The sequence below is a fragment of the Psammomys obesus genome, unplaced genomic scaffold, assembly GCF_907164565.1.
Source record: "Psammomys obesus unplaced genomic scaffold, mPsaObe1.curated_primary_1811, whole genome shotgun sequence".
Lineage (NCBI taxonomy): Eukaryota > Metazoa > Chordata > Mammalia > Rodentia > Muridae > Psammomys > Psammomys obesus.
In genome coordinates, this window is record NW_026596117.1 from 13190565 (window position 1) to 13262489 (window position 71925).

Below are 71925 nucleotides of genomic sequence, written 5' to 3' on the forward strand. Positions count from 1 at the left end.
AGGTGGTCCTTCCATAGTAACAGTCAGCCAATGTCCTCAGCCGCACAGGAAATCTTGAGTCTGTCCTTTTAGAATGTACCAGAAACAAAGTCCTAGCCTCTTGAGGAGGTAACAAAGTTTGAGTAAGAAGAAAAGGAGAGGGCGAGAAGTAAGGGAAGGAATGAACAGGCTGTAGGTGAAGGGCAAGCTTCTATCCCCACAGGGTGGAGAGAGAGCTCAGGGCCGGGTACCGTCTATGTGTTTGACATATCCGTGAGCCAGATTCGACACGAGGGCTAACCTCTTTGGATGTTGGGGGACTTTGAATAGTGACTCGAGTGGTGTTTAAAAATGTCATTTTTCATGGTGTGTAAGTGTGAACTATGTATATCTTCAGGATGACCCTGAAAATCTTTTCTCTGCTAGTTTTGTAGGAGGCAGTGTGTCAGGGAAGATGGAATGCCAGACTGGATGTCCATCAGCTGTCATGCTCAGTCTAAAATTTCTGCTTTTTTTTTTTCTTCCAGCTCCATGGAAGGGCCAATATGGGAATATTCTCTACTGATTTGCCTCTTGTGTCTAGAATCTGAGCACAGAGTGGGTTAAGCATGTCTGATTGTTTGTGTCATCAGTCAGTGCTTGACTAAGTGTTTCCTATTCTTTTTCATGATTTCATGTTTTATTTTGGTAGTTATTTTGACACTGCTTTTCCCTATCTAGTCTAAGATGGAGGCTAACCTGGAACTTACTCTGAGGCCCAGGCTAGCCTCAAACTCCAAATTCTCTTGCCTTGGACTCCCTAGGGCTAGGTTTCATGTGTATCCCCACAGCCAGCTCCCAGCCTTTTTCAATGTCTTTATTTTGCCATTAGTATTTATTAGTATTAGTATTAGTATTAGTATTATTAGTATTATTTCAGGGCAGGGCTTCTCTGTGTAGCCTTGGCTGTCCTGAACTCGCTTTGTAGACCAGGCTGGCCTAAACTCACAGAAATCCACCTGCCTCTGCCTCCCCGAGTGCTGGGATTACAAGCGTGTGCCACCACACCTGGCTCCATTTACTATTTCTAGACACAGTTAAATGACTGAAGTCACAGAAAAAAAGGAAAAAATAAAACTACTGTCCTGGCCCAAATGATTAAAATAAGATAAATTCAGTATCTCAATACAGTGCGGGTAAGTACCTTCCCTTTTTAATTCAGCATCATATTCCAAAGTCACACTGATGGCCCTGCTTGAACTAAATGTGTCACAAAACAGAACCAAAAGCCATATGAATCTGAAAAAGGGACAGTGCGGGGGCATGGGTAAAAGTGGGGAGAGAGTTGGAGAAAGGAAATAACCAGACTGCATCATGTACATGTATGAACGGTCAAATAATAATTTAATAAAAAACCGTAACTTCAGTCATACAGAAGGATGAGTGGAGCAGTGGTCATTAGAGGTTAGGAAGTGTGAGGGAGGCAGAAAGTAGCCAAATACACTGAAGCACAGGCCTGGGTTTCTCTAGCACAGCACTGTAGCTATTAGTCAAAGCAATCTACTATCATTTCCAAATGACTGCCCTATAAAAAAAATTCCTGGCACATAAAAATAATTGACATCCAAGGTAACAGAAGTGCTTTTCACCCTGGCTAGTTTGTCATGCATTGCAGTCCCGTCTCAAACTATGAGAACACACTCCATAAAGATATACTAGTGTTATATTTCAATAGAAAAAAAAAAAGGAGGAAAAAATAGAAGTTTTAAAAGTAGCACGTCAAAAAATAAATGAGAATAGGAAGAAAGAGAAACAAGTGTAATGTTCATCTTAAATATAAGAAAAATATAAAGCCAACTGCGACATCTTGTCAGCCAGCTGCACTGTATAAGAAAAGAGAAAATGGACACGTGCCAAAAGTATTAGAAACTGTTTACAGAGATATTATTAGGAAGTTTCTATTATGGAAAAAAATACTGGAGAAATATTTATATAGCATTTTGCTCTGCTCATAAGCAGAGCCAACAGGAACGAGCTGCATGCTGCCCTTCTCTACAAAGGGAAGGAATTCCATCCCAGAACAACCCATGGCCCTGGACTCCACCACAAAACACCGGCTTTGGCATTCTCATTAGCCAGACGTCCAGATTTCCACAGAAATTATTTAATCTCCGTAGACTCCGACATTGTGCCGAGCTCCCAGATCGTAGCGGCCTGCTGATGATCTCAAGCGCTGTGCCACTGTCTCCAAGGCAGTCTCCATCGGTTCCCAGGGTAGCAGCCCCCCAGCTTACCAGAGGCTGGACTCTCCGTCTCCACAGCAGCGCAATACCTGTGCCACATAGGGGCTGCAGCCAAAGAAACTGGGCGGCCCCACCTCTCCTTCACATGGAGGCTCAAACCACCAGGGTCATTATTTTGTCCTGGAATCCAGCATCGGTGCAGCTGCTGGGACAATGCACACGCGTGGAGATTATGTAACACTAGTGTTACAGACGTTGTGTAGCTAGAGATGTGTGCTCGACTGGAACGAGTGGTTGATGTGCATAGCTTGTAGAGAGCACAGGGTTATCGTCTGTGGAGACATTAAACAGCGCGCCTGAGTTTTGCCCTTCTGTCTCTCCACCTCTGGACCCAGTGGGGTTTTGCTTTTATGTTTTTCTGGCCTATCTTCCAATTCACAAATTTCCCTCAACTATTTGCTTATTCTGATGTCAAATCATTTCAGTCAATTTCTTATTTCAGTTGTAATTTCTTTAAAGAGTTCTGGAATTCATTTTTCTCTTTTCCAATGGTAGGTCAGTCTTTACACTTTCAGTTTCTTGCCAAACTGTCCAAGCTTGGTTTGTCCTTAAACCTGGGGATTGTGGTTGCCTTAGAGTCTGGACCTGATAAATCCCTGGTACTGGAAACCTCATTAGGTCTGCTTTTCTTATGTGTTGTTTCTGTCGATGTTGGTTTATCCTCAGCCATCTTTGACAGTATGCTGGACAGTATCTCTGAAAACACTGCAGAAATAATTTGATCCATATTGTCTTTTCACTAAGATTATTGATAGATATAAAATCATTTTATCTATACAGTACAATGTGTGTGTTCTATCCATGTGGAAGCCAGCTAGATGTTGACATCAGCTATCTTCCTCTATTGCGTTCCACCTTATTTTTCGAGACAAGGTCTGTCACCAAGCCTGGGACTCACTGACTGGATGAATTAGCTGGGAGCGATCCCCAGGGACCTGTCTCTCTCTGTCACTTCCCAGCACTGGGGTTATGGAGGCGTGCTGCCACAGCTGGTATTTTACAGAGGTGCAGGGAATCCCCACTCAGGTCTTCAGGCTTGCACAGCAGGTGAATTACCCACTGAGCCATCTTCCCTAGCCCAAGTTGTTTGTTAAAATAGTCACAAGCCAGTTGTTTCTTTTTTTTTCCCTTGCTCTGCCCCTTTTATTTTTGGCAGTGATGGGAATTGAACCTAGGACCCCATGCACAAGAGGCAAGCACTCTACCACTGAGCTACTGCTACAGCCCTGACCTTAACTTTCTAATATTATCACACACTCTATTTTTATTTTTGGAAACAGAATTAAGTCAGAGAGATGCCTTTATTAAGCAGCATAGCTTACGAGTTGACAGAGTTCCCACAGCATGATGTCACACTTTTTAGATTCTTCTTGTGTACCCTGACATTTTCACTTGACTCTTCTTTGGGCTGTTGCACATTTCCCCTGGTCAATGATGACTTCTTGTATGAAAGGGTTCAGATGAAGTATTTCGGTGTATTCATGTGAAAATGGTGGTTGTTTTCATGATTATGTCCTTCTTTGTAAGAGCCAAATCTAAAAAAGAAATAATTGGCATGAGAAAGCTATTCAGAGAGAAGGGCGGTTCTCATGGAAATTTTCAATTATTGTACTTTTATCTACTTATCACAAAATGAGCACTAAAAAGATCAATTTATAAAATTGCTTGTGATAATCAAGTGAAACGGAAATTACAAAGGATTTATGGGAAAGGCAGGTTGAAATTTTGACTCCAAAGCTCTTTCCCTGGTGAAAGATCATTTCAAAAGCACAAGTGTTCAGGGGTCTTCAGTTGATATTGCTGCTGGGGAAATGTGTGAGTTTTCTCTTCTAGTCCACGGTTTAAATACTATCTACCCTATGGGCAAAGGGGTCAAGGCCCCCGAAGGTTTATCCACGTGCATTTGGACCTATACACAATCTGTTTTGGCTCAGAGCTTCTGAATTGCCCACAAGTGCTTATCTGCTGCAGGTTTCCTTTGCTTCCTTGAAGGATCGTTAACTACACAGCCTTGGTCAATGTGATGTAATACTCAAGGTACTGAGAGCTAAAAGCAAGTGAGAGCATAGACTCTCTTTACTCACAGCCATACTTAACTCTAGTTAAGTGACATAACTCCAGTTCCAAAAGACCCTGTACCCTCACCTGACTTCTGCAGACAATAAGCGTACACTTGGTTCACATACACACACACACACACACACACACACACACACACACGTATGTGTGGTGGCTTGAATAGGTATGGCCCTCATATTCTAATGTGTTTGAATACTTGGCACAAAGGGAATGGCACCTTTAGGAAGTAGGACCCTGTTGGAGTAGGTGTGATCTTGTTGGAGGAAGTATGTCACTGTGGGTGTGGGCGTTGAAGTCTCCTGTGCTCAAGCTACCCTCAGTGTGGACACGCTCTCTCCTCGCTGCCTGCAGATCAAGATGTGGAACTCTCAGCTCCTTCTCCAGCACCATGTCTGTCTGCATGCCGCCATGCTTCCCACCATGATAATAGGCTAAACCGCTGAACCTGTAAGCCAGCCCCGATGAAATGTTTTCTTTTATATGGGTTGCCTTGGTCATGGTGTCTCTTCACAGCAGTAAAACCCTTACAAAATCAGGCAAAACAGTTGCACATAAAATAAAGTTAATAAATGTTTATTTTTTAGTTCCTTTCATGTACTCATTTAATTTTGTTTGCACATTTTTTTCATTATCAGGCAATCTTTAATCTTTTTCTTTTTGTGTTCATTTATTCTTTGTTTTTCTTCCCCCATCTTTTTAAAAAATTTTATAAAACTACATTTGTTTCTTAGTTTCTCTCTCTTTTTCTCTTTCTTTTCCCCCCAGAAACTAGTTAGTATTGGCACAGAAATAGGCCTGTAAACCAGTGGAATAGAACAGAAGATCAAGAAATCAACCTACACAGCTATAGTCACTTAAGTTTTCTTGTTTCATTTTTGCTTTGTTTTTTAGAACAGGGTTTCTCTGTGTAGCCTTGGTTGTCCTAGACTCACTTTGTAGGCCAAGCTGGCCTCAAACACACAAAGATTGGCCTGCCTCTGCCTCCCTGAGTGCTAGGATTACAGTACAGGCATGTGCCACTGCTCCCAGCTTCAGCCACTTAATTTTCAACATTTCAAAAACACACACTGGGAAACACATGGTCTCTTCAACAACTGGTCCAGAAAAACTGAATTTCCATGTGTGGAAGAATGAAACCAGAGCCTCAGTTTACCCCAGAATCAATTCAGAATCTACTGGAGACCTGAATGCAAGTATGACACTTCGAAATTGCTAGAGGAAATTATACATAAAACACTTCAAGGTAAAGGCTGGGACAGGGACTTCCTGACAAGGACACTCCAGCAGTACAGAAAATAACCAGAGGAACTGGAGAGTGGAACTGCATAAAACTTAAAGGCTCTGCAGAGCAAATAAAACCATCGCCAGAATACAGAGAAAACCTTCAGAATTTGGGAAAAAAAATCCAGCTATACATCAATCTAGTAATTAATGTTTTATATACGTGGAACAACTGCAAATGAAATAAAAAATCATCCAATCAATAAATTGAGCTGATTAAATGAACAGACAGTTCTCCAAAGGAGGAACATAAAAAGTCAGTAAAATATTTGGGAGAGTATTCAATACTCTCATAGGGGAAGTGAAAAATTAAAACTGCATGCAGACTCCATCTTACCCCAATCAGAATGACCATCATCAGGAAAACAAATGACAATAAAGGCCAGGAAGGATGTGGGGGAAGGAGGACACTCCTGTTCTGCTGAAGGGAATGCAAACGTGGACAGCCACTAGGGGAAAGGCTAAAAGTCCAAAAGCTAAAAGTGGGCTAGCTTGTGACCTATCCATACCACTCCCGGATTCATACCCACAGGGACCCCCTACACATACACGTCTCTTACCTCACTATTCGCATTAGCTGGGAAACGGAACCTACCTCAGTATCTATCAACCTAGGAGTGGATTTTTTTTTAATGTGGTATATACACACAATGGAATTTTATTCGGTCACAGAGAAAAACTAAAATTGTAACATCTTCAGAAAGTAGACGCAACAGGAAATCATTACGTTATAACAAAATTAGCCAGATTCAAAAAAGACAGGCACCACATGTTTAATGTGTGGAATACAGACTGGAATGTATGTTGGGCGTGCAGGTGTGAGAGTGAGTGTGTGTGTGTGAGTGAGTGTGTGTGCATGCGGGTGTGTGTGTGTGTGTGTGTGTGTGTGTGTGTGTGTGTGTGATAAAAGCTATAGTGAGAGGGGAGGAAGAGATGTCAAGGAACGTGGGAAGATAATGAAGAGAGGTGATCGATAGATGTGACATGACTATCACACTGTCTGGGGGAAGGATGGTTGGAGGACGGCAGTGGGGGAGAGAATGAGTAAGAATACGATGGTATGTTACATTTGAAAGTGCCATAATGGAACCCATCACTTTGTGTGCTAACTCAAAAGTTGGATTTAAGAGGGTGCTGCTCAGTCAGTAAGACGCTTGCTGGGTAACCATGGAGCCCTGAATTTGACTCCCGGGACCCACATCTTAAAAGCCAAGTGTGTTGGCATGCTCTTGCAATCCAGGCACTGGAGAGACAGAGGCAGGCAGATCGAATGGGGTTAGCCTAATGGGTGAACTTCAGGCTAGTGAGAAACGATCTCAAAAAAACAAGGACAGTGTTAAAAGTTATTTTTATAAAGCTACATTTGTTTCTTAGTTTCTCTCTTAATCCAGCTAGCACACAAATAATTGAGACTTTATTATGTTAGTTTAACAATAAGCTCCATAGCATAATACCTGAACAGTTAATACTCTTTTCTTACCTTTCTAAACTAATCTGGTTTCCTCACAGTATATGTGCCAGAGATATTTGCACTTTGTAGCTTTTTTGATCCAGCTCTCTTCCTGATGTCTCTTGGACCTCTCCTGTCCCTGAACCCCCCTCACTGCTGGGAGCCAAGGCCAGCTAGTGGAAAGTTACAGACAGCTGCAACAAGGTCGTGGGTGAGAGATTTATGTTTCTGGAACTTATGAGACATCTGTTCGTCAGGCTAGACATTTTGAGATATCTTAGCTGACATTCTTGTGGTATCTTTTTTAGTAAACATTCTTGCAGCATTCTGCATCATCAACCACACTGTTATCTTTTATTGTAAACTACTTTGCTGACACATTTTCCCTCCCTGACTTCTCCCATAAATTTGTGTAAAAAATTTCAAATGAACAAGAGCTGGATCAGATTATAGACTTGCTCTCATTCTTCGTGTCTCTTGTTCTATCCCATTCTTTTCGTGGCTCCTTAGGAACCTGTTGAACCCCTGCTGGATGGGACACCTCACTTCCTCTTCTAACTCTTTGTCCCCTGGCTGACAGGAAGTCCAGACCTATTCTCTTCCCTGCTCAGTGATTGGCTATAAGCTGCTTTATTGCCATATCAGGGGACAATTGGCGAGCAGAGTTTATACAACATTGAGACAGGAGATTCTCAGAACAAAGGATTGCAACCAGATATTGGGGAGTACAGAAATAAGCATTTGAATTACACAATAATCTTATGCCTACAGGACAGCTGAGGAGTTCCGAATGACACAAAGGCTGACCTGTGTCCACACACACACTGGAATATTATTCAGCCTTTGAGAAGAAAATTCTGTCTTCTGCTGCACCATGGGTTAACGGAGAGGCCCTATGAGCAGTGACCTAACCAGACACCTGCAGCTCAGCTGTCATCTCAGCACTTGGGAAACAGAGGCAGGGGGTATTCCAGTTCAAAACCAGCCTAGATTAGATAGAAAGTTCAAGGTCATCCTGAACAGCACAGTGAGACCCTATTTCAAAGAAAAATTAAAAAACAAAACAAGGACTTGAGGTATGGCTCGGTGGCTGAGTGCTTATCTGGATTTCTCCTGTTTGGTCCTCAGGAGAAAGGAAGGAGAGAGAGAGAGAGAGAGAGAGAGAGAGAGAGAGAGAGAGAGAGCACGCGCACAAGCATGAGAGAGTGTGTTTTCGCATGTAGAGCTCTTTAAAAGTTATACTTGCGGAAGCAGAGAGCATAGTAACAGTGGTTGCCTGAGGCTGACAGAAGACACAGGTAGGATGTGATTTCAGTGTACAGGATGAGTATCTACCACTCTAATGCTTTGCAACTAAAGTTAATAATGACGCAACAATTATTTAAGACCACTGAGAGACTGTATCTTAAGTGCAGTACCTTATGAGCAGGATTCTGTAACAAAGACCAGGCTTCCCCCACCACCTTCATCATCCTTGTAACTGAACAAAGAAATAGATCTAGCTCAACCACAGTTGTCTTGGCTCAATCTGCAGTTGTGGTTTGCCAAAAATAGTTTGTTTGGGGGGGAAGGGGGGTTCTTGCCACACTCTTGGTATATGAAGAAGGAAGAAAAAAAGAAATATTTTTTTTTGTCCAAAAGTTTTATTTTTCCATTTAAGAAGTCATCTCATTCAGCAAAAAAAGATGGACCCTATGCTGCCTAGTTTTATGTGAACTTGGTATGAACTTGAGACTTTTGAGGGATGCAAACCTCAATTGAGAAAATGCCTCCATAAGATTGGGCTGCAAGCAAGTTGGGTACGGTGGCACACGCCTGTAATCCCAGCACTCTAGGAGGCAGAGGCAGCAGATCTCTGTGAGTTCGTAGGCCAGCCTAGTCTACAAAGCGAGTCCAGGACAGCCAAGGCTACACAGACAACTCCCCCCCCCCCAAAAAAAAGGTCCACAAGCAAACTTTTAGGGTATTTTCTTAACTAGGGAGTCCAATGTGGTTGGGGCCACCTCCATGCTGGTTCTATAAAAAAAAAAAACAGGCTGAACAAGCCATAGAGAGCAAGCTAGTATACATACATGGCCTCTGTATCAGCTCCTGCCTCCAGGTTCCTGCCCTGACTTCATGTCCTGATTTCTTTTGATGAGGAACTGGGACGTGGAAGCATAAATGGAAAAAACCCTTTCCTCCCCAGCTTGCTTTTGGTCTTGTTTCTCATCATAGCAATAGAAAACCTAAGACACGTGTTCTGAAAGTGATACGTGTTCAGTAGGAACTGCACTTAGATGTTTGAACTCGTCCTGGGCTAATGCTATGCAGTCCTGTCTTCTCTGGCAAGAATACAGAGACTGAATCCACCCCATCACTTCCACAGCAAGAGAGGAACACAGTAACAGCACAAGGCTGGGTTCCCCTCTCCTTCCATTAATCACGACACTCATGGGATGAAGTGTGGTTTTGTCCCTGACAGAGTCTGAGGGACTGTTACAGCTATGAGCTAGTAAAGTAGAAATGCCCAGTGATGATAATGTCGAGGGCACCCTCAGTGTCTGGGTTGACGTGAATGTCCTGTCTCACCACCCACCGTGGCAGAGAAAAGAACACATGCATCAAATCATATGCTTGGCTACAAACAGATCTCTTAGATAACCACGATTAAAAACTAAGCAAAAGGAAATTCAATATCTCTTTCATGGTAGAATTCTTGCAATGTAAGGGAATTAACCACACGCCACAGTCTCAGCATGAATCACCCATTAGAATAACCTGATAAAACCAAGCGTCGTCACAGGGAGTCCTAATGAGTTGAGCTGGGGCAAGATTAAGCAGTGCAGTTTTCAAATGCTCTCAGGCTGAATGGAAGGTGCAGCCAGTGAGAAACCACAGCAACCCCATGGTGCTAATGGGCCTCCTTCCTCCTCAACAGCTCTGTCATGACTAGTAAGCTTAATGCGGTAGTATTCCTCAGCCCGAACCTCCTCCTCAGCAAAATGTCGGTAACAGCAGTTAACAGTTACCCAATGAGTTAAACTGAGGTAACACTAAAGAATCTGGAACAGAGCTGGGATGTGGGGACACTCGAATACTCACTATCATGGTCATGTTAACGGTGATGGTGATGATAGTGATGATGATGGTGGTGGTGGTGGTGATAATGGCGGTGGCAGTAGTAGTGGTGATAATGGTGATGCTGATGATGGTAGCAGTGGTGTTGATGGTGACAATGATGGTGATGATGGTGGTGGTGATAATGGTAACAATGACAACAATGGGACATTTCCCCTGAGGCTAAGGCTAGAACACATTTCTTCATTCCAGAAAGCAAAGATTATAACTTCAACCCATGGGTTATAATCTTTATCATGGCTTTCTGTACTTGGAGTGGGCCTCGAGACTCTACGACAATTTTGATCTCACGGGAGGTGACAAGTGGGCTAGCTAAGGGCATATGGTAGCTTGTCTGATCTGCCTGCAGTGCAAAGGCACTCGCTCACCTGGGGTTGAAGTGAATGTTCTCGGGAACCCCTTTGTGGTCTATGACCACTTTCTGGTTGTCTCTGTAATTGGCAGGATCATCGGGGATCCTGAATTTGGCCATCTGAATCTCAGAGTCACTCAGGTCAGCATGAGAAATTCTTGCGTAACCTAACCTGGAGAAGAATTAGAAATGGTTTGTAAAAAGTCTCATTATAAAAACACTCTGATGAGTTTAGCAATGGCCCAACCAAAATCCAATGGGCTCTAATGGCTAGCACCTTCTTTTACTAAGCTAGCTTCCCATTTCTAACTTGGCTCTGTGCATCATGATTAGAACCAACTTGATTTATTACCCTAAATATTAACAGGATTTTCATAACATGGTAAATGAATAAGAAATATGTACACAGATTTAATTAACTCCATTTAGAAATCCTTGCTTTCCTTTTGTGCTCAAACGACTGTTCTGTCCACACAAACTGCTTCCCATATAATTACGTTTTGAGTTAATAACAGTTACTACTTCAGAATGACAGGAATGCACACTTAAATTTTCTTACCTTTAAAAATCCAAATATCTCATTTTAGGTTGGGGGTGTGTGAACGGGAAGTAAAATGAAGTCCTTGCTCCCACTGAGCATTTGTTCTAGCTGGGGGACAAACTGAACAAGTGTGTATGCATGAAATCTATGGCGCGGCGACAGATAAGTCCCACGGGAAAGTCCAGGGAGTAAGGAGTGCTGGTTAGCAGAGACTGCTGCCTCACAGAGCATGCTCACAAAGTACTTCTTTGAAAAGTAACAATGGAAAAAGACACTGGATGATAAGGAGCAAGCAAGACAGATACGGGAGTAAGTGTAGGGGAAGGGACAAGAGAGAAAAAGCCTTAGAGCGGGTGGTGTTTCGGGAATCCCCTGCACCAGGACTGAAGGGAGAGTGTGAAAGGCAATGAACTTGGGATAGAGGGGATGCAGATGTCAAAAACCATCCTTGCACACACCTGTGAGGACTCATATTCCTATGCAGAAGGGAGATGAGGGAAATGGGAATCCATCAGAGGGGTTGGGGTGGACATATGTGGTGGCCGCTGTGTAGGGTACATGCTACGGGAAGGGGGAGTGGGGAGCCTTGTGGAAATGTGAAAGAAAGGGGTGTCAGTCAGACAGGAAGGCTTAATGCTGATATTGGAAACCCTGTGAGAGAGAAACAGAAACGAAGAACCAGGGTGGGTGGAGGCAGCCCACCTTCCCACAACAAAGAGGGACAAGAGCTGTGGCTGGATCAAATGGGGGATCTGAGCTGTCACACAGGTTAGGGCTTTGGGCTAAGCTCAGGCATTGCAGCTCCAGCTAATTCCAAAGCAGTCGCTGACAAATCTGGGCTGTTTAGTTCCTGAATCTCCAAGATCAAAGTTTTAGCCTGATTCATAGACCTGACCTTCAAAGATATTCCTAAAGTCCTTGAAGATAAGGAATGTGGTTATATTAAAAAAAAAAAAAAAAACCTCCCTGAAGCAGGGAGGCTTCCATTGTTGTTCAATTATCATTAATGTCTACTAAGTGCAAGACAGTGAATGGGGTAATTGAGAGACAGCACTTCAAAGACCTGTGCCAAGGAAAGGCTGTGTGAGCCCTGGACAAGAAGGCAGCCACGTACCATCCAAAGGGAGAGCCCTCACCAGACAGCAACCTTGCTGCCTTTGTTGCGCTTTGGGAATATAAATGGCTTTTATTTAAACAACCCACACTCATTCTATGGTATTTCACTAGGGCAACCAGGCTGGGACAATGCATAAGCTGTAACACACACACACACACACACACACACACACACAGAGCCATCAGTTATCATAAATATGCCATGTCTTGATAACTAATCATTTTTGCAACTTGGAACTGTTATGCCTATTTCAGTCCACACCAAGGTTTGTTCTCTAGAATTCTGATATCCTATGACAAACAAATACCTGAATGTAGAGGGGACTAGAAACAGTATTCTCAGCCTTAGATAGGAAATACTTTATGAAGCAGCGTGTTCTGCCACAGCTCTTTGGAAACACTGACACAGTACTCAGGCTAGCTGGCCTGCAGCTCTCTGCCTGGGCCTCTTATCTAGTCTTTAAACCAGTGCTGTAACCAGAATGACCTTCATAGCACCTAAATGATTTCTGGAACTTCCTTTATGAGCCAACTAGGTGAGTTTTCCGAGGGCCAGTAAGGTCACCATTATGTTTATATTCAGAGTCCTTAATAAGAGTCTATAGAACCTTAAAAGAGCTGTTCCCTCCCTCCCCCCAACATACCCTGACAATACTCACCTGCTACGTCATTCCTCTCCCAACCCCAACACATACTGCAGCTTCCTTAGTGTCACCTCTCTTCAAACCAAACACTCTTGTGTTAGTTAGGGCCTCTGTACCTCTGCTCCCTGTATCCACAAGGATGGTCTTCCAATGGTCCTATTCTTACATGCATTGGTTAAACAGCGTTGTGTTAAATAGTTTACAGTGCCCTTATAATATCACTAAACTTGCTTAGCTAGTTCTGCCTTCTTAAACTGTTGAAACTGTTAACTAGTGTAACCAAATAAAAATCAACATTTTTAAAGAACCACAATTATTAATTGCTCCCGTGACACTTTGTCTTCTAGAATTCACAGATTATTTTTTAAGTGCTTGTGCTCACCTGATCAGGCCCCGATACATGATGTATTCACACCATCTGTCTCGATCTGAGCTGTCAATATCCTATTGGAGAGCAGAGAGAATGCTTAAAATATAGAAAACAACATCCTATTTTGAATTGCCCAAAAAGATAGAGAAAAAAAAAGAAAGAAACGAAAGAAGGAAGAAAGGAAGGAAAGAAAGAAGGAAGATGAACTAGAGCACAGCTTATTTTCTCTCCACCCTCCTTCTGATCCTCCGAGCATTAATTATTCATTCACTCTAGACGGTTTTTGAATGGTTTCTAAGCCCCTCTCTATCTCTGAACTGATGCCAGGAGCACAGAGACTACACAGACGCATGGGTAAGTTGGCAGTTACCCTGTGGTCTCACCTCCTGCGGCTCTCCAAATCTGTCACACACCCCCACCCAGCCAAACTGAGAGCCTCCATGCCCATTCCAGGCCTCCTAGCCAGGCTCTGGACACCAGTTACACCCCCGTGCCGCCGGCGTGTTAGAAAAAGCGCAGTGAAAGGATGAGAAACGCCCGGCTTTCTTTCTTTTCTTTCCCTTGCCTGTCTGTGCAGAGGGGCTCACCTCCACAGACCTTCAGCTGCCTGGTGCTTCTTAGCTCAAAGCCTGGTGTTTGGCAGGTGCTTGGTCTGTGTTTACTAAATCAAATCATGGACAGAAGCACATTCAGGAGCAATCAAGAGCCTTTTGATGTTGAAGGCTTGAAACCAGGCTCATTTTTCATCAGAGAAGGAGAAGGGATTTTTTTTTTCTATAATGTACTGGGAAAAAACCCCATAAATATGGAGCTTTGTGGCTGAAAGAAGAAATCTCCACTTCCTTCTTTTTAAATAGCCTATAAATAAATTATATATATACCTTAGGTCTTGCCACCTCTAAATTTTAACTATTAAAATTTAACTTGGAATACACTTTATGTTAGTAAAAATGTGCCACAATTTATAAATTTTATTTGCTACATAAAATGCACCTTGGTGTTAATCTCAGTTATTGCTTATATTATATACACCATTTGCATAGAAAAGAAAGTGTAAATAAATCTTAGAAATTAAGTTCAAAATGTTTAATAACTATAAAGAGCAAATAAATAAAATAAATAGGTTCTGTTTGCCTTGGGAAAGAGATAATCATTTAGTCATTTAGCTATAGATACCAGGGCCAATCGGCTATGAATCTGTTTAACTGTTATTTCACTTCATTAGGATTTTATACGATGCTGTAAAATTTTAAGACTAAAGAATTTAATTACTCATTTCTTAAGGAGAAAACCCTGTTCATCCAAGCATATATGATTAAAATTCCTCTATACATCAATTAATTTCCTCATAGAAAAGCGAGATCAGAGTGCATTGCCAATCAAACAGCTTTTAGCCATTATATAGGAAACCAACAGCGGATCAAATGAAAAGCAAGGTTACCTCCATTTCTCACAGGGGAGACTGGGAAGCCTGGGACTCCAGGCCCTAGGTTTTCCTTTGACTCTTTTGAGCTTCCCCAGGCTCTTTCCTGACATTGGTGCTCTCCTCTCCCTCACCACCCCATAATAGCTATCAGTTGAATGTGATTTAAAACACATTCCTCAAGGCTTCATACGATGGACCTTTGGACTCCATTATGGCCATGTTGAGGTGTGCAAACTCTGTAGGTCAGGGCCTAGGTGAAAGTGGTTAAGTCGTGGGGGTACCTCCTCCAGAGGGGATTGGCTCTGGTCTCACAGAGGTCGTGACATCTAACTGGACTAGAGCCAGCTGTCATAAGATGCGGCAGCTCCCTGTACTTGCTTCTCCCTTCCTAGGGCCATTTCCTTTTACCTTTCATCCATTGTGTTATGAAGCCATGGTACGGCCTTCACCGGAGGCTGAAGAGATTAGGGTTGCCTAATCTTATGATGCTAGCCTCCAAAACTATGAGGCAAGCAAATGATTTCTTCATAAACTACTGTGGTGACACAAACTAGAGTAACAGAGGCAGCTTTCTGTGTTCTCCTGCACTTCTTGAATTCCTCAAGGGAGGTGGTTTGCCTGTATCCTTGATCCCTGTCTCTGATCCTGATTAAACTCCTGGATTCTAGATGATATATCCTCTCATCATTTAGGTAACTCCACTGGGCCATGCACATACCTCAAACTCAGCCCAAAGCTGAGTTCATCCTCTTTGCTATACTGTTTTTCTTCACTGTTATTCTCTGTAATAAATGTTCCCATCACCACCAAACAAGGAATCCATTGGCTCCATTTCTGCCTAGTCCATGAATATAGAGGCCAACACAGTCCCCAGTGTTGCCCCCTTTCCAAAGAGCCAGCTCCCTGTGTAAATAGCCATCAAGATGGATTGCTCTACCTCCAGGCTTCTGTACAGCGAAGCACGTCCATGCGACTGAACTCCGGTCAAAGAAATAAAAGCAGCAGAGCCCGGAGTTTGCATTTAGAGGCAACCTGCACACACTCTGGACAGCCTCTTTAGCTCTTTCTCTATCTTCCCAAGTAGAACACGGAGGTTGTTCCGCGTGATCAGACCGCAGGAGTGGAGACCATGAGAGTGGAGGCCATAGTCAGGGGTTGGGGGCGGGGGGGAAGGTCACAGAGACAGAGGCCATGGCAGCACAGGCCTGACAGAGTAGAGCCACATTAGAGAAAGAACGACAGAATGAGTGTCATTTCAGTTTGGTTCTGCCTTCCACCAAGACTTCGATACATGCTTCTCTATCATTCTCACCGCTATCATTTGAGTTTTGTCATCTACCGAAACCCCTCTTTATGCCATGCTCTCTCTCTCCTTCCCAATGTTATGTCCTAAGGACAGTTAGAGTGGTAAAATTGGCCACTTCTCTACAGACACATCTCCAGACATGAGGTTCAAAACAAAAAAGGAGAGAAATCTCTACTGAGCTTCATCAAACGCAGCAAATAATATGGGTCATATTCTGGTGCATGGATCAGTATTTGGTTTGTATATTATTTCCTGAATGCTTGATTTTATCAGGATACACTAAATAATTGAAGTGTTTTAGACCTGGAATGGTACAGTAAGACCCTACATGACCTGGAAGCCACTCTTTCTGATACTCCAACTTTTTGTTTGTTTTGTTTTGTTTTGTTTTGTTTTTTTAAGACAGGGTTTCTCTGTGTAGCCTCAACTGTCCTAAACTTACTTTGTAGACCAGGCAGGCCTTGAACTCACAAAGATCTACCTGCCTCTTCCTCCCCGAGTGCTGGCATGCGCCACTGTGCCTGGCTCCACTTCTCTTCCTTATAACTAACTTTCACAGTGTGGCAGATTTCATTTTCTAAGCACAGTTACAATAACATCTTACGGGGCCTGTGGTATCCTTGCTAGTTGTCTTCAACATTCTCTGAATCAAGCAGCGAGGTTTCTGTTCCTTCAGATGAATGTGATAAGAATTATGATTAAAGCAGAAGTGACACTGGGCCACTTAGAAGGTCAAGTACTAGAGGACAATGCAGGCTCTCCTTCTGTTTACTCGCTCTGGAACCTAGCCACCAAGAGGGAGGAAGCCAGTTAGCCCAGGAGCAGGAGCCATACTCCTGAGCCAAAGCATTGTTTGTGAATCCTCCACACAGGAAATCCTCTAGTGCCAAAGAAGCAGCTTAATGGCCCTACATGAAAGACAACTGAGCTGTCCCCACTGAGCCCTGTCCATAGCACAGGTTAGTAAACAAACCGGCGTGTTCTGTTGTTTTAAAGCAGTAGGCTATGTAGAGAATATACTAAGTTGTCAGGGTGTTGGGAAGGTGACTCAGTTGGAAACATGACTGCCACACAACCTTGGGTTCAGATCCCCAGCATGCATCTGGGTACAGTTGGTACCCAGTTATAAGTTGGTACATACTTGTAATTCTAGCCCTGGGAAAGCAGTACAAGCTGATCCCAGGGTCTATCCCGGGAGCTCCAGGTTCGGAGACAGACCCTGTCTCAAAACAGTGTGACAAACAACAGAAGAAGACACTTTACGTCAACTCCAGACCTCTGATTACACACAAACACACACACAATTTTTGGGTTGGGCTTTTTTAAGTGTATAGGAATAAAGAAGCATTTGATTTAGTAGATCAGAAGTCACATCAACCTTGTGTTACCTTCATGTTGCCGTGTTCCGTGAGTTGGACATAATCTCTGGAACCAGGCTCTGAAGTAATATAGCCCAGAAATATCACTTGGTTTGAGCAGTTTTTCAGCAGTTTTGAAACTGCAATTGCCTGTAGCTTCCTGTCGAGATCATCTCTTAAAAAAATAGGAAAAATGAGCCTTTTCATTATATGTAAAACAATTAAATTCTATGTGATTATATATATAACAAGTTTCAAAAAGAACAGATAGTCAAATTCCCCCCTTCCCCCAAATATCCTCAAACAGGGTACAAAGCCAGAGAGATTTCTGTTGAGAAAAGGTCTGAATTTTTACAATGAACAAGACACAGACCAAGCACTTCAGACTTGGGCTTGAGAAACTCTTGACTAAGAACAACCTTTCTTCAGAAGACACTGAGTCAAATTGATTTAAAAGTCTCTCTTGGGGCTGAAGATGGCTTCGCACTTAAGAGTACTTGCTGCTCTTGTAGGGGAATGGAGTTTGGTTTCCAGCATCCATGCCAGCCAGCTCCCAACCACCTTTGACTTCAGCGTCAAGGCATCCGTGACACTCTTCTGGCCTCCTCGAGCCCCCACACTCATCTACACGTGCAGCTCACAGGCACACACACATGCATAGTCAAAACATAAAACAAATCTTTAAGCTTCTATTCCAAATACGGCATTTGCTCAACTCTTCACTGTTAATAAGTCATGGCAGGTCTGCCTCCCATGCACAAAGACCCCCTGTTGAATCTCCAACCATGTGAATGAACATAAACACACAAGGGAAGGAAGAAAGCATGGCAGTGGTGTTGTTAGGGTCCAGATCTCGCTGAGAAGAAGACCCCAAACTCACGAAGAAGGCAAACAGCAGAGAGAGTTCATTTTCTGCAGAACTCCAGCATGCTGGGGTCACCACTCACAGGCCTTGTTTATAGACGGTCAGTTAGGAAAATTCCTGGGATGAGTAGGTGACCTTTACCTTGATTGGTGGGCAGCTGGCCAAGGGGTACAGGGTCAATCCTGATTGGCCGGGGGCTTAGAGACTTTCCCAAGTAGCTGTGATGTGAGGATGTGTGGCCTAGCCGGACATTGGGGCTGATGCTGACTGGCTGCCCTTTCCCTGTGGGTTCTCTTTCTAGAAACCGAAACCAAAACAGAAACCCAAGTCTAGTCAGGTCAAATTAAGACTAAAGCCTGTCATTGTCGTCAGATTGGCCTGATGGTGGGTCAGCTGGAATTAAAGCCCTCTCAGTGTGATATCTGGTCATCAGGATCACAGCTAAAGAACTAACAGCCAAATAATAGATCCAGGGACACGAATAAGAGGAAGAGTTGTAGTGCTTATAGGTCAGCCCGGGCGTGTGTAACCACAGCTACTTCAGCTGAACACTCTCTTGCCCAAATACTGACTGGGCACCTTGCCTTTAATATGCTAATTACTGTAGGCATGGAAACAGATCAATAGGCAAGAACATTAGACTTGTGACAGGCTTACAGTCTCAGAAAAAAAACAAACATCATGTTTGATATGAGCTATCCGGAAAAGAGAGGCACCTCAGGAGTTTTGAACAAAGTGGATTTAATGCAGGGAATTGGTTACTTGAGTGACGAGAAGTTAATCAGGGGCCAGTGACCCAATCAGAGGCGGGCAGCAATGAGACACTAACACCATTTCTACCACAAGAGGATGGAGAGTCAGAGGGGATACTACAGAGTCAGAACGAGGTCCCAGGTACCAGGAAGGAACCGCAGCCACGAAAGAGACTCGTCTGCTACCAGAGATGCCAGAAAATGCACAGAGGAGGGGTGAAAACGCCCCGGCTCCTCCCTTTTCGTAGCTTCCAACCTTATTCCTCTCGTCGGCTAAATCCACCTAGAAAGCAGAAGGCGAAGGACCTTGGGAAATGTATAGAACAGGGGCAGGTGCAAGGGACAGATCTATGAGTAAACAAGTGGTTGACAAACAAAGGTTTCATAGGCCAGTTGATGAGTGTTACAGGGACAAAGCAAGATGGCGAAAGGTCACCAGGAACCTAGAAGTTTGGAGAAATGCTACTGAAGGAGGCTCGAAGACAGGGCTTAGCCAAGTACGGACAGGAAGTGTTGCCTATCAGTTGTTTGTGAAAACAGGAGGAAAGAAAGGAACATCGGATCCCAGCAACACAGCTATTTGTGCCAATAACCCTGTGAGGACAGGGAGTGACTTTTTTTTTCCTGCAGTCTGCTCTCATGTGTAGTTCCAAGCCCTTGTGAGCTCTAGCTTTGTTCTGACTTCTGGTTGTGTGACCCTGACCTCTCTCCACCTAGTATTCATCTATAAAATGACCCCAATATGGCACTCTGTACAACATGAAGATTAAACACAGCCACACATGTGTGCAGAGCAGCTATACAAGCAGCTGTGGGCCCGCACGGCCGTCAGGCTCTCAACCAGCAGCACAGGGAAAATAATCTAAGTTGGTTTTTTTAGGAGTAGAAAGTAAGAAAGTCTACTTCATTTCAAAAATGAAATGTAGCAATGTTAACAATACTTCCTGGCATTTATATACTATTAATTAAATCAAAGAAACCCACTCGTGATTCCCAAAGTGTGTCACCACGAAATCCACCAATCTGTTGGAGATGTTAACTGTCAGGGTTATGGCTGGTGCGATCTCGCCCTCTGGCGACGGAAGGAGGTGATGCTCCGATCTCACAATAGGGTACCGAGACAGCACCATAATCCTGTATGAGAAGAGAAGACACAGGGCAGTAATGGGTCTCAGCCCATCACGGAGATGAGATGAAGGAAATGCACTAGAAAGTCCCGTCACGCGACAGGCACCCACTGAGGGCCACTCTGAGCAGGAATGTGGCAAAGGTGTCTTCTGTGGAAGTCTGCTTGCTTCTTCCTGTTTAGCTTGTCTTGCTTGAGTCACTAATCACAGCACGAAGTGTGTTTCAGTAAATGCCTTGGAGTGTACTTTTTGGGGGGACCTTCTGTTTTTAAAATACTTTATTATTTGTGTATATTTGTGTGAGAGGGAGAGAGAGTGAGGGTGCACCTGTCTGTGCTCACAAAGGCCAAGAGAGAGTCAGATCCGTCAGGACTGGAGGGCTGGTATTTACAGAGATGCCTGGCTTGCTATGTGTGTGCTGGGATCTGAACTCTGGTCCTCATGACTGTGCAGCAAGTGATCTTCACTGCTGAGCGGTCTCTCTAGTCTCACATTGTGTTCGAGTTTGTATTGTTTGAATCCAGGAGTAAAGAGGCTGGTATGGAAGGCCACCTGTGTTCTGGCCTTTTACACTAGAACATGGGCTGCCTGAGAATCTCAAACAGGCCTGGAATTGTGGCTTCCCTCCAGCCTTGAGTGGCTAATCTATAAGAAGATCCGGTACTATGCGGCCCTAGAGAGCCACTATACAAATGCATGTGTAGCCATGGTGTTAGCACTTCCCTGCCTCCCAAGATGAGTCACTGAGGCAAAGTCACGGGACAGTCTGAACTCCCCATCCCAAGCCATCGCTGCGCATGACTCTGCTGGGCATCAGGTCCCAAGGTGTCCTCACCCCCAAGTGTGATCCCTGGTGCTTGGCCCAAAGTCTGTATAGAAACCCATCTTCTCCCCCAGCCACAGAGTTAAGTCATTGTTCCCTATATAGGGTTTAGAAGCATCACTTTCCAAGATGGTAATAAAATCTGCACCTGTTTGGGGGAAAAGGGAGCAAAAGCAGACAGTAAGGAAACAACATAAGAAGCAATTAGCCAAAAAAAAAAAATTATGGATTTTGTTATTATTTTGTTTTGTTGAGGCAAGGGCTCATTTGGTAGTTGGGGCTAGTCTTGAACTCATGTTCCCCCTACTTCTATCTTAGGCACTTCTACCACACCCAGCAGAATGCTAGTCTCGACTCTCGCCTTTACTCACAAGCCCCAAGACAAATAATTCTTATGAGTCACAAGAGGAATGTGGCTCAAATCTGTGCTGGATGCTTAGAATTTAATTAAATGTGGTTCAGCTTATGGAAGGAGAGAAGTATGACTTTTCTACATTTTAAACTTTTTGTGGTGTTGTTTGTTTGTTTGTTTGTTTGTTTGTTTTGAGACAGGGTTTCTCTGTGTAGCCCTGGCTGTCCTGGAACTCATTTTGTAGACTGGGCTAGCCTTGAACTCAAAGATCCATCTACCTCTGCCTTCTGAGTGCTGGAATTAAAGGTGTGTGCCACCACTGCCTGGCTCATTTTTAAAATATTTTTGACTTTTTTTTCCAGAAGTTCAAATAACCTTCATGTCTTTTACAAATCCCCAGTTTATGTTCAGAAACAGTAAAACAGTGCACATTGGCTTTTTATATTTTTTTTGAGGCAATGTCTTATGTAACCCAGGCTGGCCTCTTAATGTAACTGAGGATGACCTTGAACTTCTGTCTCCACCTCCAGAGTGCTTGGGTTAACAGGTATGCACCACCATGCCTCATTTGTTCAGTGGTGGGGATTGAACCCAGGGCTTTGTGTGTGATATGCAAGCTACCCACGAAGCTATGTCTCCGACTCCACTATGCCATTTCAGCCCAAGGCAAAAAGCCCCATGGTATTGGTATAAGAATGAGCTTATCAGTTTTTCTTGGACCATGGACTGATGTGCCTGAGCCTTCTGGTCAAGGCTAAAGCATTGTGCTCATGAAGACCCCCAGACACCTCTCAGGGGGCGAGCTTCCCATGAGGGATAGCTTTATGAAAACAATTTTCTTTTTTTTCATTTTATGTGCCTTGGTATCTTGCCTGCCTGCATGCTTGTGTAAGGATGTTGGATCCCCTTCACCTGGAGTTACGGACATGCGTGAGCTGCCGTGTGGGTGCTGGGAATTGAACCTAGCTCCATCTGAAAGAGCAGTCAGTGCGCCTAACCTCTGAGAAAAATTCCCACCACTGTACGTAAAACTCATTCTGCTTTGTACTCCAGTAGCTTCCTAGTCCCCATTAGCAGGTCTTCAGGTGGCTAGAGCTACAATCCGCAACATCTCTCACCACAAAGGCATGAGTCTCCTGTAGCTACTCAGTACTACAGGCTGTTCGGGACCAAGAAATTAATTGCTCCAAAGCACAGCTGTGGTGCAGGACTGTAGACTCGGGCTGACCACAAAGCGAAGCCTCCTCGGAGACTCAGCGCACACGCAGCAGTCCTAAGACCCGGCAACTTGGCAAAAACAAACGGAACAGCCGTGGTTTCTCAAGACCTGGGGCCAATTATAGAAAGACTCACCCGTCTCCTTGAGCAGCCGAGCAGACCCCTCGAGATTTGACCAGCCCTTGTTGTCATATCCAAACCTAAAAGGCCAGATGGCAGCCGAGACTACTTTTGCTGGTGCCTAAGGAATTGTCAAAGCAAGAATTTTGCATAACTATGAACAGTGGAAGTTTGGGGGTCCCAGCCTTCTCTGCCTCTCCCCTGTCAAAACTCACATTTCAGCAAAGGAAATCCCCACAGACATTTACCATATTTAATTCATGAAAATAAGATGTTTACCCGATGGTCCTCTCAAAGTAAATCTTTGAACTTCTGGCTTAAACTTGGCAACTCAGACAAATGGTTGGAAAATGTTTCCAAAAATCATTGCTTATAATATAAATATACATATACATATAGAAATGGCCTGTCTATACAGGGAAAAGAACAAATGTGTCATTACATATAATAGAACACTATCTATCCCCCATAAATTAATCACACCACAGTAAAAAAAAAAAAAAAATCATAAACAAATGAAGTTACACACACATAACAGAACCCTATTCACCCTTAACAGATAAAGTTGGGCTATCCATTTCTATATGAATGCATCTCACAAAGATGACTTTAAGTTTAGAAAATGTTAAAGTAAGTTGCAAGCAACTTAGCTGGAATTAAAAACACAGGCATGACCATACTGTCTAGGGTCCTATAACATACAGTAACACTTTGAAGAAATGCATAAAAAAATTGATTCTTTTTTAAACCCCTTGGGATGGCGAGACGGCTCAACAGATTAAAAAAAAAAAAACTGTGTACTGCTCTTGCAGAGGACCTGAGTTCAGGTCCCAGCACACATATTCTTTGGTTCACAACTGCCTGGAACTCCGGCTCCAGCAGCTCCACTGCCTCTGGCCAGCAAAGGCTCTTGTATTCAATCGCATATATTCATCTGCAGGTACACGCACATCTTGTAATTTAAAATAAGATAAATTTCAAGCAAACAAACAAGGAAAAAGCGCTCTATTCAATGTTGTGGTTTCAATGTTGTTTCCCCAAGGCTCATATGTGCTAACACTTGATCCCCAACAGCGGTGCTGTTTGGGGAAGGTGTGGGACATTTTGGACAGGTAGCCTCTCTGGCAGGTGAAGGCCGTAGGGGCAGGGCTTGTGAGTTTATGTCCCTGGTTGTGCCCAGAGGTAACGGGTCACCAGCCAAGCGCCCACCACCACATACCGAGCCCCAGCCACTACGCCTCTCCTGCCATCCCAGCACTTCACAGAGGCAGGAGGATCTCGACGAGTTACAGGGCAGCCAAGGCTACATAGAGAGACCCTGTCTCAAATGTGTGTGTGTGCATGTGTGTGTCTGCATGTGTGTGTGTACACATGCGTGTGTGTGTGTGTGTCTATTCTATAAAGAGTGTGCATGAGTGTATGAGTGTGTTGTGTGTGTGCATGTTTACATGCAAGTGTGTGTGTGTGTGTGTGTGTGTGCTCTAAATCCCTGCACTTCTCTGTACTATTTTACTGGAAACACCTCTTTCTTGGGCCTCGGACCACTGAAAAAGCCTCCTACATTCTTCTTTTCTTATGGCAGCCACGTTCACACCTATTGTTTCTTCATCCTTTGCAGGTGTGTCCCTGTGGTGGTAGAGCCCCAGGTGCGAGGCCCTTCCCAGCTTCTCCACCTGCATCTCTCTATAAGACCTCAGCCGTGCAGGTCACTGAGCTACACTTCCAACACCCTAAGCTAGCTCTCTCTCTATCTTTTCTACACAGTTCCTGGCCCAATCACAGCTAAATGATCGGCTTTCTAAAAAAAGCGGCTTTCAAGTCTCATTTCAAATGTCAGAGAAGCCTTCCCTAACCATCCAGATTCTAGCTTACCACGTCACAATCTGGCTTCCTGAAAAGCCACGTGGCCTGCAGCCAGAGTCTTCCTTCATCTGATAAAGATGATTACCATCTTTATCCACTAGGATGCAAAGTGTGGGAGAGCAGAGAGCTTGTCCAGCTTCTCCTGGGTACCTCTGGCACCAGGCATAGCGAGAGGCAGTCAGTGAACTCTTGCCAAAGAGTAAGTGAATGAATAAACAAGCAATAGACCAAATTCAAACAACCCTTTAAAAAGAGTTTCTGGCTGTCAGTGGGCATTCTCTTCATTCAGAAAGCATATTGTAACAATAATAACTAACATGGAAAAAGCATCCAAAAGGGCCTGTAGTGATGGCTTATTACTATCTACTCGATAAGAAACAGTTACTGAGTGAGGCCTGCATTTGGTCCTGAGCACTGCTTGAGGGAGAAAAGCAGGAAGAGAGAGGAGACCCAGAGAAACATGGAACCAGTCTTCTTCCTTAGTAAAGCTTTTTCTTCAATATGAAAACATTTTTCCTGGTAGTACAGATTACTAAAATTCAGCAATAGCTCTCACATTTTATTTTATCTCAAACTGTAACTCTGACTTCACTATGTAATACAATAATCTTTTTACCAGAACAGATGGAAAACATAGTATTGCAATGACTTATTCTTGCTTCTGCCTCTTTCCAGAAGAGAGAGGCAACATCGAAACATTTAAAATTACAAAAAGCAAAGGACAACAAAACGTCCACATTGTGCAATATATAAAATAGAGATAAATTACAAAACCAAGATTTGTTTCTCAGACTTTTCTTGACTCGAAGATTCTCATAGTCACACCTTCAGCAATCTCTGACAAATATAAAATACTCTCTTCTTTTATAATTATATATTAAATCATGAGTGGAAAAATAACCCTACATGTCAAAAGCACAAGCAAGTTGCTGTTATTACTTCCTAAATCATTCCATTCTATGGTCATCCTATGAGTAAAAGAGATGGGACCCAGGGTCTTAAAGTCAGTACAGTAAGGTCTAGCATTACATCAAGGTAATGATATACAAATAGCAACAGAAAGAGTAGAATGAAGGTACAGCCTACATGATAAGAATCTTTGTTGGAGATTCATCTGACACAGGATTAGTATCTATAATACATAAAAAACCAGAAAATATTAAAACATCCAGTAGCCAAATTGTCCCAGTAATAAAATGGTTAATGAAGCAAACAAATCATTCTCTTCAAAGGAATAAATATAAATGGCTAATAAATATAAGGAAAAAACATTAATAATCCTCAACCATCAGGAAAATGCAAATTAAAGCTCTATTGTGAGAGTGACCACTGTCCAAAAAACAAATGACAACAAATGTGGAGATTGAGCAAACTTTAGGCACTGTTCATTGGAATGTGAAGTGGTGCAGCCACAGTGGAGGTCAGTATAGAGGTGCCCCAAAACACTAAAACGACAGGGCTGCGGTGATGGCTCAGGGGTTAAGAACAGTTACTGTTCTTACATAGGACCTGGGTTTGATTCCCAGCACCCACGTATAGGCTCACAACCATCTGTAACCCCAGTTCAATCTGATGCCCTCTTATGACCTCTGTGGACGCCAAGCACACCCATGGTGTACAGACATACATGCAGGCAAAACACATACACAAACTAAACGTAAATACATCTACAACAACAACAACTAAACCACAAGTACCATATAATCAGCCTGCACCACTCCTGGGTGTTCTTAACCTACAAGGGTCCAAGTTAAAATACTACAGAGATATTGGAACATCTATCCAGGTTACTTGCTGCAGTATTCACAACAGCCAATACTTGTAACTAACCAAGACGCCCATCAATAGATTAACGAGTAAAGAAAATGTAGCACAAACACACAATGGCGTTTTATTGAGCCATGAAGGAGAGTGGAGCTATCTTCTTCTCAGCATGTCACAGAACCTTCCTCAAAATTAACCAAATACTCACTCACAAAGCAAGTCTCAATAGATACAACAAAGTGAAATAACCCCCTACATCTTATCACCATGGATTAAAGCTGGACTTCAACAACAACAGAAACGACTAACAGCCTACATACTAGTGGAAACTAAAAAAGTCTCTACCCAATGACCACTGTATCAAGGAAGAAATAAAGAAAGAAATTAAAGACTTTCTAGAATTCAATGAAAATGAATACACAATACACCCAAACTTACAGGGCACACAGCGGTGCTAAGAGGAAACTTCCCAGCACTAAGCACCTTCATAAAGAAAGTATTAAGCTCTCATACTATAAACTTAACAGCACACCTGAAAGCTCTAGAAAAAGAAGAAGCATAAACACCAAGAGGAGTAGATGGCAGAAAATAATCAATCTGAGGGCTGATTATAAAATAGAAACAAAGAGAAGAATACAAAGAACCAATGAAACAAAGAATTGGTTCTTAGAGAAAAATCAACAAGATAGACAATCAATGAAACAAAGAGTTGGTTCTTTGAGAAAACAACAAGATAGAAAAGCCTTAGCCAAACTAACTAAAGTTGCCTCCCAGCCTCACTAGGAAAAGATGAGCCTAGTCTTGCTACAGCTTGACATGCCAGAACTGGCTGATATTCATGGGAGGTCTCTCCTTTAAGGAGGAGTTTGGGTAGCAGGGATGGAGGGGGGACTGGGAGGAGAGGAGGGAGAGGAAACGAAAGTCAAGATATAAAGTAAATCAATTAAGTAACTTTTTAAATTCTGAGAAGACCAAAAAAAAAAAAAAAAAGCGGAATTGTGTCATTTGCATAGAAATGGATGCAACTAGAGATCATCATGATAAGTGAAATAAGCTAGATTAAGAAAAATAAATATCACTTTTTCCCTCAAATTCATAATCTAAATATATACAATATAATATATAATCTAAATATATACATATAGTACATATATATGTAATATGAAAGAAGGGAGGACCATGTGGGGAGAAGAAGTTATCCAAAAGAAAAGATGGGGAGACAAAAATAAGTAATTGGAGTGACTATCTGCAAGTACGTATGTAAATTTCACAATGAAAGCTATTACTTTATATGCTAAGTGAAAAAATGTAACAAAATGGAAAATAAAAAATAGAGAAAAGGGGTCAGGTGTCAAAATGTTGTCAAATAAAAGTTTAAAACATATATAGTAAAACTTTATATATATAATATATATTACTTTATATAGTAAAACTTCATTTCAAAAATGTTCATCACTTACCCCTTGGCCTAATTTCCTCTCATAGGTTTTGTGCCGTAGTCCTAATCCCAATAACCCCACACCAACAAGCAACCACAAAACTAAACGAAAAGAAAAAAAAGAATCACTGAAAAGAAACTAAAATTTTTAATAACTTTTCAAAATTGTATCTATTGAACAAAGAGTCTGTGTGGGACATACATAACCCATACTTTAAAATCGGACTTTTAAAGAACATTCCCTGAGAACATCCCAAGAGCAACGAACATAAAGCAAAAACAAATTACAGGATACACAGAAAAAAATATTTTTATGGGCACAAAACAGCAGAGAAAGGTGTCCTGAAGAACCAAACACACAAAGACCTTAGATGTCAGAAATTTAAGAATCAGAATATAAAGTGAACATGTTTAGTGCATTTGAAAAGAAGAGGGTATGCCAAAGAATGAACTGTGGAATCAAAGGCTAAGAACAAAATAATCAGGGAAGTGTGTACGGAAATAAAGCAGACTTTTAGAAGTCAGAAAACAGAAGTAGAATGATGGCTTGGTGGTTAAGAGTACCGGACCCAGGTCTGATTCAGACCACGTGGCAGCTTATAACTATCACTCTAGTTCCAGAGGATCTGACTGCCTTTTCTGGCCTCCATGGGCACCAGGCATCCACGTGGCATCCAGACAGATATGCTGGTGAACACTCACACACGTAAAATAAAGTAAATTTTTAAAAAGTAGAAATAAGAATATATAATTGTATAAGTGAGAAAATGCTGGGCTTATTAGACCATATTAGACAAAGCTTACAGGAGAATTAGGGCAAAAGGCAACACAGAGGTAGGGGTCAGCAAGATGGCTCAGTGAATAAAGGCACATGCTGCCAAGACTGAAGACATGAGTTCAATCCCCGGCACCTACATGGTGGAATGAGGGAACAGACTATCCTAAGTTGTCCTCTGACCTGCATACACATGCCCTGTCCCCCATTACTGAATAAATAAGTAAACATGTATTCTCAAATCTTTAAAAAATAAAACAGAGTCATGAAAAGTGAAAGTACTTAAAAACACAAGGAACAGATGAAGGTTTGATACAAACAACTGGCATCAAAAAGAAAGGAGAAAAGAGAATGAGAAAAATAATGCTAAGGACTTCCCAGAACTAAAGCAACTCAATAATCTTTGGAATGGAAGAGCCCAAAGATTCCCAAGCCTGGTCAGGACACACTCCACCTCCAGGTGTATCACAGTAAAGCTGTGACTGCCAAACACATTGAGAAAAAAAAAATCTCAATTTAAATATGATCTTCCCACGCTATGATGACACATATATGACGGGTTTTATATAATGGTGCGAGTCCTTGTGACGTAGCACTCAGAAATATTTTGAAGATCTCTTTTCACAATAATATTTTGTCTCCTTTGGTAAAGTTTCAAACTTTTAAGGGTAAAAAACCAGTGTTTACATGTCCTCGTGTCCTACATAACAGTTACCTAATCACACATTTGTATGTGATTCAGTTTTACTTAAAAATGAGTCAGATATTAAGTAACAAACTGATGTGATGTGTGACTCTATTAGTTTATCAAGATACTAATATTAACAGGTTTAATCTTCCTGAGAAGAAGAGAAGCAATACACAGTCTCAACTATCCGATGAAAGCATCTTGGAAATTCTACCTGCTAAATTTTTCTATGCTAAAAGTGAAATAAAACCATATAGGGTATTTAAGGTTGAAATGCCATATTGGGGGTTTGCTTAAACATGTTTCAACAAATCAAAAACAAAGAGAAGAAAAATAAGGAGGAGGAGAAGAAGAAGGAAAAAATAAGAAAAAGAAGAAGGTAGGAAGACAACAAAGACAATGAGTAGGAAAATATGGCTTCATGGTGCTCTTACATTTCACGTTGGAAAATGTATACAACATGAGCCAGGCACGGTGGCACATACCTTGGGTCCAAGCACTGGGGAGGCAGAGATAGGAGGATCTCCGTGAATTCAATGAGATCTCCATGAGTTCATTCATTGTCAGTCTGGTCGACATAGTGAGTTTCAGTAGAGCCAGGGCTACATAAAGAGACCCTGTCTCACAAAAAAAGGGGCGGGGGTGGGAGGAGGAAGGAAGGGAGGAAAGAAGGAAGGAAGGAAGGAAGGAAGGAAGGAAGGAAGGAAGGAAGGAAGGAAGGAAGGAAGGGAAAATATAATAATAAAATTTATATACCAAACTTTAAAAAAGCAAGTAAAGCTATACTTACTAAGTTTCATGTATTTCTCACTCCTTCTCAAAAGCCCTTTAGGGCTGTGTTTTGTTTGAAGAATGAAGTCAAGGTTTTTCTTAGGTCCAAACAGCATACTCAACCCAATAATTACCATTATGGTCCCTGTTAAAAGAGAGGGAGGGAAAAAAGAGGGATTGGGACCTAACTTAGTGGTCCTAACTAGCATGCGTGAGGCCCTAGTTTCAATACTCAGTATCATAAGAAATAATTATTTTAAAAATGGTGAGGTTGGGGCTAAAGAGACGGTTTAGTGGCGAAGAGCACTTACTACTTTTGCAGAGGATAACGGGGCAGTCTAGCTGGTACTCATCTGGAAGCTGAGAACCACAACAACCCGCTGCACATGTGCCCTCTGCTTTACCAGTGGCAGGGGTGTTATCGGAGTAAACAAACACTTTTTTTTTTTAATTTAGGCCCACCCAATAAGATAAACCCATATCTGACACTGAGGCCAAGACCCTGAAACCAGACAGGACATGGACCCTAGAGGAAAACCTACTTCTACTGTTCTGCTAAATGGTCATAGCAATAAAGTGATTCCTAGTGATTTACCGCTATGTCACTCACTGATACACTGACAGATCAGTGCCTCACTCCACCTTCAACATAGAAGCTTCTTCTTACAGAAGATTTTGATTAACACAGAGACCGATACCTGGAAACGTATGTACAGAGAATGAGAGACTTTATAGGGCTCAGCCCTAAAAGTTATATCCTTTATCACAGTCCTCCCCTCAAGGCTCAGGAGCTATGCAGGAGAGGGGCCGGAAATATTGTAAGAGGATGACTCCAAGAAAACAGCCCTTTTCAGACTCAATACACATGTGAACTCACAGAGACTGTGAAAGCACGAGTAAGATCTGCACGGGTTAAAACCAGACAAAATCCCAGCATAGAGACAAGGAAGTGGACACTAAGTCCTTCCCCTAACCAAGAAGCTATTGCAATTGATAGCTGCTGGGAGAGGGAAAATCAGTTTTTCTCAGTGGGTATTTCAACCACACTCCAAGGCAAGCTGCGCGCTTAGTAGCGGTTGGCCAACGGAAGTCAGACTCCATGCATTTTTGTGCACTCTTCATTTGTCTTCTTTACTATTATTTGTTTGTGTTAATAGAGATATTTACGGATTTGCGGATTTGGTAACTAGAGAGGTCGGGGAAAATCTTGGAGAAGTTGGGAAAGGGGAAAGAATATAATCAAAATACACTGTACGAAATTCTCAGAGAACAAATAGAGATTTTGTAGAAAGCGACTCAACGCCACCAATTTTCCTCGCCTTGTTACTATGTCACAAGAAGTCTCTCATTTGTGTGAAGCTGAAATAAAGCACGTTTTCACGGCACCGTGAGTAAAGAGAACAAACTAGGAAAAGCCCGTCATTCGCAGAGCTCCAAAGAAACAAAGTTGGGAATAGCACAGCTCTTACTTTCACTCCCGTGCTCCACCTGGCAGCAGCCTGAGCAAGCTGAGCAAGAGAAAGAGCAGGACACTGGAGAGAGCAGAGCCCGACAGAGCAGAGCCACCTGAAAGAAACCACAAGAATTACGAAGTTTGCAAAGCCAGGCACCTGCAGAGAAAATGCCAGAAATTGGGCATAAAGTCCCACCTCTAACCAAGAAGCTATTTGTAACTCACATTTAACAGGAGAGGGAAACGTCAGTTTTCCTCAATAGAGTGATGTTGGGTATATTACCCGCACTCCAGAGCAAGTCGAGTGCTCAGAATAGTGGGCCTGCACGAATCAGACTCTGTGCTTTTTGGTGTGGGTTGCTTGTTTGTCTTAATAATGAGAGATACTGTCAAGTTGGGTGGGTACTGTAAAGGTGAGACAGGCGTTGGGGTCATGGCTATATGATGTTCCTCTAAGCAGGGGAGAGCTCCAGCCAAGACTAGGGAAATAGGGAATTCCCAAAGGCTCTCCCTCAAAGATCCTGTGTCCTCCCGAGCAGCCTGTCCTGGCAGATGTCTAGCTCATGGAAGAGAGACGCAGGGCTGGGAGAACTGTGGTACAGTGTGGGTGGAAGCCACACCTTTCCCGTCAGCTGCTCAACCCCCGGAAATATCCTAAGGATTGGTTTTACCCACGTGTGGTCCTGTCCCCCATTCCAGCACAGACCTTGGGTGGGAGGAACACCGGGTGCTTTTCATCTCCAGCACCTGGGACTGTGCCAGGAGCACAGCTGCACGCACAATAGCTGTATTAGAATAAGTGGACTAGTATAAAACTGAAAGCATGGACAAGCCAGATCTGACTCCCTCACAGCACCGATGCCGCCCCGTTTTCTAGGGTTTTTCTGTGGAAGATCTTGACACGCTCTACTTCCAAATCAAAGTGGTAGCCAGCTCTAATGGCTCACACCTGTAATCCCAGCACTTTGGAGGCTGAGGCAGAACAATTTGCATGAGTTCAAGGGTAACCTGATCAACAGAGTGAGTTCCAGGCCAGTCTAAGTACACAGTAAGACCCTGTCACAAGAAAAAAAGAAAGAAAGAAAGAAGAGAGAGATTGACAGTGTTGGTTCTCTGTACATCTGCTATAAATGAATAATTACCTTTTTTTTCCAGAAAAAAACTTTTGAAATATTAATGTGAAATAAGCTTATGAACATTTGATTTTGGTGAGTTTATAACACTAAAGTTTACACAGGCTTTACCATGGTTTGGACATCTTTTTTCTCAATTTTTTCATTTTATTTGCTTGTTTGTTTGAGGCACAGTCTTACTATGTAGCCCTAGCCAAACTGGAACTTGGTATATTGACTAAGCTCGCCTAGAGCTCACAGAGATCCACCTGTCTCTGCATCCAAAAGGGTGGGATTAAAGGCATGCACCCCCATGGCTGGCAAACCAACTCATTTTAAAAGCCAGCTGAAGAATAAATATTGAAGAAGTGCACTTAATTTGAGCAACAAATGACAGAAAAAAATTCCATTACAATTCAACATCCTTCTGGGTTTTCTTCACCTAAAGTCTCTCTTACCAAGAACATGGGCTGTCCTACTGTTTCCGGCTGTCATAGAAGATGCTGAGTCCTGGCGAGGCTTAGAGACTTTGGGTCAGTTTCTTTAACTGTATCTGTTAACAGGTACTCACCCAAAAGCACATCCGATCTTTCTCTAGCATAGACACCTCCGGGAACAAACTTAAAAGCTGTGCACCAGGCACAGAAAAATATTTCTAAGAGATAAAGGCCTGTGCCCGTGGCCATGGTTTCCCCAGGGCTTTTCCCTGAGATCACGAGGTGCCCAAGTACATGAGGCCACATGGACCCTGTGAAGACTGCCAGTACACATCCGGAAACAGCTGCTGCCCACGTGCGCAGGTAAAGGAGCCCCACGGCGGAAGCTGCTCCTGATTGTAAGAAAGAGAGAGAGAGAGGATGAGTCAGGCAAGAGACGAGCAAAGCTCACGGCATGACCAGTATATGGCAGGTAATGGCCCGAAAGGACCACAGGAGGCCACTGGTTGAATCTCAACTCCCAAGCAAACCAAGGTACAGGAGTTTATTGTGGTCTTCTCAAAGTCACAGCCTGGCCCTGGCTCGCCACAGAAGCAGAAGAGCCCAGCAAAGCTCAGACCAATGCTTGTTCTTTGGGAAGGGGTGGGAGTGGGCGTTGCCGTTGCCAGCCTTACAGTCTTCATGGTAATAGAAACTGAAATTATTTGCAAAATTCGAGCTATGTTCATTAAATACTACCATCTAGATGCAAGACAGCCGAAAACACAGGGTCTGAGCGGTTTCTAGAACATTCTTGCTAAGGCACTTTCTAAGTAATTGTTGCCCATTTAAGCACTATCCAGAAATATATACTCTGGTTTCTCCAAAAGTTGGACCCAAGAGAGGACATCATTAAGATTCCAGACACAGATTCGCTGCTGGAGCAAGTCTACACTCTGACCACTGGTTTTCCAGAGCCTGCCAGGCCAGGACTGTGCATTCTACGTGGTCCGTAGCAGGCAGTTACTTAACCAATGCTGAGCCAACACTGAGGTCATGCAACTTTTCTTTCAATTCCTGTGAATCAATTTTGATCCATCCATATTGAGCCTTAAATAGAATATATATATACATGCATACATATATACATGTATACATATATACAGACATACATACACAAACACACATATATATACATGCATACATATATACAGACATACATATAAACACACACATATATATGTATGTATGTTGATTTTTTTGAGGCAGGGTTTCTCTGTATAGCTTTTGGATGTCCTGGAACTCACTCTGTAGACCAGGCTGGCCTCAGACTCATAGAGATCCACCTGCCTCTGCCTCCCGAGTGCTGGGATTAAAGGCGTGTGCCACTACTACCCAGCGACAGTATGTGCATTTTTGTTAACATCCTTCAAGATATTCTAGCACCCACGCCACTGTTTGGGGCATTGCCAATGCATCTGCAGGTCAGTTCCACATACCTGTCATCCACCAGGCTAACCCAGCCTCACGGAGCCATGAGGAGCCCGAAAGCATCAGTCCACTTGACAAGCCCAGCAGAACCACACCTCTGTAAGTAATTGGAAATAAAAAGCAAAATAAATCAATCATTCAAGCATAGGTCAAAAAATCTGTCTACTCTCTCTAGCTACATCCATTCATATCACATCGTGGATGTGAAACAATGGGGGTAATGAGAGCCGTCGGGGACGGTGTGCAGAGCACTCGATGGCTGATGGTGCCTCTGGGTGAGAGGTTCTTGTCCAGCATGCGTTAGACTCTAGAGTCAATACCCAGTGCCAGAAACGATACAAAGCAAAATAGGACAATGAGGCTTGACAGCTTTACTTATTTTTAACTACCACAAACTATTTCATTGTTTTGTTATTTAAAAAAAACAAAACAAAACAGAAAACTTAACAGGAAGAGAATTTAAGGTGGGCTGGAGAGAGGTGCAGGCAGCTTAGAACACTTGTCATTCTTGCAGAGAACCTGGGTTTGGTTCCCAGCATGTCCATCCAAAGACTCAGACAACCTCTTCCGGCCTCCACCAGCGTTGCACAGATAAGCATGTAGGGAAAAAACATTCATATACATTTAAAAAAACAAACAATTGAAGTAAACTTCAGGGGAAAGCCAGTAGCAATGGGAGCTACAACATAAGTAGTTGAAATCTCTTTTCAAATTCAGCACTTAACGCAGCACTTACGCGGCAGGTGCCGATTTAGGACAGGCACCTGGGTTATTATTCCTGTAATCCTTTTAAGCGTTTGAGGATAACAATACGTTCCTGCCCATCTGCAGGAGAGAACGTGGGAAAGAGTCGCCCGGCTCCTAGTGACACTGTGATCTGTCTAACAAACACCCGCTGCTAGCTCGGGAGGGGCTGAAGAGCAAGCCAGCAGACGCCACACCTCCCCTGCCCCGGGCAAGGAATTCCTCGTTCTTCCCTTGCGTGGGAACGTGGGGACGTGGGGCCTGATCCAGCCCTCTGTTCCCCTCGGCTTTCCCGCAAGCCTCCAGCCCGGAGCAGACGCCCTTCTGGCTCGTCCCCACAGCGAATGGAGCCGAACTCACCCGAAAGGGATCGGATCCGGCCCTGGGTGGGGACGGCCACTCACTGCCCATCTCGAAACAACCGAGACCTCTCCAAAGATCCAGTGGGTGAGGAACATGAGGCTCCCGAAGGCGGCTCCCGGCAACAGCCAGCTACAGCGAGACGCCATGCCCTTGGCCACCTCGCTGGGCTTCTTCCCCTCAGGAGTGCTGTAGTCTCCGTCTAGAATTTTTTATACAGAAAGGAGAGGGGAAGAAGAAGAAGGGCACAGGTTGGAAGAGGCCCATGACTTCAAGAAGCCTACTGCGGGAGAGAGTATTGCCTGAGCTATTCGATGGGAGAGATCATTCTTGCCCAGCCACGGAGTGGTGTAGGGGAAGCAAGCAAAGCTGAAGGAAGCCAGGAAATTGACCGTCAGGGTTAACAGAGTGAGAGCGATTTGGGCAGGAAAAGGAAAATGTTTTCTCGAGGGAGCAAGAGAGATCCAACTTGAGCGCAGCATCCTAGCTCGAAAAGCTGCTTTCTCGTGAAAGAACGGGATCTCCTTGAGCCTCGGCTGTGTGAGCCCCTATTCCTGAGCACGGCCCGCTGCGCCTTTCCTGATTCATGAGGTCTGCCCTGTTATTAATCCCATTTTACGGGTTAGAAGGCAAGCGCGGAGAGGTCAATTAACTGGTCCATGATCGCACTGTCAACCAAGAGACACTGACATCGACACTAAGGCAGTGTGCCTCCTTAACTAAGAGTCCTGCCGACGCTGTTTAAATAGAGACTGCCATCAAAGCCACAACTTCACACACTAAATTGGGGCCATGGGAGGAAATGTTGGTGGGAGAATTGCTTTGTACCCTCACAAGGCCTGCTGGAGAGCCGCTTTGCAATTCCATGAAGGCTTCTCAGGGAGAGAAGGCAGCCCTGAGGTCCGCCTGTGGGACTGGTGGCCTGATTTTGCTGAGAAAAAGGAAGTTATTATGACAAGAGCAAGGTCAGATGAAGGAGTGGGCTGAGGGCTACGGGGAGGGGAAGGGGCGGGAGTGGGTGGTGAGGACAGAGAGAGGTCAAAGATCTGAGGATGGAGGGGAGGGTCCAGAGAGAGGGGCCATCTAAGCTCTATTTATGGACTAAAATGAAGTCTAACCTCCAGCCCCTGAGACCCAAAACACCTTCAAATAGAAGGTCAAAGAACACCTCCTGTGTTCAGAAACCCAAAGGGTCTGGGATCAGGAAATCTTAAGGGCACAGAGCAGGTGGATATAGAAAATGGAGACTCCCGCCCTGAGCAGCAAAATGAGCAGAAGACAGAGGTGAGCTGAGTTGAAAGCACGGCATCTGCTTGAGTTCCCCCATGGGTGTATCTCACCATAGTTTCCTTCCTTGCCTAGCAGGAAACCGGGGCCTTCTGCCTACACGACAGCCCATCACCTGTGTCTGCTACTGTTCACCAGGAGGCAACGTTGAAATGTACTGTGCGGCTTGGGGCTAGGTTAAGCTTAGTTGGCAGAGTGCTTGCCCAGCGTGCATGAGGTCCTGGTTTGATTCCCAGCACCCTTCCTTTTTGAAGGGTCAGAAGAGAGAAGATCCCTGGATAAGCTGAGTGTACCCTTACCTGCGCCAATGCGGTCACACACAGCTATGGCACTCAGTGTCAAGACCACTCGATTACACGTCCGAGAACTCCAAATCGGGTTTAACGAGGTGTACCATATGCGGAGGACAAGGAGAAGAATGTGTCCCAAAATAAACCCCCAGAGTTTGAGGTACCTGGGATGAAAAGTTTATTAAAGACCTTCTGAAGTGTGAATTCAACGTCCTGCATCCACTGCAGATGGGTTTCACAGAATGTGGGTCTGCGGTTGTGCTGCGGGTGATCTTCGGGGATGCCCTCAACTTTATGGTCCAGTATCTAGGCAACTTATAATAATTTCTCCCCAGCAAAATATCTTTATTAATCATTTGGGAATTTTATGCAATGCACCCCATCGCATTCACTTTCCATTCTTCCCCGGTCTATCCTCCCTCCCTGGTGTCCCCTATCCCTCTCAAAAAAAACCTCATCAAGTCTAATTTATGTTGCCTGTGGGACCAGTGAGACGCCTTCGAAGGTTAAGGCACTTGCTGCCACACCTGGCTTCCCGAGTTTGAGTCCCTTCGACCCACATGGGAAATTAAAAGGAAATAAATCTAATTTTTAATGTTTAAAGTTCACTGGCACTGGAAGTAAAGCAAAAGAGTGGGAGAATACTGAGTATGCACAATTCCTGGGTTCAGTCCATAGTATTAAGAAAAAATGAAGTTGATGGCATTTGCATTTGGCAAAGGACAGGGGACGTTTACAAAGGCCAGTGAGAGGAAAAACTGCATTGAAACCAATGGTCAGAATGTCTCTCTGGGAACTGGTCATACCCGTTTGTCCATAGGTACGTAAGACATGAGTCATACCTTTGCAATCCGCTTCCTGACCACCAGGTCACAGCTTGCACTATCAGTGAGGAAGACACACCAAGGGCAAGGACCACCAGCCGGAGCTTGGCATCCGGAGCCTCAAAGGACGCTATGCTGCCTACAGAGAAGGAAGGAGAGATGAGCTGGAGAGCGTGCCCCGGCCCCTGACAGTCTGCATTTGATAAGCTTCGTGTCTGGTGTGGCTTTTCCCCTGAGGAAGATAGAATGAACGTGTACCTGTGCACATCCTTACTCCACGTTCATGTGGGCAGGATTCTCACATGAGGTTCCCCGTGTTAAAGTAGACAGCTTGGTAGGTTTTTGGCTCGTTCACAGAGTTGCCAGCTATCAGAACTAATTTTAGAACATTCTCCCCGCCCCCAAAAGAATTTCCCTTCTCCTTAGCATCACTCTTCACACACACACACCTTTAGCAAGCACTAACCTTTTGGTCTCCAGGGACCTTTCCTAGCTGGGAAGTGTCACACAAGCAGAATGTGTCCATTTGTGGTTGGCTTCTTTCCCCCAGAGCAATGCTTTCAAGGCATATCCATATTATCCCCTAGATTGGTCCTTCACTCCTTTATGACTAAATAATGTTCCATGGCATAAATAAGCTGTACTTTGTTTATCCTTTTGTCAGTTGATAGGCCCTTGGTTGCTTCTGTGTCTAGACTTTCTCTCTTGGGGGTTTTGTTTTGGGGTTTTTTTGTTTAGTTGGTTTGGTGTTTCTGTTTTGTTTTTGTTTTGTTTTTTTGAGACAGGGTTTCTCTTTGTAGTTTTGGCTGTCCTGGACAAGCTTCGTAGACAAGGCTGGCCTCGAACTCACAGCAATCCACCTGCCTCTGCCTCCATGAGCATGTGATTAAAGGCATATGCCACTGCACCCAGTTTATGTCTGGACTTTCATGAATAACGCTGCTATGAACGTGTGTTCACAAGTTTCTGTATGAGCATATGCTTGCATTTTTCCAGACTATATGATGAGGTGCTTGATAAGCCTTGGATAAGGCTCTGCCAACAGTTTTCCCAAGCAGCTATGCCACTTCACACTTCTTGCATTTCCGTTAAGAATACATGGAAACTCTATTGCTCCACATTTTTGCCAGCACTTGGTATTCTCCATCTTTTTTAAGTCATCTGAATGAGTCAAAAATAATCTAGGTCAATGAGTATAAGGTTAGTTTCATAGTTAATTTCATGGTGATTAAGTACCTAAGGTATCTGAGGTAAGTGTGCTTATAACAGTCAGGGGGTGAATGCAGGGGTGTTTCAAAGGAACTCACGGCCCAGCACAACCTCTGGAGAGCATCAGCTGTCCCCAGCAGTCACCAGGGGCAGCACTTGGCAGAAATGGCCGCTTTCTCCTCCATCCCCAACTCTAGGTGACTATCCATTTCTTTTCTTTTTCTTTTTAAGATTCATGTATTTTTATGTACTCAGTGTTTCGCCTGCATGTCTGTGTAAGGGTGCCAGATCCTCTGGAACTGGAGTTATGGACAGTTGTAAGCTGCCCTGTGGGTGCTGGGAATTGAACTCGGGTCCTCGGGAAGGGCAGCCAGTGCTCTTAACCGCTAAGCCATCTCTCCAGCCCACTGCCTACCCACTTCTATAGCTCTTCCACTCTCATGAAGGAAGGTGGTTAGGGGAAGCAACACAGGAAGAGTCATTCCTAGCTCCGGGATAAGCAGTATCGTCAACCACGGGCTCTACCATCAGCTAAGAGACAAACTCCAGAGCACGCCTGTGAGGGAGTTTCTAGGGTGGCTTAATTGTGCTGGAAAGACTCACCTTCATGTGACCAGCTGTCTCAGCTTCCTCGTGATGATGGGTTGGATTGTATCCCCACACCGAGAGCCAAAACAAGCTTTGCTTCCCTTGGGCTGCTTTGGCTAGGTATTTTGATACAGCAGTAAGAAAGGCTATTCAAAGACTCTACCTAGACTTACTGTACCATGCATAGTGCCACAGAGAAAACTGTGTCATAAAGCCAGCTTGGAATGCAGTAAGAAACCAAGTCTTGCACGGCCAAGGCCGCCCAACTCATACACAGAAAGCATTAGCCTGCTGAGGTTCCAATCAAGCAGTCACTGAGGTCAGTACCGGGCATGTACCCTCACCTGTAGCTGACCACTTCTGATGGACACCACGTTTGCAAAGGGAAGTTTCCAGATGGGTCTGCCCGGCGCAGCTCACCAACAAATCCAACAAACAAGAAAGGCTCAGAGAGGCCCACCGGGGCTGCGGCAGGAGGCTGAGAAGTCCCGACCTTCCGCCACAGCTCCAAGCAGTTTCAAGCTCACTTTTTTAAATCTATTAATAATACTCTCTTTTGAGTTTGAGGCCAGCCTAGTCTACAAAGAGAGTCCAGAACAGCCAAAACTAGAAAGAGAAACCCTGTCTTGGAAAACAAAACAAACAAAACACACCAAGACTCCCTTTCTGTAGCTGCATGATATTCCAAGTTTCATAATCATCTATTACTTAAAGATGACAGCCCTGCATGATCCATGTGTTCAACATAGCGTGTAGTTATGGGTGAGTCTGTAGGTCCTTGTGGGGTTGCTGAGGAAAAGGCTCTGAATAGATTGCAGTTTAGGTAAATGCTGCTAAATTGGCCTTTCAGTACAATGTTGTGGTTTTTTTTTTTTTCTGCCAATCCATTTTTGAGGCTAAAAATGTGTGAGTGTGTGTGTGAGTGTGTGTGTGTGGGGGTGTGTGTGTGTGTACATGTGACTGTGTGATTGCCTAGCTGCTCACACAAGTGAATGCCTTGTGCAGAGGTGAAAAGGCGACTTGCGGGCGTTGGTTCTCTTTCTACCGACTGGAAACCAGATAGAATTCAGGTTGTCAGGCTTGGTGGCAAATGTCCTCACCTACTGGGTTATGTTGGTGGCCTGATTTTATTGTATTTTAAAGAACTGATTGAATATCCTTTTCGGGGACTGCACACATCTTCCTCTGGGTTTCTGGTGTGGTTTTGGTCTTTTATTATCGGTTTATTGAAACTGTGTGGGATTTGGCAGCTGAGTAACAGCATTTCAAATCATTTTCACCTGCTGTCTGTCCACCCGCTATAATGTTTTTCTTGTGCAGTACCACTGAGCCCTCTTCCTAAGCCTTGTCATAGTTGGCCTGTTCTCCAAGGCACATTTTCCCTTCTTATTCCAGTAAATTTTAGATTTCTCCAGGAAAGAGATGTTAAGAAAAAGAAATGCATTGACTCAGTATAGTTTTCCAATTTCACTATTTTTTTTTCCATGAGGCAATAGTAAGGAAAAGAAACGTGATTTTTGAGAATTAACCGTTCCTCATGCAATGATCAGTCCACACCATTTTGCTTTTGACGAACAGATGCATCTCAGACTCTTGAGGCCTTACCGACAGTGATGATCCGCAGCAGAGAAAGGGTCCATTTCCTCTGAACGAGTTTCCAGAATGGAGGAATTGTTAAGAGTATTGGAGAGAGAAAGGCTACGCCAAACAATTCCAGGCCGGTGAGTTCCAGCGTTTGCAGGGGAAAGTAATAGATCATGGGTCCCAGTCCGTGGTAGAGAGACCAAGAGACGTAGCCTATGGAAAACGTTTGAGAGAGACAGTGATTCCAACACTGTTCCTAACAGCCTGCCACTCCACTCGGCTCTGAATTTCCTGCCTCTGGCTTCAGCCTGGTGCAGGCACGGTGGAGAATGGCTGTCGTGAGTTCATCCCCATCTCTTGTTTGTCCCTATAAATGTGTAGCCACGCAACCACCTCTGTTACTAATCTCTTTAGTAAGATGTCATAGGCTAGACCATACGAGATGAAACTGGCTTCCTGTCAGGATTCTGACTAATAAAATGCTCTCACCTGATTTGGCCCATACATATGCAATGAGCAAACACATAAAACGCAGCCACCTACCCCAACTTACAGCCCCAAGCCCTTTAGTTAAGCAACGGGCTTTTTTCTTGTGAGCAGACCATCTCAAACCGGCTCTTACTGGGCAGGGCTGGAAAGTGAAACAGATCTGAAATCAGAGGCACCTCCATGGGCACAGGCTGTGTGATTTTTAGACAATGATAATTAAGGCTATGGGTTTTAACCAGATATCTGATCCTTCAGACACCGCGCGTCCTGTGAGGTGAACGTCTACGCCCCCCATACCAAAGCTGAAACAACTGGGGCAAAACAACACAAACCCCCGAGAACCGGAAAAGTCAGCGGTTCTCTGGCTTGTGGGAGTAGTAAATGTCACAGGGAGCTTAGATCCCCAGCAGCACACTTAACTTCTCCCAGGGCCCTTCTCAGGGCTCAGGTTATTTCATCTTCAGGAGTCACAGCTCTCAGGATGAGGCCAAGCCTCCAGGAGGAACTCCGTGTGAGTCATTTCACACCTCCCAATTTACAAGGTACGGAGGGAACGGGAAAAATAAATAAATAATAAAAAGAGTTTCAGTCTCTCCCGAGACTGCTCCCCAGAAACTCGCGTTCTGGGGAGAGCGCCCTCCACAGGCCAAAAGGATGCTTGCTTCAAAAGGCAGCGCAATGACCCCCAAGACCTAACCATTTCCCAAAGTTTCCAGGAGGGCTCAAGAGTTTAAGTCTGCCGCTCCCGCAGAATCAGAATACTAAATCCTCCACTGCTAAACGGGCCCAGGAGACGAACAGCAGACGAGCTTTGACAAACACACTAGCATACTCGCAGCTACCGAGACCAGGGAGCCAGGGCCAAAGACAGTCACCCTGGGCGCTCACCCGCAGCCCCTGGGCTACACAGGCGCCCTTTCCTCGGGAAAGCTTAGCCCAGTGCTAAACTGTATGGAGGTAGACCTGAAGGTCACGGTCCGGGACTGCAGGAGATCAGCGCAGACGGAGGGAGCTGCAAGGCCAGGACCCCAGGAGCTGCAGGACCGCGGCCAGGAAACCTCCATCTGGGTCGTCTCCTCCCCTTCCACCCAGGGCGCCAGAAGCATCTCGACTCCCGGCCCCGGGCTCTGCCACCCCCGCGGGGAACAAGCCCAGCCAGCGTATGCCAGGACAGCCTCGACTTACCCAGAAGGGTCTCCAGGGCAATTGCTCTCCACAGTCCTGGCATGGCTGCGGCCACCCGGAAAGCGGCGGGGACGGCCCCCACCGCGCGCCCCTCACCCTTCCCGCGGGGTCCGCCGGGCCCGCCCGCTCCGCGTCGCCGAGTGGCTCGCGGGTGGGAGGCGGCCCCGGGAGTTCAGGTAGGGTGCGGCATCTCCTCCCCGGGCACGGCCGCGCGCCGCCCCGCCCAGAGCCACCTGCGCCTTCGGCGCCGCTGGGGACGCGCCTCCCCAGTGCAGCCTGCGCCTTCCAAACCCGCCATTCAGCCCAAGCAAAGTCTGCCGGTTCCCACCCCGCCCCACCCCCACCCCCACCCCCAGAGATCGGCTGGGAAACGGAGCAGTTCGCGGGGCACCGGGGGAAGGGACCAGCCCAAACCGGCTGTGCCAGCGTTTCATCTAAGCCCACGGGGTCTGAGTATGCAGACGAGTTGGTAGAGCGCTTGCTTCGCACGCACCGAACTTTGGGTTCATCCTCTGCGCTGCACAGACAGGGCGCGGCAGGGCACACCTGAGAGCCCAGCATTTAGGAGATGGAGAGCAGGGATCCGGGGTTCGAGGGCATCCTCCGCTTTATTGGTAGGCGGGCTGGATAGTCCGATGCTACTTACGGCTGGAGTCTGGGAAGAGAGCTGGAGCCTCACTCCCCAGCGGGGAGCAGTGTGAGCCTCCATCTTCAGACCAAGGTGACTTCCCAGCCAGCCACCTGACCCCATTTTTTTTTTTTTTAAAAAAAAGCTTTGGTAGTAAACTCAAGTCAGGAACTGTCAGTTGCATCTCAGAAAGAAAGAAAAAAAAAAGTGGAAGAAGTTCTAAATAACAGAGCAGGTGAACTATGATTGGATGCCCAAGTTTTAAGAAAGGTCTCAAAATGGTTATTGTTACAAGCCCACTGCAGCTGTGAACTAAGAGTTACTGAAAGCTTATGAACACACAGAGATAGCTGGATAAATTTACACACTGAAATAGGGCCTCCAGAAACCTCTCATCTGGCAGCAAGAGATTTTTCATAACCTTGGTAAGACAGTTACACAGGACACAGGTTTTGTTGTTTTGGTTTGCCAGCAAATGACCACGACCACAGGACAATTAACTACCCACGCAGGAAAAGATAAAGTTGGACCCCCTACTTCACACCATGTGCAAAAACCAACTCACACAGACTCTAAGGCTGTAGCTGTTTAAATGAGAATGTCCCCCCCCCCACACACACACACACATGCGCATTTGAATGTTTGGTCACCAGTTAGTGGCGTGGTTTGGGGAGACGGTACAGCCTTACTGGAGGAAGCCCATCACTCAGAGAGCTCATGGCCTTTCCCCACTTCCAGATGGCTCTCTCTGCTTCCTGATTTCTGTGGAAGATGTGACCTCTGGGTTTTCTGCTCTGGCCTCGCTGCCATGCGTCCTCCTCCGAGATGGGCTCTCACTCTGAAACTGTGAGCCTAAACTGTGAGCCTTCCTTGTCGGCTTCCATGGTCATGGTGTGTTTTCACAGCAACAAAAACAGGACGAAAACAAAGACCAAAAGGCATACCAAACCAAGAGGAAAGAAAAAAGAAAGTAGATCTTCACGGTTTTATCTTTTAGGCAATAGATTCTCAGTTCAGTGTCAAACAAGAGAGAAATGACGCATAAATCGGCGTCCTCTGAGAGTAAATGCTTTTATCTGGTGCAGCAGTGTGCTCCTGTGGTGGGAGGCAGCTAGGGAGGCCGAAGGGAAGATCATCAGCCCAGGAGGTCAGAGCCAGCCTTTGCAACAAAGCAAACCTTCCTCTCAACAATAAATAAAAATAAACCAACAAAAAATGGAAATATTTTGGCCTTAAAAGACTGAAAAGAGGGCTGGTGAGAGGGCTCAGTAGATAAAGATTCTTGTCACTGGGATGACCACCTGAGGTCATCTTTGGGCCTCGCATCATAGAAGGAAGAAAAGTGACTCTTGACGGTTGCCCTCTGACCTCCACATTCATGATGTGGCATGAGTGCTTTATTACTCTCTCTCTCTGTGTCCCTCTCCCTTTCCCTCCCCCTTCTCTCTCACACCCACCACATGATAAAGAAATATAATTAGCTAAATATTCTTGAAGAAAGTGAAAAGAGAGCTGAGTGTAGCTTAATGATAAAACACATCCTTGCCACACCCCAGGTACCGAGTTCAAAACCCTAGCACATTCTCACACAGACACACTTAAGCAGGGTAGGACTGGGCAGGGAAGGGGGAGATAACCAGGAAGGGAGAAAATGTTTCTAAGGTGCTCGTGTTCCAGTTGTCCCGTTCCATCTCCTCCTGCAGAGATGCTTGCCCAGCTTCCTCCTGACTTACCCAAGGCGCGTGTGACTCTGGATAATTTAAACAGACTCACACAATGAGCATGTGGCCTTCCACCTCTGGCCAGAAGGCCTTGAACAGTGTTGTGAAACTATGATGCAGTTCTAGAAAAGCTGTTGGTGGTGCTGGTTGCTTTTGTTTGTTTGTTATTTAGGACACATGTGGTTGCCTGGGGTCATTTATATGAAGTGTGCAGAGCAGGGAACCCCATAAAGGCAGAAAACCCTGTGGTGGGAACTGGGATCTAAGGAAAGGGAGAGACCAGGAAGCAACTTTGCCTTTAGGGGGCTATGGAAGTATTTTGGAGTTAGACCGTGGTGGTAGATACATAAGAAATATACAAAGCCATTTGACTTCGCCCTTTGAGAAGATAAATGTAATGGTACACTGATTTTACCCCAATTGAAGACGGTCAGATGCCTCGTGTCCTGCCTGAATTTTAACAGTGGTAGAGGCACATATTTGTAATCCAGCCACTGGGGAGGTAGAGGCAGGAGAGTAGGGAGTTCAAGGTCACCGTCAGCTACATAGTGAGTTAGAAGCCAAACTGAAAAACATGAGACCTTAGAACTCAAGAGGTTTTTTTTTTTTTTTTAAGTTTAAGATGAGCTAAAGAAATGAAAGAACTTTCTCAAAAAAAAAATAATAAAAAGATACTCAAGAGCTCAATGAGCACAAATAATAAAGATAATTACATGGGAGAAATCTACTTCATACTCACTGTGGAATTCTGATTTTAAAAAAAATTAGACTTGGTCACTTATATTGACAAGGATGTGGAGACCATGCTGGAGGGAATGGAGCGTGGTGCAGCTGCTTTGGAAAATATCCACCGCTTCCTCAAACAATGAAATACAGAGGTCCTGTATGACCCAACCACTTCAAGTGAAGTGACAGTGTACGAAACTCATGCACAGATGTTCGCAGCAGCACAGCTTACCACAGGCCCCAGTGGAAGCAATACAAATGCGCAGCCGTACGATAGAACAGCTTATGATAGAACGCCAGTGAGCAATAAAAAACCATTGCTGTATTCGACGGCACAGTTGAATCTTGAAAATGCAAAAGAAAGAAAGATGGTAAAAAAAAAAAAATTGTACCGTCCCATTTGTGAGAAATATTTTGAACAGGCAAATTGAGAGTGACTAAGAGCAGCTTAGTGGTTGCTTAGGGATCTAGAGAAAGGTGGAGGAAGAAATGAATGCTTGAGCCCAGTTTCTCATACAGTCGATTAAACTGTTCTAAAATGAACCCATGACCAGTAACTTCACAACTGTCAGTGTGCTGACAGGGCTTCCCTGGCCCTGTTAGGCTAAGCGTGTGAATCACATGAGGTGAGAATTACATCTTCAAAAGGGACTTTGAAGTGCTTTGGATGGGTCAGACCCTGCCCTGTCCTGCCCTGCAGCCTCCTTGTTTCCTCTCTGTATTGATTCTCACAGCTCTGAATACCTGGAGAAAGCAACCGAAGAAAGGAAGGACGGGTTTGCTGGGGCTTATGATGTGACCTTAGTGGTTTGATCCATGATGGTGGGACAGGCATGGCTACCTTGTACCCACAGTCAGGAAGCAGAAAGAAGCAAAAGTTCGTGCTCAGCTTCCTTTCTCCTTTTTATTCAGTTCGATTCAAGCCCAGGGAATGGTGTCACCCACATGAAGGGTGGGTCTTCCCTCCCCGGTTAAACCTCAGAAACACCCTCACAGGTGCACCTTAAGATATGTTCCCTGGGTGGCTCTAAATACAGTTGGGTTGACAATAAAAATCAGTTTTCACACACTTGAAACAAAGCAAAACACACACACAAACACACACACATATCTAACTGAATGCTGTGTGCCTGTGTGTAATTTTCAAGTTCATCAAAAAGTTTGGGTTTTTTGGTTTGGTTTGGGTTGGGTTTTTTTCAAGACCGGGTTTCTCTATGTAGCCCTGGCCGCCCTGGACTCGTTTTGTAGATCCACCTGGCCTCAAACTCACAGAGGTTGCCTGTCTCTGCCTCCCAAGCGCTAGGATTAAAGGCATGCATGTGTCACCACGCCCAGCTGGGTTTTTCTCTTATTATTTAACTTCCTGCTGTTGCTATTGACCTTCTGTTTTATTTCATTCTCTTTAACCCTTCAGTTGCAACCCTTCACAAGTGCGTCTGGAAAATGCAGTCTTTCTGTGAGCCTAGAGAGGGAAGGTGAAATTCTTGGTGAGCACCTGTTCATCTCTGCCCCAAAAGTCAACTTCATTGTCAGTTATGTCGAGGTTCAAACAGATAAAAAGCTAAGACCTGCAGTGTAGCCTCTTCGTGGTCACAGAGCTTAGGATGTGGATGACAATGGGTCATCTGTTAAGCCACCAAGATGTTTGGCCTAGTGTGGAGGAGGTCTTCAGGACAAGCCTGGCAAGCTTATCAACGGCATCGTTATCCGGAGAGTTCTCATTGCCTTCCCGAGGCTCTCTGTGAGGTGCTGGTGTTCTTCCAACTGCAGATTCAACACCAGCCCCCAGAGTATGACGAGGAGTTTCATCACCAACCCGCACAGGTCTCCAGAGAGGGTCCCGCTGTAGACAGCTCTCTTTCTGACTTTCCGTGGCACATGGTGGCTCCCGAGGCGCTCCCGGGTCCCTTTGATGCGTAGCTGAGTTACTGTATCTGCAACAGGTTAATGATGAAGCCGCTTCTACTCTTCTTGCTAAGCACACTACGTTAAATAGAAGGCTCATCTGGACCTCTAATTACCTGGATCTCCACCTCTTCTTACTGTTATCTGACTACAGAGATTATACAGTGTTTACACCGAACACACAGGAGAGGAGTTATTCTGATACTGATAGCAGCCCATGTTCAGCCCGACCTGCACAGTGTTCAAGCAGTGATATCAGCTTGCCATTGCTGCTGCTGCCGTGATTTCCACCCTTATAATTGGCTTGCCTTCCCTTTCACTCCACCGGCCTTAGCGTCTCACTTTTCATTGGGATCTCCTTTCCACCCCGAAGCTGTCCTTTTCACTCTTACGCTACCTGGGAATGAATAAAGTCCCCTCCAGCCTTGCCAACTGCTCCCTCGTCCCCTCGTTTACAGAGCATGACCACACGAGGTTCAGACAGAACACACTGAAACTAATTTTTTACTATCAGAAAACAAGACTCTCTGAATCTCTGGCATGAGCTAACACTGTGCTGTGATAAAGACCTGATCTCCTGGTGAGAAATGCTCTCCTTTAAAGAAATGTAGTGAGAACCGCCCCCCACCCCCACCCCAAAAAAAAAAAACCAAACCAAACAAAAACACTACCACCATGGCGGCCCAGGCTCATTCAGTTTGTAAAAGCATGCACACTAGCACAGGAAAAGATCAGTTCCTGGTTTGCAATGACTAACGCCCGTGTCACTCTAGACTCCCATAATCCACCCGTGTCAGTTGCAGGGATAGGCCTCGGTGAGGAAGCGGCCTCCTACATGGAGGCACTGAACAGCATCCCTCCCAGCCAGTAAAGTGGGGGCTGGGCTGCAGCGGGTACGCAGAACCGATCCAGAACTGTTTAAGCCCGGGGTTCTGTCTCCGCCACTACTGAGGACAGGCATGGGAGAGGCAGAAGAAGAGAGAAAGGAAAAAGAAAAAAGAGAAGAGAAGAAAAGGAAAAGAAAAGAAAGGCAAGCAAACCCAGCCCTCAAGCCTTCCCAAGCCTGGCAGGCCTGTGGCTCTAGCTGCATCCTCTAAGAGACAAAGCCCAGCGAGGGGTCCTGTAGTCATGGAGACCCATCCTTAAAGTAGGTGTTGGGATCCCAATGTCTCCCTTTTGCTCTTTCCCTCTGGCTGCCTTGCATCCCTGCTGTCTCCCCGCAGGTCTGAAAGCAAAGGAGCCACCAGACTACGGGCTCCACCCTCAAAAACAGTGAGCTCAGGCGGACCTTTCCTCTCTCTAAGTGGTTGCTTTCCGACATTTGTTACAGTAACAACAAAAAAAGTGGAAATGTTTTGAAAAAGAAAGGATGCTATTACAGCTCTTTCTTATAAGCATTTGCAGTTCCTTTTGCTCTCATTCATAACTGACTGGCACTTATTTAATCATTAGCTTTAATTGCTTGTTTTTATTTGGCCTGAGGATCTTTTAATTGTTGTTTGCTTTCGTTGTTTGCCCACTGTATTGAGGCTGTTTTCTCATGGTAATAGATGATCCTTTTCCATATGATTTTTTGGCTTGTTTGTATGTGTGCGTGTGTGTGTATGTGTGCTTTTTCTAGACATGGTTTCTCTGTGTAGCCCTGGCTGTCCTGGAACTTACTCTGTAGACCAGGCTGGCCTTGAAACTTACAAGGATCTACCTGCTCTGCCTCCTAAGTGCTGGGACTCAAGACATGCACCATCACCGCCCAACTTCCTTATGATTTTTAATTTGTGTAATAATTCCATGGCATAGTAACATATAATTTCCTCAATTGCCCCTCCAATTTGAAGTCTATTTTCATGGTTTTATTTATGGTGACTCTCAAATAAACAAACTTCCTAACTAGAAAATGCTAAGGCTCACTTGTCGCCATACAGATTACTCAAATCAAAATTCACAAGTTTCCCACCTCCACCACCAAATGAAATTGGTCCTCCTGCACATGCTGTGGAGGAGGAGGAGGAAGAGGAAGGGGAGGTGGAGGAGGAGAACTGCGGAAGGATACAAGTGAGGAAGCTTGGAGGCACACAATGAACGGATGAAATCCGTGACTATGCACTGTAAATGAGCATGTCAATATCCTGATTGATTTTGTTAAGAAATAAAAAAAAAGGGAGGGGGGGCAAGATATTATTGGTTCATCTAATAAATAAATTGTTGCTGAGGCAGAAGTGCTGGATGTAAAAGCCCTGGGTCCTCTTGGTTTGACTAAAGCTCTCTCTCTTTTTTTATGTTCATTTCTTTTTATAGGACCAAAGCTCTCTTTAATGAGAAGATAAGGGAGCCAATCAAGAAATGCAGGCGCCCTTTCCTACGATGTTGTCATAACACAAAAAGGCTCAGCTTCCTTGTGGTCTGAAATGTGTGGTAGCGATGAATCAAGCCCCATGATCTGTCTCCAAGATCCCACGTATCTTGAAGGAGATGTGTGATGCGGATCTTTAGGAAAAAAGGTCATCATCAGCTGGTCGGAAAAGGCCTCTGAGAAATGGGTCTCAAACGAACTTACCAAAGAGATTCATGTCAACGCAGAACTACTTAGTAAATGGTTGAAGGAAGTGGACGAAAAAAAAAATCTTCTGGTGGTGAGGAAGATGAGGATGATTGTCTTGAGGTGGTATATTTGAAGACTGCCGGTGTACCGTAAGTTGAAACTGTGAATCTGACAATGTGGATGATGACACTGTGTTATGGGTCCAGGGATAGCCTCACATTTAACCACACAGACACCAGGCTCAGACTGATGGAAGTTTATTGAACGCTGAAGAAAAACTGCCCAGTCCGGGTTGTATCTGGACTCAGGGGTCAGACTATGACGCCAGTCTGTTTCTAAGGCAGGTTTTGTTTTTGTTTTTATATGAAAAACCATAACCAGGTAACAACCAGGTAACCAGGTGTAGGAAGCCAGGGGGGCAGCAATACATCACTTTGGCTAGCTAAACATAATCGACTTTTTCCAAGTGTGTTGTGCTGTAGCTGGACAAAGCACTTTAAGCTGATTGGCTGGGGTTTAGAGTAAGGAAGCTTTTGGGGGCTTTCCAGCTTTCTGGGAGTAAGGATCATAGCAGCAAGGAACTCTAGCAGAACATGCATTTATCATCTATTGTTTCATTCTAAGCAGCAAGTATTGAACTATTGAAGTGTATTCTGGTCTGAGGCACGTAGGCCTGAGAAAGTGGACTTAATTTCATCTTGTAATCAAAACGGAGACTTGGAGGCAAAATGGCTTCTGGTATGCTAAAGGTGACAGCAGGTGTTAACAGAGGAGATGTGGTTGTGCTAAGAAATAAAGTAGGTCTCAGCGGAAGAGCTATAGAGTTTTGCATTTAAGCAGGTTACAACAATTGATATTGCCATTTAAAAGGAAGGATGCGTGCTCACTTTGGCAGCACATATACTAAAATTGGAACGATACAGAGAAGATTAGCATGGCCCCTGCGCAAGGATGACACGCAAATTCCTGATTTTAGATGATCAATCCTCACTTAGAAAGACAAATGGGATGTGCATTGGACGTATGACAGGAGTCTACCACAGAAGGCACCTGAAAGACCCTACCAAGCAGCATTTCAAAACAGATACTAAGACTCATAACCAAACCTTCGGCAGAAGGGGAGTTAGTATGACGGGGAAAGGATAGGAGCCCCACAAGGACCAAATATATCTGGGCACAGGGTTTTTTTCTGAAACTGTTTCTCCAACCAAGGACCATGTATGAATATAACCCAGAACCTTTGCTCGGACCAAGCTCATGGTAGCTCAGTAACCAATTGGTTTCCCATAGTAAAGGGAACAGGGACTATTTCTGACAGGAACTCAATGGCTGGCTCTTTGACCTCCCCACTCCCCAAAAGTGAGGAGTAGTTCTGCTAGGCCACAGAGGAGGACTTCGCAGCCAGCCCTGAAGATACCTGATAAAACAGGGTCAAATGAAAGGGGAAGAGGTCCTCCCCAGTCCGTGGACTTGGAAAGGGGCAGGGAGAAGATGAGGGAGGGAAGGAGGGTGGGATTGGGAGGGAATGAGGGAGAGGGATACAGCTGGGATACAGAGTTAATAAAATGTAACTAATAATAATAAACAATAAAAAAATGTAAAAATAAATAAATAAATACATAAATAAAAGGATGCGACTTAGTTTAACACAGTAACGATGCAAAGTTCTCTTCATCAGCAGCCAAAAAATGCAGCGCGCATACACAAGAGTGGAAAATGACTAAACATCCCACTACACTTGACACCAAGAAGCCATTATCGTGAGTGGTCTAAAATTAGGCCCACTGGGACAATCGGGTGTCCATAATAGCCAGAGGGCAGCTGTAGTTTGCTTACTTACTGGATGTTTCTAGCGGTGCGCACATTTGGATCACATTTATACAGTTATAAGAAAATAAAGATTCGATTCTGGTCCAAAAAAAAAATGCTTTTTCACATGCTTCCCACAAGAAGGTAAAACTTCTCCGAGAAGACGGCTCCCGGCCCAGTCTCAGCTAAGGTCGCCATGGTGTCGTCAGTCCTGCTTAAAGGCAGTGTCCTGCAGATTGTGACTGCTGAGGGTAGCCTGGGGTGTTTGTAGCCCCTTCAGCATAGGGTAGGTCAGTGTCTGTCCCAGAATGGGAAGACAGGGGAAGCCTGCCATGGCAGACAGGTTACCTGACTACCAAACATCACGCTTGTCCTCCTCTGTCCATCAAATCCAGTTGTTACTGGAAGGGAGGGGCAGGGACTACCCTGCTTAGATGTCAGGTTCTTATTGACTTGTCAACCTCACCACATCTAGCATCACCACAGAGACCTTGGGACACATTCGTGAGGAAGTTCTATCTGGGTTAACTGAGGGGCAAAAACCCACCGAACTGTAGGCGGCACACACAGCTCTATGGGCAGGGATCCCAGACTGAATAAAAAGGAGAAACTTAGCAGCTTTCATCTTTCCTCTGTGACTGGAGACGCAGTGCTGCTTAATGCCCCTGTAGCCGTGCCTTCCCTGCCATAACCACACCCTGAGGCTGCGAGCCAAAGTGAACCTACGCTCCCTCTGTCCTTTCTTCCTTGCTTGCTCCTTTCTTTTCTTGCTTTTTTCCTTGCTTCCTTCCTTGTATCTTTTCTTGCATCCTTCTTTCCTTGCTTCCTTCCTTGCATTTTTCCTTTTATCCTTCCTCAAATCTTTCCTTTCATCCTTCCTTTCTTGTTTCCTTTTTCCTTCATTCCTTGCTTCCTTGTATCCTTCCTTCCTTCCCTGGTTCCTTCTTTCCTTGTATCCTTCCTTCCTTAGTTCCTTCCTTCTTTGCATCCTTCCTTCCTTCATTGCATCTTTCCATCTTTGCTTCTTTCCTTCCTTGTATTCTTCCTTGCTTGCTTCCTTCCTTCCTTCATTTCTTTCTTCTTTTCTTACTTTGTTCCTTCCTTAGGTCGATTCTGTTAGGTGTTTTGCCACATCACCGAGAAGTAATCACCACAGCCGGCATCTCCCTGGGGTCTGATGTGACTACTTCTCACAGCTTGGAGGGACCAGACTGTACCTGCTACTACAGAGGAGGAGGTCACAGAGCTCTGCTTTCTCCTCCTCATTCCTCTTCTGGATAAGAGATGGGCCTAGGGAATGGCTGAGCCCCAAGAGCCAGGGTGCACAGGTCCTTGAACCAGCACTAGGAAGAAAGCGAGCCTGCTGCAGGCTGCTCGGGAACGGTGTGCACAGCAGGAGCATGTGAAGTCACTGAGAAGATGGTGTTCACTCCTTCCACCCAGCACGGCCTTCCCGGATACAACCAGAGCCGCTTCTCCTCTGAGGTTGAGGACATAAAGGTTAAGAGAAGGTGCTAAGGAGATGGCACAGTCGGTAAAGGGCTTGCGACAAAAGCAGGGAGACAGGTTCCCTATCACTCTTCTACCCACATAAAAGCTTAGGAGCAGCATCGTGTGTCTGTAATTCCAGTACTCAGGAGAAGAGAGTACAGAGATAGGAGGATCCCAGGGGTCCAATGACCTCCCAGTCTAGCCACATCAGTGAACTCACTGATTCAGTAAAAGGCTGTCTCAAAAACTCGTGTGGAGTAGCCAAGAGGTGTTTAATCCCAGCAGTCAGGAGGCAATCAGATCTCTGTGAGTTCGAGGCCGGCCAACCTGATCTAGAGAGCAAATTACAGGACAGCTGGGACTACACTGAGAAACTCTTGTCTTGAGAAACAAAACAAAACAAAAACTAATGTAGAGGATTACAGCTGAGGATTCTCTGATTCTATTTACACGCTTATGTGTGCATACACACTCACACTCACATTGAGCCTTCATTTTATGTCCCTTAGGTAAAAAGAGAGAGAGAGAGATCAGGGCTGGTGTGGTGGCTCAGTAGATAAAGACATTGGCGAACAAGCCTGAAGATCTGAGTCCCAGCCCCAGAACCCACACGCTAAGAAGGAAAGAACCAACCCTTGCAAGCTGACCTCTGACCTCCACGTCACATAAATAAAGAAATGGAACTTCAAAAGCATTTTTAAAGAAAGAGCATTAGGCCAGAACTGATGGCAGAGCTTCCTCCTCCGCTGGAAGGTGAGGCTGAGTGTTCGTTACATGAGAACGGTTCAGGGAGATCCGTCCAGGGGAGATCCACTCTGGGAGCCCGCTGCCAGATTTCCATCTGAGATTACGTGTGAGTTCACCCCACTCTGAGAACACTGGGAACTCGATGTGATGCAGCTGTTAAGATTGGAGCCTTCGAGGGAACTATGTTTGGAACCTGGCTTGACCGGTGATTGGCATAGGACTACATTTCCAAAAACAGTAGCCAAGATGAAAGCTGTGTAACCAACCAGAGCAGGACCGTTCTCTGCATGGGGTACCAGAGGCCGTGTTCACACACTGCTATCATGCCTCAGCTGGGGGCATATTTCTGTGCCAGTACCCAAAGCCATTGTCCCCACACCCAGCCCACTAGTCACACCCTGTGGTCTCTCCTTTTCCCTCACCCTCTTTTTCCTCTTCCCCATCTCTTTGTTCTTTGAGGCAGACAGGCTGGCCTAGAACTCCTCACATAGCCCTGGCTAGCCTTGAACTTGCAACCCACCTGCCTCAGCCCCACCCCCCATACTGGAATTACAGGCCTATACCACCACACCACACCTCATCTGGCTTCAGCAACCATTCCATCCATCTCCTCCAGAGAGGGCGGGTCAAATGTAGGTCCCTGGGGTAAAGGAGCCAAAACAAAATTAGAAATGGTAGAGAGTTTTAAAGAAAATATCCACGAGAGATGTGTGGCAAAAGGAGGGCGGGGGCAGGAGGTGAGGGTGGGCTGGGGCTTCAACCATAACACCGAACAGTCTGAATGAAGGAAAGGCAGGGAAGGAAGAGCCTCTGACCTTCCTGGCCTCTGACGGTTCTCTGCTAAGCAGAGCAGAAGAGGAATGGCTTTGCTCTGGGAGGAGCCCTCTGTGCCCCTTCACTGAGAGACACCTTCTAGGTAGAGGAGACCTACGGTGAGCCTGGAGTGGGAGCCAGAGACTGTACAGGAATCTGAGTCCTGTGTATGCCTTGAAGGCTCGTCAAGGGCCCACTGTGATGCTGACCTCACTGAGTGATGGGTACCCAGAGAGCTCCCGAGAGGGTGACTGCATGAGGCACACACAGAGACCAAGCTGCTTGGGCTACATACTTAACAAAGATTCAGGACATGGGACATTGCAAAATGCATCTCTCTTGAATCAGTGCCAAAAGTATCTTTGGTTTCTATGTTTCTCAGTTTTCAGTATAAATTATTTTAGATACAAATTGCAGACCCAACAGAAGCCTTTAAGAATGCAGCCAAAGGTGGTGGTAGCACACGCCTTTAATCCTAGCACTTGGGAGGTAGGGTAGGTGGATCTGTGTGAGTTAGGGGCCAGCCTGGTCTACAAAGTGAGTACAGGACAGCCAGGGCTACACCGAGAAATCTTGTCTTAAAAAAAAAACAAAACAAAACAAAAGAGGGAAAAAGGAAAGGAAAGAAAAGGAAAAAGGAAAGGAAAAGAAAAAAAGAAAAGAAAAGGAAAAAAAAGAAGAAAAGGAAGAAAAAAGCAATCAAACAGCTCTCAAATACTCTTTGGCACTAAGATGAGAACGTATCTTCTCCCAGCAGCAAGACACAGGGGTTAAGGGACTGCTGTTGGGACCTTGCTGCCTGATTCATAGACTAAGAAAGGAGCCTCTCCGAACTGCTCCTCGTGTGAGCATCATTCCGGCGTGCAGTCATTCTACAGTGACTGGACACACATGGCCAGCACAGACAGTGTCTATGAACTCAGCTACTCGGCGAAGCTCTGAGTCAGGTTTTCCAACATTTACTTTCTTTTTTATTTTTACCACAACTCTAAGTTAAAAAAAAACAAAAAAACAAAAAACACCACATTTCGAATACTGGCCTGTGATCTTCCTCGTGATGAGTTACATGCTTTATTTTAGTCATCAAGATTTTACAGATAACAGTGCTGTGTGTAACCTACACTCACAATGAAACTTACTATGCGTGCTTACTGAGAGAAGTAAAGCTTTATAACGCACATCTTCAGTCATAGCATTCAAGATGCTGAGGCAGGCAGATCATGAGCTCAAAGCCAGTGTGGACTACTGAATTCCGGGCTCACTTCGGCTACACAGTGAGATTGCTTTCTCCTAAACAGATAGATAATGAGATAGATCATTATTTAAAAAAATTTTCTAATTATAATTTTTCCGTTGAGGCTAGATAGGTGGTTCAGCAGTTGGGAGTACCGACTACTCTTCCAAAGGACCTGGGTTCAATTCCCAGCACCCGCATGGCAGCTTATAACTGCCTATAGTTACAGTTCTGGGGATCCAATACCCTCAAACCAACATCCGTGCAGGCAAAACACCAAAACCCATAAAATAGAAATAAATAAATCATTAAGAAAAAATTTTTTTCTTGCTACAGTTCCCTTCCAGCACCCACGTCAAGAGGCCCACAACCACCTGCTAGCTCCCGGTGATCTGAGGCCCTCTTCTGGACTCTGATGGGACATACACTCACAATGCACACGCCCACACACAGACACACATCTACAAACACAATTTAAAAGTAAATGTTCAAGACAAGTTGGTAGTTACACTGAAGCCATTTTTAAATCTTGCAGAGAGGAAAATCACCACAGCCAATGTTACTTTCCGTTCCTGCCCGCAGCATCTGGTTTCGGTAGCACCTTTCCCTGACCTGCCCTTTCTCATCTTTCCCACTCTCCAAAGACAACCAGCTCCTGGGTTGTTTCTTCAATGTCTAATTCCATATTTACCTTTTCTTGATTTGTAAAGTTCTTGAAATTATTGATTTTTTTTATCTGAGAGCTTAAACCCCAACTCTTGTATTAATTGCCCTTACATACACATGCAAGCAGAGCATATACTTTTTTCCATTTAGTATAGTTGTTCAATTATTCCACAAAAACGCTTTTATGACATTTTGAAATTAAAATCAGTGATGTGTTATTACATTAAACATGCGTCCCTGTGATGTGGAGATGGCTTACAGTTCCCACAATTGGGTCTTGACTCTCTTATACCAACAGTTTTATACAAACAATATTCTGAGACGGACGCACGATCAAGCGTGCTTGCTGGCTTGTTTTAACTTTATGAGTCTGCAAGTGTCAACATCTTGCCATGTGATTTTAAGCACACTCCATTCAGACTGATAAATTACTGGACTAGGGAAGTCCCTATCACAACCATTCGTTGCCAGGTTTGGCTAAGTGTTCAAGAACCACCTCTTCCAGTAATTCCATCTCCCAGGGGTCTGACGCCCTCTTCTGGACTCTGTGAGTGGCTGCACTCTCATAGGCAAATAACCACACACTGAGATACACACTCAAATTTAAGACAGAATCTTTAAAGAAAGCATCATGAGTCTACTATGAGCTGAGTGCAAAGTGCATGTCAAGTTTTGGGGTAAGATACCTGAACTCATAGCATACTTCTCTGACACCGATCTATCAAACATTGAGCAAACCGTGTTCATTCTTTCCACTAGTAAACGAACCTCCATAGCTCATTTTAAGGGATTTTAAGCATTTTAAGGGATACGGAACACACAGCCCTTTGAGTGTTATCACGTGGTGTGAGCGGAAGCAAGATGTGTTAACCACTAAAATCACAGAGCTGTGCATAACTGAGTGTGAATCACTTACCTCTGGGTCTGTCAGGTTTTAATGAGATGACTACCGAACGTGACAGAGCTGCAGAAAGACAGTGCAGACGGAATCTGGGAAAGAAAATGAGATCTGGTTGATTGCTCAGTGAGGAAACAAAATCCAAAACAACAAAAGAAGCTAAGGAAGGGTTCTCCGTAAGCTCAGGGGGTTCTGGTGATGGAGGAAGAGGCTGGGGAGAAATGGAGAGGGGCTGGTGGAAGGGTGTTCCAGATGGCTGGTGACACCTTGAAAAGGATTGATGCCAGGGAAAGGTATCAGCTGTTTGGATTTTCTAAAGGAGGTTCCCCCAAGCCTGTGAGCACAGCCTCCCAAAGGGTCCCTCAAAGCGAGGACGAAGAATGGAAAGGGAACCTGCCACACCACACAGGCACAGGGATGAGCCATGCACACGTACTGGGACTCAGCAGCACCCTGGCAACTCCAAACCAGTTCTGCACAAGATCCTCCCAATGTGCTTGAGGTTTGCTGGTTCCTCTCTACCTCCACCCCTCCTCCCCAGCCCCTCATCCTCTCCTCCGGTCTCATCCCTCTAATTCAGACACGGAATCCGGGGAACTCTACGCACACCCTAGCTTCCGTACTGCAGGGAAGTGTGTGCCGACGTGCCAGAGGGTAGGTAACTCCTGTCGGATGGAGACAGTGGTTGCCCCCCTGCCTAGCATTTGATGTTACCTGAAAGCAAGTTCTCTGTGAGAAACAAATAAGGTCATTGGTGACAAATCGCCGGGCTGCCTCACGAGAGCAGAGAGCAGTGGTTTGGCCAGAAAGCAATTGGATTTTATAGGATAGTCTTCAGCATGGAGATCTTCAAGCTGACTGGGGCTGTCTGGGTTAATTGGGAACTAGGGGTGAAAGGGAAGAGTCGCTTTCCTGTCAAACGGAAACTTGCGTCACAGGGTTCCGGAGGAAGGCTGAGCTCAGGTCGCTGCTCACTTGGTCAGAACCCTTCTGTTTATCTGGTTAGAATCCAGCCTGAGTCGGTTCCAGGCCATCATCTCTTGGGACGTTGTCAACAGCACTGACATCATGAGGTCCACTTTGTGACCTAGCACCACCAGTGAAAGTGTGTAGGTCCTAAGTCTCTAGTTGCTACTGTCCCCTCGCTGTGAGAAGTAATTACCGAGATTAATTTGGTCCCCTGGGTCTGGCACCTGGTCTCTGAACCAAGAAAGAAACACAGAGGAATCAAGTAGATGGTGAACAAGCACTGAGCCCTTTGGGCTAGAGAGACGGTTCAGTGGGCTTGAGTTTGGACCCCTGACTTACTTTTCTGTTGCTGTGAAGAGACACCATGACCTAGGCAACTTATTTTAAAAAATGTATTTGGAGGCTTGCTTACAGCTTCAGAGGGTGAGTCCATGACCATCATGGCAGGGAGGGCAACAGACAGGCAGGCATGGTGCTGGAGAAGGAGAAGGAGCTGAGAGCTTTTGATCATTTTGATCCACAAGCACCGAGCAGAGAAAGGGAAAGACAGGGCTGGACTGCGCACATCTCCGGTGACATACGTCTTCCACACCCCCCATCCTTCCAAAACAGTTCCACCAATCCCCAACCAGACATTCAAACAGGTGGATAGGGGCCGTTCTCTTTCAAATCACAGTCCTCAGCACTCAAGGCGAGCTCCCCTGTTCTGAAATCCTAGTGTCGGGGAGTCAGAGACAGGAGGGTCCATGGCTCAGCTGGCTGAATGAGAGGACTCCGGGTCCAGTGAGAGGTGCTTTCTCAAAAACAAACAAACAAACAACAACAACAACAAAAAACCCAGGAGGAGATGGGGTGACAAGATGGCCTGACAACCTGAGTTTGAGTCCTGGAACCCACATGAAGGTGAGAGGAGAGAACCAAATCCACAAAATTATCCTCTGACCTCCACACAGGTTCCTCGGGACACAAGCACACCCCTCCATGAGTACACGCATGCACACACACACATACACACACACACACACACACACACACACACACACGAACTCAGCCCTTAAAAGAGGAAAGGGAGCCTGGAGCTTAGATACACGATAATGGGTCTCTGGATAGCTGAGTACCACACTAGGCCAACACCACCATTAACCCCTGTCCTAGCAAACCACAGGCCCCGGTTGCTGTCTGTATCCGAAAAATCCTTGCACACGGATGCTGAGGACAGAGCTAGAAAGGGAAAGCGGTGAATAAAGCAGGCCAGCCACTCCTTCCCAATCCGTCACCTCCTCCTGGGGGGAGGTGGGGGAGGCCTGAGCAAGGGAAAGCTGACAGGCCAGAAGCCTTCCCTGGTCAGAGGGTGCTGAGAGTTGTATGACGGCAGTAAACTAGGCGTGCACCCACTCCCCACTCGGGCCAGCGCCAACAGGAGGCTCATTGAAAGGGAGGGGCTCCAACCACCCCAACAGGTCGGGTGTGGGGGTGTAATTTCTCCTCATAGCAAGCCCCTCGGCTCTGCCCTCCAGTCCTGGACACGCTGACGGAACACAGAATGGTATGCACAGGGAATCCTGGCACACTTTCCTCCAGAGAGCTCTGAGATGCAAAGCAGGCTCCAGCAGGCAAGAACGGATCTGCGTAAGAGCCCAAGGCTTTCTTCAAGAGGAGGAGGGTGGAGACAACTCTGTTTTCACAGAGCTGGAGACACAGACGCAGAACTGGCCGGTGGCAACGTAGTATTTTTCCAGGAGACAATGGCATTTGGGAACACGATCATAACAACAACAACAACAACAAAAGCCATTTTATTTAAAAATAAATAAATAGCTCCCCACCCCCCAAGGGAGGAGCAGTCCTGTTAGGCCACAGAGGAGAGCTTTGCAGCCAGTCCTGAAGATACCTGATAAAACAGGATCAGATGAATGGGGAGGAGGTCCCCCCTATTAGTGGACTTGGCAGGGGGCACAGTGGAGATGAGGGAGGGAGGGAGGGACTGGGAGGGAATGAGGGATCGGGACACGGCTGGGATACAGAGTTAATAAAATGTAACTGATAAGAAAAAAATAAAATTCAAAATAAATAAATAAATAAATAAATAGGTGGCAAGTTTTTCAACAATAAGGAAGCCCAATGGCACACTTAAGGCTTGTGCCCACGAGTATACCCTTGCAATGTTAATTTAACAGTACTCACTCAGTGATAACGACCACAGAGCTGGGCTGTGAGGAAACTGTTAGCCATAACCAACTGGTGGAAGGGTCTAGGTCAGTTAGTGACGTACACGAAGCTGGGTGAGGTGGTAGACTCCTATAATCCAGTGTTGGCAAGGCTAACACAGAAACACTGAAAGTTCAAAGCCAGCCTGAGCTACGTACGTGGTGAGACCCTCTCTCAGACAAAACCAAACCAAATATGAGTGACAATAGTGGCCCAGTGAGCACTCAGGCCATTCAACTGAGACCTAAAATTTCCAAACTCTCCAAGATAGTAATAGACGCATTAAAATGATCCCATTGGTTGCAAAGAATTACAACCAGCTTGTGTCTTAAAGCTCTGATGTGATCTCTGCTGGTTTCAGTTTAAAGCAGCGGTCCTCAACTTTTCCTCAACTGCGACACTTTCAGAGTTCTTCCTGCTGTGATGACCCCAACCATAAGATTACTTTTGTTGCTACTTCACAACTGTCATAACTGTCATTTCTTTACTGTTATGAATCATAATGTAAAAATCTGTGGGGTTTTTTTATGATGGTCTTAGGTGATCCTCGTGAGTCATTTGACCCCCCCAAAGGAGTTAAAACCCACAGCTTGAGAACTGCTAGTTCAGAGTAGGCGCCACACAGAAGGTTCACAGAGTTGGGTTTAAGTGGACCTTAGAAAAGTTTACTAATTAGTTGTTTCATTCATCACATGGTCCTGGCTTCCCGATGTGCCCAAAGTCAAATCACTATGGGAACAAGACTATACCAGTATCTTATCTTCCAGTTCAGACTTTGAAATGTACTTGTGTGTGTGTGGGGGGGGGGGGGGATTCTAATCCTGAGTTCTCTGTGTGTGCCTCTCCGTTGCTGAGTCTACAATAAAGCATTTTCCACACAGAAAGAGCAGAGTGCTGGATGTCCCCTAAACCATGGCATCCCCTGGGGAACAGAGGAATTGCAGTGAGCTGTGGCAGCTCTCCCATGGCACGAAAGACCCTTCTGAAACCACACAGCCATGTATTTACACGGAGTGTCCAAAAATAAGAGATTTTAACCACAATGGGTTCAGACGGCAACTTCCCTTCACACACCCTCATGTCAAGGTCGTTGGAGTAATTGCATACAGTTTTGGGATTCTGAGAAGATGAAAATGATTGACGAATGTTTTAACTGGAATTTGGAAATGGAGGGGGGAGGCATGAAGCAGGTTAGAAGCCACAAATAGTATTTCTCATCATTTTACTCAAGGGCTGAGGTTCTTAAAAAAAAAAAAAAAGCAGTGGGGCATGAAGCAAAATGATTACTATGAAGAATTAAGGCATTAGCAATTAGTCAGGAGAAATTAGTCTGACGTTAAAAAAACAAATTGTAAATGAAAATTTTCAGATCATCTCAAATGCGATAATTAACCAGGAAGAAAATAAATTTTAAGTAGAGGTAACAAATAGATTTTAAGACTGTTTGATAATCCCATTAATGCGGAAGCATAAATCATCAGAACACTGAGAGGATATTTAAATTTCATGCTAATTGTAATTGGATCCGTGGAGAAAGATGCTTGCCTCTGAGCCTGACAACTCGGAACCCACAGGGTGGAAGGAGAGAGCTGACTCCCCCTAGCCACCTTTCCGACCTCCTCAGGCATACCATGATATATGTATACACACACACACACACACACACACACACGTGCCCTGCCTCGCCCAAATTAAAATAAATAAATGTAACTATTTAAAAAAATGTTACATAAATTTGACCACACGATAGGCATTGGCCTGGGCTGGATAAGAACAGCTGTTTCAGAGTTCAAGGCTAGTTACTGCGCAAGAAGACTAGGTAGTACCCTGGAGTCATACATGAGTGAGAGCCATGTCCCCAAATTTGACCATGCCAATGAGCTATTAATCTGGGGGGAGATTCTTTTAAACTCTAAGTGGCAAACAAGTGTTGGTGAGGAACGACAGAAGAAAATCTAAGTTGACTGACTTCCTATTCTTGCTATTAAAAAGAAAAAGACAACACTGACATATCCTTTTTTAAAGATGTATTTTATTTTTAATTACGTGGCTATGTGTGGGTATGTGTGCATGCGGGTCCCTGAAGTGCCACCAGAGGGCGCCATCAAACCTACTGCAGCTGCGGTTTCAGACAGTTATGAGTCCAACGTGGGTCATGGGAACTGAGCCATCTCTCCAGCCCGCATATCACCTTTAAATGAAGAGGCAAAGAACTCCTAACATGGGGTAAAGATTGGTAGAAGAGGTCTTGCAAGGCCGTTAATTATTTTAAATGGCCTTTCTGTGTGAGCTGCTTGACATCAGGCTTTGGAAATGTGTAACGTTCTGTCATTCCTTTTCTTATTCTAAAATATTTTCTCCACACATGGTTTTTCTATTTGCAAGTGTAAGCGTGTGTGTGTGTGTGTGTGTGTGTGTGTGTGTGTGTGTTTAGTCTTAAAGGGGGTCCTTAGAACTAAGTGAGCCACAGGTTCCACAAAGCCTGGGCTTGCCCCGAGGTATCAGCCAAAAGCCACACATCTCCTTAATAGGAAGCGACCACTGTGGTCTCCGGGACGTAGGCTGTACTGAATGCTTACCAGCAGGTGGCGGTGTGGTATACAAATTACAAACAACAGCCAGCATTTGCCGTGAAAACCGTCAACGAGAAAGACTATTTCTGTATCTATTTTTGAGACAGGGTTTCTTCTACGTAGTTCTGGTTGTTCTAGAACTCACCATAGAGACCAGGCTCAACTCCAACTCCCAGAGATTCTTCTGCCTCTGTCTCCCAAGCGCTCAGATTAAAGGCGTGGGCCACTACACCCAGTGAAAGGTTATTTTTTTCATGCCGCCTGTAACAAATGTTCCGTTTGTCTTTGGCTATATTTTAGAAATAGTGTGAGCCCTGCCTCCAACTCCTTTGTGCCGTTACAATGCACGCTTTGCTTTGGAGTTGTATGATATCAAAAGGGAGTCTCAAATGAATATTCCTTCCTATTAGTCTCTGAGAGAGGCCTCGGTGCTTGCGTCGAAGGATAGCCTCTTCTAATTTCAAAAGCAAATACTCATCTGCAGAATCTGTCACATACAAAACTAAGAGCATGTCCTGCTGAGCAACAGCCAAAGCCATTAGAGTTGTGACATAGGTCATTCCCAGGGAACAACCCCAGGTCCTTCTCAACATGAATGCCCAGGAATACAGAAGGCACAAAGCAGCGAGATTAGCTGTCCCAGGGGCTGGCTCTGTGCTGGCCTGGGCCCCACGTTCCCTGCCGCTGTGCTGACTTGACTAATGCTCACCAGTGTGCCGGGAGGTGGCACTTTTTCCTGTCTTGTGCAGATGAAGAAACTGGCTCTTATGTAACTTACTGGTATTGTTTAGACACTAAATGTCCCTCAAAGGTCAATGTGGTTAAAAAGTCAGACCATGGCACTGTTGGGAGACAGGGAACTGGAGTCTGATGGGAGGAAATAAACGACTAGCATGTGTCGTTTAAGGACATGGTGAGGGGAGTGCTCTCTCTCTCTCTCTCTCTCTCTGCCATTCCCCTTCCCTCTGCACCCATCTTCACCTTCTTCTGCCATGGTGTCCTGCCTCGCCAGAAGCTCAGAATCAACAAGCTTGAGCTGATGAAAGCAGTCAGTACAGTGCTTGCTTTGTAAACGTGAGGCCATGAGTTCAAATCCCCAGCACCAAGAAAGCTGGGCATAGCACTGAATGCTTCTAACCCCTGTACTGGGAAGCAAGAGACAGGGTGATCTGGAGGTTTCTGAGTCACTGCAAAACCTTGTCTCCAAAAAGAAAGCACACACATCCCAGACCAACCAGTCGTGGACTGAAGCAAACAAACAAATCAAACAAACCCGTGAGGCAAAAAAATAGGCCTTTTCTTTATGGAAGCTGTTTATTTTAGATGTCTGTCACACAGCTGGAAACCTAAAGTCACAGTATCAGGGACATAGCCAAGCTCAGCAGCCTGTCTGTCTCTTAGCTGTCCAGCTATTCTTCCTTCTCCTACAAGCCCAGTCTGCTCTGCTCCCCTCACGGGAGAACATCCCTCTAAAATAATCAGCAGGCTGTGCCCAAGAATGAAAGGTTTGCAACAGTCTAATCTTTAAACAGGACAGAAAGATAGGGCTGTTTTCACTGACCCCATCATGAAGGATGCTACGCCGCCCCACAGAGCATATCCCTGTGGGATCACAGAGGTAGATCAGGACAGCAGCCAGGGTAGACGCCTGCCTGGGGGAGGCCTGCAGGAGCCTCCCATGAGCCCTCTCAGGGCCTCGCCCCTCTTACATGGGCTTTACAGTGCTTCTGCCTCCCAAGTCTTCATCTTTCTTCTTCTTCAGACACTCCTGTCTCTTGTCTCCCTCCTCCCCCTCCTCCTCAGGCTCACTCCTCCCTTGTTCTCCCACTAGCCCTGTACTCCTTTTCTTGTCTCCCAGCCATTCATTCCCACTACTCCACTTGGTCCCAACTCCCTCAACATCCATCATGCTCTGCCTCCTAAAACACAGTCTCCGACTCTAAGATCTTAGGCGGCTTCTGTGGGTGTGTACCGTGTTCTGGCAACGATGTCATTTAAGGACTGCCAAGCCTTTATTGCTCCGAAGTTCACCCCTACCTCTATCGCACACTCTCTTCCTTCGCTCAGACGCTGAATGCTTTGGCCACACAGGGACACTTTTGTCCACAGAGGAGAGCACATAAGACTCTTCGTGACTGGACCCATGTACCTTACTCTGTAAGCTTACGCTGTAGCTTACTCTGCCAACAACTGTTTCACCTCTGGGCACCTTGCTTCCTTGACCTGTGGAACAGCTACAACATCCTTTCCTGAGGGAAGATTAGTCAACAAACAGATATTTAGGGAGCCTCTGCTAACACAGGGAGCTTTGCTCCCAGGACTAGATCCTCTGCCCCAACTTCTCCACACCTCCTTCCCCTCACCTTTTAAATGCAGCTCCTTCTACTTTAGCAAAGCAACATGCTCCCTCAAAAACAAGCCTTCAAAGGAGTTGAGAAGGTACTGGTGACATTACAGATGCCTCCCCAGCCCCCAAGGCCAGGCTCGACACTTTCACATTCTGTACTCAGTACACAGAACTACATCATTATTATTATTATTATTATTATTATTATTATTATTATTATTATTATTATTATTATTTTAGCCTTCCTGCTGGATCTGTTTCCTCGTGTGGAGTGGAACGTTGTCAAAGTAGGCCAAGTAGTTGGGAGGGCTGAGGCAGGGGAATCCTGAGTTCCACCCTGCATGCTAGCCTGGGCTACACAGAGAGATTCTGTCAAAGAAAGAGAGGGTAGTGTCTTGCATATCTTTGCACTGCAGGCATCTCATCGTGGGCATAGTCCACTGAAGAGAACAACAAGTCTATTTACCTGCTCTTACCAAGACTCTGACTCTTAGCATGATCACTGGAAATTACTAATGTGCTTTGTGTTGAAATGTCCTGGGCATTTTCATATTGTGCTAAATAATTGCTTACCTTGATACAATAAAACCTTTTAAACTCGGTCTGTTCAAGAGAAAGTCGCCCTGAAACCCGTTCTTAGGTTTTGCAACATTTGTAAGGAGACTAGATGCTGCAGTAGCTCGCTGGCAAGTAGCCATCGTCTGTGCTTGTTCATTGTTTTAACAAAGTTTCAAACTGAGGTGGGTGGCCTCCCTGGTTTCTCCTGATGCTACATTCATTCCTGTTCCTTTTTTTTAATGTCTCCCCTCACTGCAATGCAAATATCCAAAAGTCTGACATCACGTCTGATTTACTCACTGACGTGCTACCAAAACTTAAAGCAACATTTAATACTTGTTGACTAGGGGTTGAGAGGCGACTCGGTGCCTAAGAGCAGTGACTGCTCTTCGAGATGACCTGAGTTTAATCTCCAGCACCCACATGGCGTCTTACAACCATCTTTAATTCCAGTTCCAGGAAAACAGATGCCTTCTCCTGGCCTCTGAAGGCACCAGGTACACACATAGTACACAGACATACATTTAGGCAAAACCCGGCTGGAGAGCTGGCTCAGTGGTTAAGAGCACTGTTTGTTCCGCCAGAGGTCCTGGTTCAATTCCCAGCAGCCACGTGGTGGCTCACATGTAGGCAAAAAACCCAAAACACATGCAATAAAATAATAGTAATAAAAAAGGCTTGTTGACTAAATGATGAGCGATTAATTTTTAAACGGATGGGTTCTCTGTCTGCATGCATACCTACATGCTAGAACAGGGCATCAAATCCCTGCTAGATGGTCATGAGCCACCATGTGGGTGCTGGGAATTGAACTCAGTGCCTCTGGAGGAGTTCTGAACTCAGTGTTCTGAACCACTGAGCTATCTCAGCAGCCTGCTATGTACTGTCTTTCAATGTTTGGTAGACTGTAAGTCGTGAAAACATCATGCTTACCAAGATACTTCAGTAACTGATGGAAACGTAACTTGATCCCAGCATTTACTCCCTAGCTCCATTTGTGTGACCCGCCAGTGACTGGAGTCCTCACATGCCTGTCTGAGCTTTCGAGCCCCACTCTACACTTCCGCAGCCTGCCTGGACCCAGAGTCCACCTTCTCCTTCCTTGCTTGACGACGTCCTCTTCTTACCGGGAGAAGTGAGCGACCCAATATTGTCCTTCTCAGCGTCCCTTTCCTGTTTGAGCTTTCACCAGACTCAGAGCTGCTGTCCCGTCCCTCCTACTGCTGTCTCCACTGCAGTCTCCTTTCTAGGATTCTCCTTCCAGTTTGCGCCTGAGTTCCTAGCACAGATACTACTTTTTCATGAAGCCGTCTTGAATCTGTCCCTCATACAACCTTCTTTGACACCACCTTATGCACACTTTTTTTTTAGGCAATCTTAATGAAAACAAGGTAGACAATGTGCAAAGTGTGAAGGGAGGGGCTACCTGAATGCGGGTTCGCTACCGTGAAGGAACAATACCCTATACCCAATGGGAAAAAAAAAATACTGCTCAAGAAGGTTACCATCCTATTTTAGAACATGGCTGCAGTGGCCATGTTCTCTCACTTTTATATTCCACAGGCCAGCTTACAGTTCTGAGGCCAAGTCAACGTACATGTTTCAGGGTTCTTTCAGAACATTCTGGTTTTATGTACTTTCACACATGTATGAATGCATGCATATGTGAGCGCATGTCCACACACACGCACATGCATGCACACACTTACCTGCCCTTCACGTAGGATTACCCCAAGGAAGCCTTCTACAGTTCATTCCCAGAAGGAGGTCAGTTTCCCTGTGACCAGTCAGCAGATACAGACAAGAAAGCTTTGTGCTTGAGACAGGGGGTGGGAGTGGGGGAGGGATTCCTTCTTGATTTTTTTTAAAGTTAGTCCAGAGGGAGGAGGGAGAAAGGATGAGAGAGTTAAAAGGTGCTGAAGTCTGGAGGAGGCAGAGCTGGGTGGTCATCATTTTCAGTAAGGCTGGGGGGGGGGGCTCCCAAAGAAGACATTGTTACTCTGCCCTGGCAGAGACATCGCAAAACCATCTTGGCTTTCAGTGAAGGGAATGAGTGCTTGTTTTCAACCCACTCTCCAGGTCCCACAGGCACATCTAGCAACATCACACCAAGTGAGAGAAGCCAATCCCGGTCACCTTTCATCTTGAAATTCTATTCACAGTTAATGAAATGGCCAGAGCGGGCAGAGCCAGAGAGGAGATAAAGGCAGACTTGGATGGCCATGAAGGATGGCCAGTAGCTGGCAAAAAGTATCTTCCCTTTAAGCTTGCTGTTAATGGCTACATTGCCATGTGAACACACACACACACACACACACACGCAGGAGCACAGAGAGACCAAGGCTAGCCTGGGCTCCTTAGTGAATCTGAGGTCAGTCTGGTCTCTGAAAAGGGAATGTGTAAAAAAAAAAAAAAAAAAAAAAAAAGCAGAATTGTATACTTAAAGTGACTTTCATACTGTGTAAAGCATATCTCAATAGAGCTGTGTTTCTTTTGTGTCACTGTGCTGAGTCAGTACAGAGTGACGGAATCTTTATAAAACTAGGAATTTGTGTAAGCATGGTTTATTTTTCTCAAGGAACTTAAGGCTGAAAGATAATGGATAATCTATTCCTATACAAAATGCTGAGGAATACGCAAGTTACTCCATTCAAAAGATGATAAAAACTGCACCAAGAAAAATTCATGAGGAAACCGCTCCTAACATTCTTATTATCATACAAACTAGTGTTTGTAAAAGGCCAGTATAAAAAGTGATCAAATTATAACATATCCCTCTGTGTGGAAAGACACGTTGGTAAGAATTTGAAATAACACAGGGAAATGATAAGAGAATTGATGTAAAAGGTCCAAGAAGACAGAAAAAGTGGGTGAGGGGTTGCCTAGTCTGATTCCAACTTCATCGAGCATATCTTTGGGCAAGTTCAGAAAAGACGAGGGGCAAATGCTCAGGGCATTTTATTACCAGCAGCAGGTAGCACACCAGGCTGCGCAGGAATCATTTGAGAAGTACTAGTGGCAGCAAAGGACTTTGCGGCTCAGTGGGTTGAGGGCTTGCCTAGCACAAAGCCCTAGCTAGGCTCCATCCTCAATCCTGGAAAAATAAATTCAAGGTCATCCATGGCTCTGTAAGGGCTTACAGGGCAGTCTGGATTTCACAGGACCCTGTCTCAAAATGAAAATAAATAAAAATAAAAGGTACATGTGAGTATACAGTCAAATAAAATATTCTTGTTTCCGTGATTGTTCCTTAGTTCTTGCTTCTCCTGCCCCGGAGGCAACCAGGCATATGCTTGAAATGTCAGCAAGCACCCCAGGGCAGGAGACCTCCAGTTCCCAACGGCTGGGAAGGTTTCCTGGGTGAGCAGCTGTCCCAGGACAGAAGGAGCTAAAACGTTAGAAACCTCTCCTCCCGAGCACAGCGCAGGCCTTCGCCAGCATAAGGTCCACTCTGGTATGCTGGGGCCCCTTTGATCCTGTAAGGTTTTTTTCCACTTTCTTCCCTAATCCTAAAATCACTTTAACTGGAACTTTTCATGCGTCACTGAAGATAAAAGGCCGCAAAATGCCAGCGTCGGGTGAACTGGACGTGGAAAATTTGTTACACTCAGCACAAAACTGGTCGCGATCTGCCACTGCCAGGCAGACTGTGGGATCCGTGCTTATCTGCCTGCTAACTTTTTCCCTCCAAATGAACTTGCTTTCTTCTTCTTAAATATACTTCAAAAGGAAATCTTTTTTTTTTTTTTAATTGCTCAGTCATTTTGTTTCCTTTGTTGTTATTTGATTTGTGATGCTGGGAATTCTTTTCGGTGCTCAGAGCCTCAATCATGCTGGACAAGCGCTCTACCATGGATATACAACCCCAGCCCATGAGTTGTTGTTATTGTGTTGTTTGTTTTATTTTCTTAGATTTGAATATAGCACTCACTTCATGTTTACAAATGTGTCCCTGTCCCCCAGGGCTGTTTGAAACACTGAACAACACAGGGTAAGCAAGGAAGCCTGAGCGACAACTGAAGCCCCTGACTCAGGTCCCACACACCAAAGGCACACTGCCCACCTTACTGCCCCCTGTGAGCCCACGGGTGTGCTTGCCATTTTCCAGGAGCTCCCTGTAACCCACTCAAATTTTGATTGCTCTGTTAACCTCCCTAAAATACGAACCTGGCCTCTTACTCTCCTGATAAACCTTTTGTTCACTGCCCACTGCCACATACCTTGTTCACAGAAAGATAACCAACCAAGCTCCTTTAATTTGGCCTTCACTCTTCTGACGCGACTACAACCCATCTTTACTTTATTCATTGTTGATTGGTTGACCATCTACCATGGGTTTTTCCCAGCGTGGTCTTCCATTTTGGCCCGGAACACATTTTAACCCCCGTCAGGCCTCAACCCCAGAGCTAGCTGATCTCACCTCCCTTCCAGCCGTTTCCCTCTGTGTGCACTCCTTTTCTTCTCGCTCCAGTAGCACAGTTCCTATGTAGCCACCTCCAGGAATGGACATGGTACATGTACTTCAGCTCAAATGCCCTGTCTTCCACAAAGCCATCCCACATCCTTTTGGACCAAAGTACCCTCATCTTAGGCCCCCTTGTAGCTTTGAAAACCCAGCAGTGTTAGGAAGTGTGTAAGTTATATTCATGCCTGTCTTCACACCTTCACAAAATGAGTGTGTTCCTGAAAGTGATCTTGCCTGACCAGCCTTCCCAACCCTATCCAACACCCAGCCCAATCCCTCCCATCATTTAATGATGTTTCTTGGACTTGGTGGGTAAACAGTATCCTAGCAACAGCCTTCCCATTCTCCACAAGTTCTCCACAGGAACAGGCATGCATTGGGCTGGCTGTCACTCATCCAGGAATACCTATACAGGAAAGTTTTCCAAGTTGGTCCATCTCCAAGCCCCCCTGCTGTATTATTCCATCCAATCACACAGGGAAGCTGGGGGGATTGTTTCCGAAGACTCGGGAAGGAAAGCACAGAGAGTTAAAAATGCATGAATCTTATCTGTGCCAGCTAGTTAAAACTCACACTGGGTGCAAAGGATGCCAAGAGGGAGAGTCCCGTATAAATTAATGCAATTCTCGTGAAAGCACAAAAATGTTTCCTGTCGCCCCTGGCGAGATGGCGCCACCGTTCTTAGCCGGTGATGTGCGGAGAGGCCTCGTAGAGCTTCGTGTACTTGCTTCTTGGG

The 71925-nt window shown here is 45.1% G+C and overlaps 1 protein-coding gene, 1 non-coding gene and 1 pseudogene across 2 annotated transcripts; 2 read left to right on the forward strand and 1 right to left on the reverse strand.

The window, feature by feature from the left end:
• Positions 1 to 3565: 3565 nt before the first annotated feature.
• Positions 3566 to 42935, reverse strand: Cwh43 (cell wall biogenesis 43 C-terminal homolog). The gene is made up of 16 exons (XM_055629413.1): positions 42893 to 42935; positions 41240 to 41431; positions 37856 to 37976; positions 37023 to 37177; positions 35437 to 35638; positions 34341 to 34429; positions 32997 to 33254; positions 29880 to 30005; positions 27649 to 27728; positions 22577 to 22682; positions 20884 to 21019; positions 19906 to 20055; positions 17335 to 17479; positions 13227 to 13288; positions 10560 to 10715; positions 3566 to 3796 (listed from the first exon to the last, which is right to left on the reverse strand). The coding sequence occupies exons 1-16, from the start codon at positions 42933 to 42935 to the stop codon at positions 3718 to 3720; spliced, it is 2100 nt and encodes a 699-aa protein (XP_055485388.1). The 3' UTR covers positions 3566 to 3717.
• On the forward strand, positions 42934 to 50623 carry LOC129692715 (eukaryotic translation initiation factor 5-like; annotated as a pseudogene).
• Positions 50624 to 51290: 667 nt separating this feature from the next.
• LOC129692947 (U6 spliceosomal RNA) lies at positions 51291 to 51397 on the forward strand. Its single transcript, XR_008722805.1, has one exon. It is a non-coding gene; the product is annotated as a U6 spliceosomal RNA (small nuclear RNA).
• The last annotated feature ends 20528 nt before the right edge of the window (positions 51398 to 71925 follow it).

Excerpts from the sequence above, each read along its gene's own strand:
- Cwh43 (XM_055629413.1), bottom strand. The coding sequence starts at position 42,935 with ATGCCAGGACTGTGGAGAGCAATTGCCCTGGAGACCCTTCTGG. Across the intron at positions 34,430-35,436 it reads CCGGATCCGATCCCTTTCGG|AGGTGTGGTTCTGCTGGGCT; the intron begins GTGAGTTCGGCT and ends AATTACTTACAG. Across the intron at positions 33,255-34,340 it reads GTTAGCCTGGTGGATGACAG|GAGCAGCTTCCGCCGTGGGG; the intron begins GTATGTGGAACT and ends TCTTACAATCAG.